The sequence below is a fragment of the Ruditapes philippinarum genome, unplaced genomic scaffold (genome assembly GCF_026571515.1).
Source record: "Ruditapes philippinarum isolate M1 unplaced genomic scaffold, ASM2657151v2 ctg10555_1_1_1_1, whole genome shotgun sequence".
In the NCBI taxonomy this organism is placed as follows: Eukaryota; Metazoa; Mollusca; class Bivalvia; order Venerida; family Veneridae; genus Ruditapes; species Ruditapes philippinarum.
Window position 1 is genome coordinate 1 of NW_026852643.1, and position 62501 is coordinate 62501.

The window sequence follows — 62501 nt, forward strand, 5'->3', positions numbered from 1 at the left end:
AAACATACATACGACTATTCTTTCTAAGAATTCTAAGAAGTTTACATGGCTGCAGTACATGTCACGGTCAATTTTCAACTTCAGTAAATAATAAAACTATCGCCGTACTACCATTTACAAAACATTTGAACAAATTCAAACGTGGCTCTTAGCTCTGACGTATTTCTTTTATCTTGTGTATATTTATAATTTATATATGTTTATGATTTTATGATGTATTTATGTTTATGATTGTATGATTTATAATTGTTTATGATTTTATGATTTATATGTTTATGATATTATTTTTCAAAACTGCTTAAATAATAAGGTTTTATTGATACATGTGATATCTGTATGTGCCTTGCATTGAGATTTTTTTTTTTGATTTTTAGAAGTTTACATCTCCACTCATAAAGTGTCTGCCGATGATAATGTTTAAAATCGCGTTATAAATCCGTGGGTATATGAAAGCATTTTGTATACAACGGATATTGAAAATATCTGATACAGTTTTAATAAAAAAGAATATTTTATTCACATGTATTACAAATAGTGAGCTACTCGTAATTTTACCCCTTCCCCTTTCCTTAAAGAGAAAAACACAAACAACAACAACAACAAAAAATAAATAAATAAATAAATAAATAAATAAATGAATGAATGAATAAATGAATGAATGAATGAATGAATTAATGAATAAATGAATTTATTACATGCTTTTCGGTGGTTTATAGAAATATATCAGTGAATTAAAACTGGTAATTTCACTGTTTCAAACAGTGAAATTACCACTTTGATAATTTCACTGTTTTGAATTTAAGCCCCTTACGTTGTTTCAGTGAAATACCAGCGTACACAGAACTGGGTACCAACTTAATGACGTGACGTCGTAAATGACGTCACGTTGTATTATTTTTTGGCGCGCTTTTCATTCAGTATTAGGTTTAATGTCTTTTTAAAACGTTTCTTTGCATGTAATAAAAAGAAAATTTGTTTAGTTTAGTGTAAGATCGAAATATATTTCACCTTGTGAACACCAAAAGTTCATATTTCACTCGTGGCTGCGCCACTCGTGAAATATACCTTTTGGTGCTCACTCGGTGAAATATATTCCGATCTTACACTGAACTAAACAAATATCCTCTATGAATTAATGAATAAATAAATAAATAAATAAATAAATAAATAAATAAAAAGTATATAAATAAATTGATTAATTAAAATAAATAAATAAAAAATGAATAAATAAATAAAATGTCATCTTCAAAGCATGAGTAAAACTATAGAGATTCTGTACAAGAGAAAAAATATACAATAAACAACATCAAACAACTTCCTATATTATCTAAGTAAAAATGTGCACAAGTTTCAATATAATGAACATGGTAATGGAACGTATTGTGTCAACTAATATTCACACGAATAATATTTGTGGCATAAATAGGTTTAAAACATATTCAAGGATATGCAGATTTTTGGAAGATTGAAAAAAGGGTATTGAATTTGTGAAAACAAAGGCCAGAGTTATGGCGCATGGCATGTGAACTGACCTTCCGAGTATCCAAAGCTGTAACAAATTTAAATGTTGAATCACCGTTTTTTAAGTTTTATCAAGACTATTTCAAGTATATCTTTGGCCAAAGCAAACAGTTTTTTTCAACATAGAAATAAATAAAATAGTGTGCATTATCTGCATACATGTATAGCACCCGGTCTATGTTTAAGGTTACATTGACAATATTGAAGTTCTGTTCGAAGCACTGCAGAATCTTATTACGCACGAGCAAACAGACGGACGAATAGAACAATAGCGGACTTAAAAGGGGAAGAAACGGTCAAAAATGTGTAACTGATTTATCGTATCTGCTTGTTACTCCGAATCACGCAAGTTGTGTCAAAATGTTCTGCAGATAAACGCAGTAGAGATATCGGGCCGTAATAAGTAGCGCATATGCATAAACCACTATACAAATTAGTCGTGTGCGGACTCATACCATCAGAATCTATCAATATTTCTTTTAATGAAGAGCATAATACAATTTATCACAATATCCGCGACGCAGGAGTGTAATAAAGACATTTAATAAAAACGATATTACACAAGTGTAATAACACTTTGACGTGACGTCATTTGCGTTATATATAAACATAGCGTTAAAGCGCGCTAATGTTAGCGTTATACTATGGGCCCGTCATTGAAAAATTACACATTTTAACAGTTTACTGTTCTTATTTTATATATGTGATAAAAAGAATATTATATTCGTGTAGATGCAATACTATACAGTTATTTCATATGCGATTTGGGAACAGTCAAAATGTTGGCCCGAGGTGGAGGGGGTAGTGCTTTGAACTGTTGCTCAAGGCCGTAGGCCGAGGGCAACAGTTCAAAACACTATCCCCGACACCGAGGGACAACTGTTTGACTGTTCCCAAATCACGTATGCAATAACTGTTTTATTATCTGATCAATTACTGTTTTAACAGTACTTGCAACAAAAAAAATAGTTTTGCATATACGAGGGCTGTCCGGAAAGTTCGTAGACAAGGCTATAAAATTATTATAAACAGTTATATCAAAATGATGATTGAATATTTTGTTAAAGTATTTATTTGCTACATATTTCTAAATTAAATGACATGATAAAATAAAAAGCTGTAAAGCACCGATTACTATGGCAACATGATCAACGAATCACGGAGCACTTTGATTTCATAACGATAGCTACTCGAAATAATAAGTTGCTAAAAGTTGTAATTTTTACGCAAACTCTCCTTTTAATTTTGTGACATCATAGGATACTATTACATGATATTTAGTGTAAATTATGACGTCATACGTAAATAAACGGCTTGTAAATGACGGGTATAGGCAATGAAGTTGCGTAAATTTTGTGTCGCAAAAATGACGTCAAATTCACGGACGGAGCAACGTAATGATATTTAACTTCATATTAACGCTAATATGGCGCCAACTGAGATTTTAATCTTAACTTTTAAAAACAATATCAACCATAAAATGTTAAAGGCGACTTGTGTTTAAATGTCAAACAAGATTAAGAAGCGGTGATGAGAGGATGTCGTATAAGAAACGCTCCAGACGACCAAAAGTAGCATGGCCGAGAAATCGTAGATTGCGTTACAATTTTTGAAAAAGGCAGACATTTCACACACGGTATGGGAACCAGTGACATCTTTGTTTTAAATAATAATTTTAAATATGAAATTCATGAAGTAGTAGCAAAGGAACATTACATGTATTAAGTATACGCCAGACAAGTGACATGGCTATTTAAATCGGAAGAAATTGAATAGTTTAATTTGACGCCGTTGACGCCGTCAAAGTGCTCCATGACGATGTATATATGTTGTATGTAAATACTGTTAAAATACAAACGTAAGTCACACACACCGTATTACCGGTGACAGTGATGGCAGATCACTACAGTGATGGCAGATATCTGAAAATTACCGATCGATACAGGTAGGTTATAAATTTGGTTGGTTTAATTATATTACACAAATACGGCCCATGTCATTGCTATCAAACTATTGTCCATTGAATGGAGATACTGTTAGGTAATTTTGGACTCTTTTTTTCCTGTTTTAAGACTATTTTGAGCAGGTTAAAAGTGACAGCCTCGGAAAAATCCGTGAAAATGTCTGTTTTCTGTTCAAAATATCTCAAGTTTGAAGTAAATGGCAGGATTTCCTGTTATCAACATAGACGTTCATCCATTGGGGTCACGCAAGCCAAATATTTACCCCGTGAGTCTTTTCTTGAAAGTTTTACAGACGCTCAATCTTGTCCGGTCGAAGAAAAAATGCTGCCGTTGTAGGCAGATACATATTATAAATGCTGCCGTCGATGGCAGAAATACCATGAAAGTGGCTAACATTCTGACAGAAAATTAAGTTCAATCTTTTATCAATTCTTCTTTTCTTTGCGTCCTTTTAGTCAGAATTGAGACGTTTAACTATTATTTCTAATATTTTCTCAAGATTGAAAAGTTATTAATGCGGTATGTGCACCGAAAAAAGCTTTTTAGCAACATGCAGTTACAATACAAGTAAGACAAAATTGCACTATAAATAGAGAAATGAACATGAAAAATTCATTTTTTCTATATTCATGTATGTGTGCTTGATCTGTTGTGTCTGTCAGTTACATGCATACAATACTATATGTATCTTAAGTTTAGCAGCGCACTCCCTTTTTAAGATATAACGCCAATTGTATATTACAGCAAGTTACTATGCATTTGCTAGCATATGACATTATTTCTCGAGGTAATAATGTCCATCGCTTTATGACAAATAAAGGCTGAAATTTACTTAATCGGCGCAGAGTATAAGTTATTAACTTGATGTAATAAAGGGGAGACTATTAACCTCGCAACTGGCATCAGTGTATCATAAAACAATGTATGTTAATGTAAAATGGAAAGATAATATTATTGACAGTTCAAATATTTTCCTATATTATCAAGTTATTGAAAAACACGACAACGTGGATTCATTTCTTTAAATTTTCATGTTTGTAATAGCGTTGTAGGTTGCTTTTGAATTACATTTACTTTGCTAAACTATTAACAACAGTTCTAACATTACGTACTCCCATTTAACTATATATTTTTCATTCATTTTAGTTGTAACCATGACAACTTATAAAGATGAGCCTACAACGGCAGCATTTTTTCTTCGACCGGACAAGATTGAGCGTCTGTAAAACTTTCAAGAAAAGACTCACAGGGTAAATATTTGGCTTGCGTGACCCCAATGGATAAACGTCTATGTTGATAACAGGAAATCCTGCCATTTACTTCAAACGTGAGATATTTTGAACAGAAAACTGACATTTTTACGGATTTTTCCGAGGCTGTCACTTTTAACCTGCTCAAAATAGTCTTAAAACAGGAAAAAAAGAGTCCAAAATTACCTAACAGTATCTCCATTCAATGGACAATAGTTTTATAGCAATGAAATGGACCGTATTTGTGTAATATAATTAAAACAACCAAATTTATAACCTACCTAGCTGTATCTATCGGTAATTTTCAGATATCTGCCATCACTGCCGCCGGTAATACGGTGTGTCACAGTTCAATAATTTTTGATAAATGTGTTCGCTAGATATGTATATTTATGGTGACAAAATTTGTACAGCGTATGTATTGTTATACCATAAAAAATGAAAATGTATATGAACTTTCCGGACATCCCTCGTATGTTGATAATTAAACTTAATACTTTAACTACTAGTATGTTACGTCACGTCTGGTTTATGATCATGATCGATGGACGCTTCAATTGGGAATCCTCTATGACATCAATGACGTCAGAGCACGCGAGGGAAACTGTCAAAACAGTTCGCGAACGTTGACGTTTTCAGAATGTCAGAAAACAGTTAAAAATACTAAATTACATTTATATAAGGTATCTGGTAATAATAAAATTTATTGAACGAGTTGAATAAAATAATATTATGCTCGCCAGTGGCTCGCATAATATGATTTTATTCAACTCGTTCAATAAATTTAGTATTAAACTACACTCATTCAATATCCTCTATATAGATATTATAAAGTAAACAGGAAACGATGTACATGCATATTTTCATAAAAATTTTGAAAATATGTCTTACAAAGTTAATTATGAGAAATGAACAAAGAATTCTTTTTCCAAGTTGAAAACGGCACATACGATTTATGCAAACACCAAAAAAAAAAAAAAAAAAAAAAAGTGAAAATAAGTAAAAACATCAAAAAGGTAAACATAAGTAAAAACAGCCATTTCTGGCGTTACACACGCAGTTGAAATATTATGATAAATACTGCAAAATCAGTCATACATTATATACAAATTTCTACTTCAATCTCGAATCGTTTTAAATTTCTTAAAACCACAGTACATTTTTCTCACATTTGATTTTGTTGAAATATTTTGGCTCATCTGGAGGCATGTAACTTTTAGGTTGGGTTGTCAAACGAATTGTTCGCTTTTCAACTCGACGTTACTACTCCTAACAACCCACGCACCCTAGTGCTCCTCTTCGTCGACATACCTAGTTTGTAGGGTCTCTTCTCACGGTTAAATCAAGGTATCGGCAGATTGTCCGGTTTTCTTTTCTTTTGCCGTCCAAAGATTTTTTTTTTCAAATTTATTGCCGATGCCATTTGCCTCTCAACGGCGTACACGTACCAAGGAGGAACATAGAATTTGGTTAAGTGTTTGCATGTGTGGGCCATATTAAAATTTATATTTCGTGTACAAACATGTTGCGAATTAAATAGATAAATGAATCAAGAAAGAACGACAATCTTGGTGAAAAAACATGTTCATATAGGGATAGGCTGAACTCATGATTTTTGGGTAACGTAACAGGATTTTTTAAAGCGTCATGAATTTTAAACATCCGGTAATTTTAGCGCGTCATCATGATAGATTAGTGGTAACCATATTAAACAGCAAGTTACATGCCGTGAAATACACTTCAAGGACATACACATTTTAAAATTCAGCAGTAGTAAAATAGATAAAAAAAAGTACAATACCCAACTAAATCTCAATTGTCAATGATATTTCGTTACTGTGAATCGTATCGTATTTCACGTGAATTTAAAACTTTTAGCGTTTATATCTAAGGTGACTCTTAACGAAAGAAAAATAAAATGCATACAACGCGTTTTGTGATTTTTATGTCATTGTTTTTGAGAATAACTGGAACTATTCTTAAAGATGGCGGTTATGAAGATGTTTATGTTTTGATTCATGAAAGTAATGACGAAAGTGATGAATTGTTACAAATAATTAAGGTAAGATTATTTTCCTATTTTAAAGGTAGACCCATATTCACCCATTAAACTTTAAGAAGAATCTTGTGATCTAAACAAGTTTAGTAAGACGAGTTAGCGAATGCGAATCAATAACTTGCAAGATAATCCAATTATTTTACCCTGAATGCAAAACTTTTAAAACAATACACTACAATACAATTTTATACAATACAGTTAAATACAATACGATACGATAGTTTACAATACGGTAGTTTACAATACGATACGATACGATACGATACAATACAACACAACACAATAAGACATCACAATACAATGCAATACAATACAATGCAATGCAACACAATACAAATTTATACAATACAGTACAATACAATGCAATTCATTTTCATACAATACAATACAAGCGATACAATGCAATAAAATACAATACAATTTGTTTGTTTTAAACATTGTACAACTTTTCCAGCATAATACATTGGCAGGTAACATAGTCAACAGTAACAATGCAAAAAAACAAAATGTTATCAAATTTGAGTTAAAAAGATGTTTCTTTATATACCTATATATTGGAATATTTTGGGTTCGTAACAAATACACGACTAATAAACGATCACAGAAACTGTGACTATCTAATATCATTTTGATTTGAGTTGCCAAAATTTGCATTATATTTCAGCTTATGATATGTTTGTTCAATACTCGAATTATGATCTTGTTTTAATAGGTGTACCTAATACTTAAGCATATTTATCTTTCTGTCGCATTCTGTCGGTAAATGCCCTATTTCACCGTTGCGCATAAATTTGTTGACCTTTTAATATTTAACGTAAAACTTTTGTATGTATTGCTTTAATAGTATACAACTACCCTATTGAGTATTTTTTTTTTGTTTTAACAAAATCACACCGTTTCCAAATTGTCTAATAAAAATAGCTTTTCAGATGTACAACATGTCACAGAGCTTTAAGGGATTAGAATAAACGTTTAACTGAAGTGATAGTGTCATGTTTAAATATCATATTCTTTTGATCATTATCTAATTTTATCTACATAATAAATAACATGCCAATGAGCCAGTCTATAGTCGATCGTTCTAAAACTTAACCATTGAGAAAGGTGACGACTGAGGCAGTATCACTTACTTCATTTGTTTCGCCTCTGTTGAAGTTCGGTTCCCCCTTAAATTGTCATATCTAATTTGATATTATGATCCATATGCTAGCATTAAGTCTTCGTTGACGTGTCGGAAAGGAACCAGGATAACTTTGGTCAATATCACTTGTTGAATTATTAAATTACAACTTACAAAGCCTAAACCACGACCACTATCAGAGAGGCGGTTCTCCCAAGTACAGCAAACCCCTGTAATGTGATCCCTGCAGAACAGTTTGTCCTCAAAATCATTCGAACATTATGCAATTCGTACCAATATCTAAATGGGTATTGTTGTATATTGTATACATATTATGTTAAATCTAAGTACTATCTTAAACTGTAATGCGCATGTTCATTATCATCCCGCCACTTATATATTTGGAACATTCAGTGGTCATTAAACGATAGAACTAGCAACACGTGTCTATGTTATAAATTACAAGTGTACGATCTGTGTACATACATGAATTAACAAATAGACCCATAATACAACAGGTATATTCTCGGCACATTGTCTTGAATTTATTTTAAGTATACCAATCATTTCAATTTTAATTGTTATCCAATTTATTTTGATTGGACCAGACGTTTCAGTCTTTGTCGTAACAGACAAACATTTAAGAATTTCAGACCTGGCATTGTTTTGTTAATCCATACATTAGGTTAAACTTTTTCACAAAAATATGCAACTTTATCATTAAACAACGAGCACATACCAAGAACATTGAGAAAAAAATTGATTGTCCTTGCTTCCTGTTCCACTGCAGTAACACAAGGAAGGTACCGATGGCGTCATGACAACGTACTTTGGGAGGTGGCTGACTGGCTTGAAGGTGAAAGGAAAAAGGAACGAAGGAGTAACCCCGAGCTTTGCCAGATCAACTTTGTGAAACCGGGTGAAACTGCCAAGACACAGTCGCCACACCCAACCATCAGTTCTAGATGGCGCAACAGGTTGGAACATGGAGGTGGATCTTGGCAAGAAGCTTGTTTTTCCCAAGTATTGTCCAGACCAACTTAAGACCAGATATTGTATGGTCTGAAAAAGGAAAGAAACTCATCATGATCGAATTAACAGTACCTTGGGAGACAAGATGTAAAGAGGCCTACGAGAGGAAGAAAGCAAAGGTATACAGAGCTTCTCAACCAATGTAGACAGAGAGGCTGGCATACATGGCTGTTTCCTATTGAAGTAGGTGTGCGAGGGTTCTGTTCGCAATCTGTGTGCCGACTGATGACAGCGATAGGAACTACTGGAAGGGATAGACGTAGGACAATCCAAAGACTGAGACAAGCTGCCGAGCGTGCGTCTAGCTGGCTGTGGCTGAGACGAAAGGAGAAGAGCTGGATATGTACCTCGCAGTAAAGAGTATAGTTGAGAATTCCTTCCGTCAAATTTCGTCCCATCCCGTCCCATTCCATCCTGTCCCGTCCAATCCCATCCCGTCCCGTCCCATCCCGTCCCGTCCCATCCAATCCAGTCCCATTACATTACATTACATTGATTATTCATTACATGACATTTCATTTCATTGCATTATTACAATACATAACATGACATGACATCATGACATATTACTTCGGTGAGAATTTTACTACAGTATATATTTGAAAGTTGTGGTGCAATTATGGCTTAATGTATAGTTCATGATATTTTCACCACTTACATTAATATCTGATTGACAAAATTATTTACTGAAAACTTAATACTCCCCCGTGAGACTAAAACCTGAAATTTAAATTTGTGTTATTATTTCAGCAGTTTACTCTTCAAAGGTTAGCATTTTGGCTTTATAAATGTTTTCTTTTTTTAGTAAATACATCAATTCTAAATAATACATTCATAAGCTAAAACAAGCCAGTTATTGCATTTTTCTTTTGTATTTCGTGATAATTTAACAGTCATTGCACACTTCTCCCTCTCACGGATGCGATTGTTTGTTTTTTTTAACTTAAAACGTTGCATATCTATGTAACTGTAAAACAATGTTGCGAAAACACTTGAAAATTTCCTTTTTACACAGACTTGATTTTAACGAAGGTTTGCAAACATGATTAACCTACCTGATAAAGTTATACCTTTTGCAACTGCAGTAAATTCAGCGTTTATCACCTTGAAATACATCTCTTCCAGTTGCACGGTTTTTACCCTATGCTTGCTGTGTAATTTAATTATTTTCAATACAAAATTTGTAGCATACCTGTTACATCAAATCCAACCAAAACTAAGGTACTTGTATGGAACGCCAAAGATGCCTATTGTTGTAACATTTCTTTCTTCTTTTCCCCTTCGAATTTATGGCGTTCCATACCCTTTTGGAGAACGGCTATTTCTGATAGGAAATGAACATTTCGACATCTCACTCGCCCCCTGAATATAGTCACATTCACTTTCAAACTTCTGGTATAAGGGGAGATAAAAGCAATCAGATACAAGAATTGAAAGAGGCCCCGTGACAATAAAACAGACGCACTAAAATCTGTAATTGACTTGTTAAATGGAAAAAAAGATACTTCTTTTTTTGTATTTTCCTGATTATATTTTTTTTATTACATGCTTTTTTGGTGGTTAATAGAAATATATCAGTGATATAAAACTGGTAATTTTACTGCTTGAAACAGTGAAATTACCACTAAGATAATTTCACTGTTTTGAATTTAGGTCCCTTACGTTGTGTCAGTGAAATACCAGCGTGCACAGTACTGGGTACCAGCTTAATGACGTGACGCCGTAAATGTCGCCACGTTGTATTATTATTTGGCGCGCTTTTCATTCCGTATTAGGTTAAACACCCTGGATGAACAAGTTTTGTCACGTGACCACAAATGCAAACGCCGATTTAACATTTCAGCAAATATTTGCAGATATCTTTTTTTCCACTGCGAGCACAAAAATAAGACATAGACCTTAGGACCAGGCGTAAATTAAGCTTTTATATTATGTGAGTAGTCATTACTATACTTTAGTAGTTTTTTAGAACACTTCGACACAAATGTTTTTTTCGCAAAGCAAACGCCGATAGGTTTTACTTTTTCCTATCATTTTTTTTCACTGGAAATACATGTTGAGGTAAAATAATAGAGGATATGTCTTTTGACATGCCATTCCCGTCCCTAACTCATTTATAATTCCATGAGCAAAGTTATATTTGACGTAATCCCATGTCATTCCCCGTATTGTCTAATTTGCAAACGTCGTTTGAACATGTAAAATATGCAAACGCCGGTTGAACATATTAGATATATATTTCTTGCATCTCAGACAGGATTTTCTTGCATCTCAGACAGGATTATCTACCGTTTACACCGGTGCTGGAAAACTCTGTCTTACATCCCCATGTAAGACAAGTCGCGTGCTTTAAATTACGTCATTGATGCGCGCCTTTTATGAATGAATCGCGTTCTTGAAATGACGTCATTTTTCCGTTATGAATGAAGTTGTATGTTCATACACTACTATAAGAAAAAAGTGCGTAATGAGAATATCAGTTTTCATAATTTCTGTTCCGAAAATAATTGACATGACACATGCAAGAAAAAGAATCAAACACCGGCTGTCAGTACAGACGGGAATATCTAGCTCTCTGGTAACTGTTTAGCGGAAACTCGACAGAGCCTCGTTACCGCTGTAAACAGTTACTCTCGAGCTAGATATTCCGGTCTGTACCGGCAACCGGTGTAAGATTCTTATAATCTACCGTTTACACCGGTGCTAGAAAACTCTGTCTTACACCCCCATGTAAGACAAGACGCGTGCTTTAAATGACGTCATTGACGCGCTCCTTTTATAAATGAATCGCGTTCTTAGGATGACGTCATTTTTCCGTTATGAATGAAGTTGTATGTTCATGCGCTACTATAAGAATAAAGTGCGTAATGATAATATCAGTTTTCATAATTTCTGTTCCGAAAATAATTGACATGTTAGCGGAAACTCGGCAGAGCCTCGTCACCGCTGTAAACAGTTACCCTCGAGCTAGATATTCCGGCTGTACCGACAGCCGGTGTAAGATTCTTATAATCTACCGTTTACACCGGTTCTGGAAATCTCTGTCTTACACCCCCATGTAAGACAAGTCGCGTGCTTTAAATGACGTCATTGACACGCGCCTTTAATGAATGAATCGCGTTCTTAGGATGACGTCATTTTTCCTTTATGAATGAAGTTGTATGTTCATACGCTACTATAAGAAAAAAGTGCGATATATATACATCAGTTTTCATAATTTCTGTTCCAAAAATATTTGACATGTAATATGCAAGAAAAAGAATCAAACACCGGCTGTTGGTACAGACGGGAATATCTAGCTCTCAGGTAACTATTAAGCGGAAACTCGACAGATATTCCGGTCTGTACCGGCAGCCGGTGTAAAATTCTTTTTTATTTTAAAACATTCTTCTTCTTAAATAACAAACTTTTATAAAACTTCTGTATATCCCATATATACATGTATACATAAAACCATATACCGGTAATCTTCTCAAAAATCAATTCCACGCAAAATCCGTCGGGAATAAACTTTGATTTCAAAATGTAGAAAAAAAATCCATCTTCTTAGGTTGAACAATACAGCGACGTTGAACTACACAGTGAGATCACTTGGATTTACTTGTTTCAAATAAAATTTAACGAAGGTGTTTTCTTTTGACCAATCTGCAGCGTTGAGAATTTGGACCTAAAGCGCTTGTAGAATGTGCTGTTTCGTTTTTATGTTTATCTTCATAAGCCTCTTGAATTGTTTTAAGAATATATGAAGCCAAAGTTTGTGAAGAAGCTTTAGAATGAGGTACATTAATTGTCAGAAATAAACTTGTTTAATCTAAATCCCTTAGTTCTTTTAAGATAGATAGCAAATGCTCTTCTTGGATGGTCTTAAAAGCTGTTACAAAATTTTTTGCTGATGAATGACCAGGTCTATCCTGTTTAGCCAAACCTTTTCTGCTAAAAGTTTCCCCATCTGCCTTCACAGAAATAGCTCCTCCTAATGTTAACGCTTGAAGGTGGCTGGCTCCCCTGAATGTCGTGATAGCTGTAAGAAAAACAACTTTATATGTTAAAATTCAATTGATGTTTTTCTCAAAGGTTCAAAAGGAAATGTTTGTAGTGAACTAAGAACTTTAGGCAAATCCCATACAGGCAACAACTTTGTTACAGGAGTTCTTAAATTGAATACTTTTAATTATCTGATAACAAACGGATGTTGACCAATAGGTATGCTATCTACTGGAGATAAAATAGAGCGGTAACCTACTGTAAACCTTTATTGTACAGATCTGATAAAAACTCAGCACAAGTATTTAAGGATGCTGTGAAGGAATCAATATTCTTTTGACGACACCATATCATAAATTGTCTTAATTTACTGGAGTAATCTTTCTGAGTACCAGTTCTCCAGCTGGTTGTAAGAAGTTTTGAAAAAACCTTTTTCTCTAAACTGTCTGTCGAAAGCAACCATGCAGTCAATTTCAGAACACCTGGATTTGGATGACATATCTGAGATTTTGGTTTTTGTAACACGTTTGTAACCAATAGAAGACATAACGGTTGAGCTTCCGACAGATTCAATAAATCTGGAAACCATGGGCGTAGTGGCCAGAATGATATTAGAATCAGTTTGCAATGAAATTGTTTAATATGATGAAGAACTCTGGAAATGAGACAAATATAGTTCAGCGTTCAAAAAGACATCAACGGGTGCTTGCATATATTTCAAATGACCAACCGACGTTTGCCCATTTTACATAATCAAACGACGTTTGCAAAATCGACAACAAGTGGAAAACATGGGTTTATCTCGAATATAACCTTGCTAATGAAATTATGAATAAGTTAGGTACGAAAATTACTTGTAAAAAAACATATATCTTCTATTTCTTTCCCTCAACATAGGTTTCCAGTGAACAAAAAAGATTAGAAAAGGTAAAACCTATCGGCGTTTGCCTACCAAAAAGAAAATTTGTGTCGAAGTGTTCTAAAAAATCACAGAAGCCTCGCAAGTACTACATACATAAAATAAAAGCTCAATTAACGCCGGGTCCTAAGGTCTAGGTCATAATTTTGTGGATGCAGTAGAAAAAAAGATATCTTCAAATAATTACCTGAAATCGGGTCCGTTATTGCTGAAATGTAAAATCGGCGTTTGCATTTGTGGTCACGTGACAAAACTTGTTCATCCAGGGTGTTAAATGTCTTTTTAAAACGATTCTTTTTGCATGTAATAAAAAGAAAATTTGTTTAGTTTAGTGTAAGATTGAAATATATTTCACCTGGTGAACACCAAAAGTTCATATTTCACTCGTGGCTGCGCCACTCGTAAAATATTCCTTTTGGTGCTCACTCGGTGAAATATATTCCGATCTTACACTGAACTAAACAAATATCCTCTATATAATATCATATATGTAATGCTATTTTTGAGGGTAAATAGTATTATAGACTCTTAATTCATTTTATATGTTCACTTGACATAAGCTTAAGTATTGTGAACACTATCATACTTATTATATTCGTTTTAACCATTGAGCAGGAATACGATAACTCCTTCATATAGATAGAATTGATAAAACGCGTTTAACTAGACAAGTTTATCTTTTTCATTCAAACTAAATGCACAATACAGTTTAAAAATACACTGTTTATTTAACGTACATTGCACCAAATTCATTTATGATTTGGCGATAAAGGACAATCTTTTCAGTCGATAAGGAAGAAAAGTGTGCGTTAGAGACAGGGGATTTTTCAGCTATTATTAGCCAATGTAATGTATTTTATGCCCTCGTTTACGTCAGCTGGTTTATTAGCCTTTTTAACACATACCTGTGCCGCTTTTGCGACTCCGTAAAAACGGTATTGCATTGCCGTGGATTTATTTTGAAGTGGCATCAGTTGCGTTAAAGGCGCACTAAATGTTAGCGTTACATTATAGGCGAGTCAATGAAACATGATTTTTTTATCACTTTTAAAAGGCTTTGTTTTGGGTATGTGATAAATAGAATATGATATTCGTGTATACTCATTACTGAATTTATTGAACTCGTTGAATAGAATAATATTATGCTCGCCAGAGGCTCGCATAATAAAACGTTACTCAACTCGTTCAATAAATTCAGTATTGAACTTACACCCATTCAATACCATCTATAACCATTACCTCTCTAAATATCTTAAATGGACTTGACCATCTCATGCAAATCGGACAAAACCATTTATTATTGTTGGGGACAATTAAAAAATTTGTACTGTCTGATTAGCAGACCATGATAAATACATTTGTACAATATGTATCTACTACATTTGTAGCGTCAACTACATTGCCATCAGTTTATAAATGCATCATAATACCAATTACTTTGCCATTAGTGTAACTTGCGTCAATATTATTGCGATAAATTCATGAATGCATTTAGCTTATACAATATTGTCAGAAATTCATTTCTTCAACTTGTGTCAATTACTATGCAACTAGCGTATATCACATTGCCATTAATTACTAAGTGCAACTAGCGTCTTTTCATTGCCAAGTTTTTTCTTGCAACTAGCGTCAGACTATTACATTGTCATGGATTTATTTGTGCAACTAATGTAGGCGAATTTATTCTGCAAGCGTCTACAACATTGCCAATGCATTTGTGCACAAACATGCACAGGAGTAGAACCACCGACATTCTATAAGCTAGCTGTATTTCGGGGAAACAATTGCATACACTTCATGCATTCTGTTTGCTCTCTTTACGGTCTAAACATAGCCGCTTATTGAAAGGATTTCAGCAGTTCACATCCATATAAAGTTAGTGGCAAAACAATTTGATAAATAGTCACAACCTGTTTTCTTTTATCTAATCATACATTTAAAAAATACACAGGGCATGTGTTTCATCTAAAGATATCAGATTTATAAGATTTTTTCTCATGATAACCCATACTCCTTTACGCATATTTATGTTAAAAGATTACATTATCATAACAATTCGAATCTTATAAATTTATAAAGAAAGAAGGGAATATTATTTCGTTTATTTTATTTAAACATTATGTTTTCCAGTTTAAAGCTGCATGCCTCCAGATGAGCCAAAACATTTCAAGAAACAACAATCTTGATAAAAAAAGTACTTTGATATTAAGAGATGTAAATATATATACAAGATAAAAGTGATCATTTCCAAATTATGTGCAATGAATGACCGATTTTGCAGTATTTATCATCATATTTCCACTGCGTTACTATCGCTGTAACGGAAGTGTTTGCATATTGTGACCTTCTTTTTTGTAAAATACATGTGTTGTAAGTGCCGTTTGTTAAGTGTAAATCGTTTTCACAATATTTTGCATTTTAATACATTTTCAAAAAAAAAATCATATTCATAACATTAACAGGAATGTGGAGGCATGCTGCTTTAAACCCTTTTTTTATCAAAAATTATATTTATATACTCATGTTCCCATACCGACATTTTTATAAATGTTTATCAAAATTTAATGACAACTCACGTGAAATTATAAACATGTAAGTTATATGGCTACAATTACGCCTGAGCTTATTTCTAAAATTCAGTTGTTTTGCTACATTTATAAGTAGCATTGGATGCGGAAATATTATATAGACAGGATGACCCTATGTTTATAGTAAATGATTTCCTTTAGAAAAAGAAATCTATTATTCATATACCATCAAATTGGGCGGTGTTATTTCCTCACATAGATAATTTTGTTTCCTTTTTTTCAAATTGGAAAGAAACTTTATCTTATACTAATTACAATCCTGCATCCGGAAAATTACACATCGCTCCTATTAAGCGCTTACATCTTGAGCTATTGATCTTTATAACACAACCCGCATTTTCCCTATTGAACATACAAGAACCGAAAGTTTGTATTATTTAAGAAAAAAATATATTCCAAACTGATTTTAACGCTCAATAAAATCTCTGATTTGGATAAATCATAACATCCTGCTTGTAATATAATTCTTCGCATCCGAAATCCAAACTCCCCCCCCATTCAACATAAATACAACACTTTACTAAAATAACTTATATTTTTTCATATATATTGTTATCTCATGATTTAATATTCTTATCGCACTTCAAATAACTTGTATTCTGCAGGTGAGATCCGAGGAGTATATAGGTATTAAATATGTACACCAAGTATTTGTATATATACGCATTCATTTTTAAAATAGATCAATCAGATGTTGATCAAAATTGTAGATGATAAAAAAGAAATGTCTCCGCAACTAAACGGCCTACATTAGGCGTCCCGTACTTCTATACGCATAATTAAAGGCACATTATACCTCAAATGCTTAACGTTTGAAGATATAAGCTATGGTTATAAAACTATTTGTCATGAAAGTAGCAAAATGTAAACAAAGTTGTATTTTGAGTTAAAAAACATACTAAGTCACTATAAGTGTACTAATTTCTAAAAAGGCAACATAAGCTATAGATGGTTCAGGTAATTTACCATTTACATTTCTGGGGAACTATGAGCCTTTAAAGCAGAAACGTTTTGCATTGATTCGTATTTTATATTTTCAGAACGTGCTTACAAACGCTTCACAACTGTTGTTTAAAGCCACTCACAATCAGATCTACTTTAGAAAGATAAAAATAATTATACCAAAGACATGGTCACGACAATCAACATACAAGCAGCTCCCCACACCTCCACTGAAAGACTCCTTTTTCTCAGTAGACAAAAATGGCGACAAAGCACCGCAGGCTAAAGGACACTTTTTATGTGGGAAGGCCGGCCAGTTTATACATTTATCCGATAAGTTTCTGATGGCGAAAGGAAGATCTGCCTGGGGTCTTCATGGTATGTTTGCAAGTTAACATAATAATGTACTCAAGCTCCGGTATAATTCAACACGTTTTTGTATTATATACAAAAATTATACAAAATAACAAACGAAGGTGACATTTCAGCTTCTAGAATTCTCAGTTTCATTTTCATAAATTCACAATTTAACTTCATGAATTCACTTTTCATGATTTCAACTTCGAGAATTCACGATTTCAACTTCGTGAATTCACAATTTCAAGTTTCTGAATTCACGATTTTAAATTCGTGAATTTAAGAATTCAAATTCACGAATTCACGATTTCAACTTAAAGAAATCACAATGTCAACTTCACGAATTTACGATTTCAACTTAACTAATTCATCTTCATGAATTCATATTTTTAACTTCACGATTTCAATTTCAAAACATGAATTCATCAAGTTGAATTAATTAAGTTGAAATCGTGATGTTGAAATCGTGAAAGGTATTGGCAGAAATATAATAACATAATATTTACTCTTTTCTCGTAAGAAGAAATAGTTTCTTGATAAGTTTCCAAGAGGCAAGTGTTTATCATCTGGTGATAGTTAAATCACGTGTCTGTATTTCCAGCAAAATAAATATTAAAAGATAAATCAAGTATAATATTGTTTTACCTCGGAAAACTACACCTGTGTTTAAAATATTTTGATAATTACAGGGCAAAATAACATTTTATGGGCCACTTTAAACCTTTCAAACCGACCACATTAAAAGATAAGAAACGAGACCTGTTTTAATTTTTCTTAGTGCAGGATAGTCAAGCGTAATCAAGATTTCAAGATTTATTCAAAACCAAGGCATATAATATGCATAAATATAAGGTTATGATATTTCAACAATGTAATGAACAGTTATTCAAAAGTGATTAACAAAACAAATAAACATAAAATTATATAATAAGTCAAACATACAATGCAAAAATAATTTTAGGATTATATACCCTTTTTTAAAAGAACATAACGGCTCATTTTAAAACCGCTTTTATACGGCCATACTATCTAATCTTTAAAACTAATAATATAAAGGACGTTTAAAGCCTTTAAAATGCAATATTTACCTTTTAGAAACATTTTCATTTGGTGTTTATTTACAGTTTAGTTTTGGTGTTTAGTTACATTTTAGTTTCGTTGGTTAGTTACATTACCGAAATGGTGCTCATTGGAAATATAACTGAGAATTTCGTGCTTCTTTTGCCTTATGTAAAAATAGAGAGATTTAGTATTTTTTTATGGAAGTCAAAATGCCACATTATGTTTTACCACTGTCATATTAAATATTTTCATATACAACTCTTCTTTCTAACATTAACAAAACATAAAATATTGGTTAGCTCTTTCTCCAAAACGAAAAATCAGAGGTCTTTTGGGAATTTAACCAATTTCCTACTCAACTGGTAAAAAGGTGATTTATCTCTGTCACCAATAAAAAACACGACATTAAAGGCTGAAAGTGCATCAGAAATATTTTTATTTTCCGAAAGCTTTTTTTGTTGTCCTGTAAAAGCTTCCAAAAAGTTAATGATTACATGAACCCTCTTTTGCTTCTGTTGCCTTTTGGCAATTAGTACACTTGAATTGATCTGGTATTTTGTATGAAAGTCGAAATACTACTTTGTTTACATTTTATGATACTTTTATAACAAATAATTTAATAGTCTGCGCTACAAAATTTCAACAGGTGATAAACTTCTAACAGGCCTAACACGCTCTAAAACCATCATTTTATCGCTCGAAAAGTGATGTTTGCCCTTTTTGTAAAAGAAAAAACATCGATTCTGATGCATTATGTACCATTAAGAAATTATGTTTTGATTGTATTCCAATAGGTAACGTGGTCGTTCATGAGTGGGGTCATCTCAGATGGGGATTGTTCAATGAATTACCAATGAAAGGAAAACAATTCTATCAGGCAAATGGCAAATGGAACCCAACAAGGTATGTAGTTTGTACATTGTATTACTATTTCATTGATATTGAAGTTAATTTCAAAACAACCTACGTTTTGTTTAGTTGAAATAAATTATTCGTTTGCTTTAATTTGAAGAACTGGAAAGAATAAATGAAAACATATCTATTTCTCTGTTAAACCTGTTACATATTGCTAAACATATACTACCACTTTCAATATATGAGCCGTGTCACGACAAAACCAAAATAGTGCGTTTGCTACCAGCATGGATCCAGACCAGCCTGCGCATCCGCGCAGTCTGATCAGGGTCCATTTTGTTCGCGTACCAATTCTATTACAAGTAGAGAAACTGATAGCGAATGGATCAGACTGCTCAGATGCGCAGGCTGGTCTGGGTCCATGCTGGTCGCATACCCATAATGTTGGTTTTGTCATGACGCGGCTGATATATATTTGATATCATTGTCATCTATGAATGTGTACGAGTATTTATTTGATGCGGAATAAATCTGTTGATGTTAGTTAGTTGTGATATTTGATACAGAAAATACAAGCTTTTTATCTGACACAAAATGTTTATCATATGCGCAATGATTATATTAAACAGCATACCGTCAGATTCATGCTAATTTTCATGAACATTTGAAAAAATGTATTTAAAAGTAAAATATTGTCATGTGAAAAAAGAAAGCGATTTACACATTGGCGTTGTCATTTTTAATCAACGAAAATTACCAAAAATAAGTCAAAATAGACAATTATAGGCTTACTAAGTCAGTCACTCATGCAGTAGAAATGTGATTAATATTGCAAAATTATTAGCATGCAGCTTTTCCTTTAATTTTAAATATTTTTACTTTTCATAAAAGTTTGCATATTTCTCAAGTTTTATTTTCATTAACTATTCTTGGCCCATCTGGAGACATTCAGCTTTTAAGGTCCATTGTGCCTCAGAAATGCTTTTATTTTTATTTCCAGGAAATCTTTTATTTTGGTGTCCTCTTAAAATTTTCGAAAAGTCACTCATTGCCCAATTGACTGATTTATATTTTACTTCTGTTACCTTTTGGTAATAAGTATACTTGAAGTGATTTAGTATTTTGTTTGGAAGTCAAAATACTATTTTGTTTACATTTTACTTCTTTAACATCAAATAATCTAATATTCTGCGCCACTTTTTTTGTTTGATAAGCATCTATCATGCTATTAAATAATTAATTAAATTAAATTAATTATTAAATTGCTATAAAACTACTGTTTGCTCTTGTTCTTTTTAGAAGAAAACAAACTATTCGTGCCTGATGCTTTTTCCCTAAACAAAAGTTTTTGCGTGTAATTGTTTTATAGGTGCACTACACATCAAAGAAGTTTGTGGTTAAAACCACGTAACACAATCCTAGTAAATGTACTTACTGAATTCTAGCAAAACCATGCACAAATGATGTTTTCAAAACCTAAATCCAAAACAAATAATCGCGCTAGTTTGATGATATTAATTATATAATAAGGTAAAAATTCAAATATTTAAAATGCATTAATCTTCATTTACATGTCTAGTTGCTGAATTAGATTAAAACACAGCACTAATTGTTTTTACGAACGATTTATTCAAGAATTAAGAATTAAAATGATCCATTCCACAGAACCAATCTTGGCTTCTACGCAAATGACTGTTTCGCTATTACCATAGATTGAAACCTTAAATTTCACTTTCAGAATCAAGGCAACTTTACACATCTGTTTTTGTATTTGTACCATATACATGTGCCAATCCGATACGAAATATTAAAGGTTTAAATGTTGTTATTTAAAAGCTATTACCTTGGCAAATTGATGCATGAAATTTAAAATATCATTTATACACAATTAAGATCACACGATGCTTAGATAAACAATGTTAAAATTTTCTTGATTCGGTTCTAATATAAATAACATAATATACAAACATATATTAAATAATGTAGACTTTTGATGAATGCAGTCGAAATATTTAATGGTATTAAGTAACAATTAACATAATATTAGGATAATTATTTTATCAAAAACCAGACTTGACTTCAAGTTGATATGTTATATTACTTCCATATAGTAAAAGATAAATCACTTTCCAATAATCTATCAGTTTATTGACTTGTATTATTTTTCTTGATAAAAACAAGTTAAAATGACACTGGAACCAGTGGAACAAGAAGAAAAAATCCGTTAATTGGTCATAATAGCGAATTAGTCGTGAAAACGTTGTGGTCGTAAGGCGGGGACTGATGTATTAGTTTCATTATAGACAGACGATCTTAAATTTCAAAACATTGGAAAAACTCAAAACATGTTCACGTTTTATATATTTTAGCTATCGGAGTTTTGTGACCAGAATATCGAAGAAGTGCAAAAGGAACACCGGCACCAAAGACATGCTCCAACTTTTCATAACAAACAATGCAATTATAAAAGTGCGTGGGAAGTTATGAAAACCCATAGCGATTTTCAAAGTATGAAAAACATAACATATTTCTTAATTTATCACATAAAATAAATCTATAAAATAAAAAAAGTTAAGAACAGCATTAATTTTGGGCGATTAAAGTTCCATTGTGCCTAAAAATGCATTTGCTTTTATTACTCAAAAGATTGTTAATTTGGTGTACTTTTATTTATGGTTTCAAAAAGATAATCATTCTCTTTGCTATTTCTAAATGACTAAAAAAATAAAAGTATTTGTTTCTGAGGCATAATTGGCCTTTAAAGGCTCATTGTTCCGTCCGTTCTAAAGAATAAAATGTTTACTAGTTTTTGTAGCCAAAATATGCATTTAATATCAGAAGATAAAAGAAAAAACAAATAATATCTTGAGGTAGCATTTTAGTAACATGACGTCTATCAAAGTTTGAAATTTTATCCTCACACACAATTTTGTGAATCTGTAGAACATTACTTTATGAACAATATATCAAACGTATATATTAGACCGACTTTTACCTTGTTCAGTTGTAGACGTTCTCTATACATGAATGTCACATGATTTCAACTGAAGCCTTAATCATTGCAGCCTGACCACTCAATCTACAATGTGTTGTAAAAACATAATTATTTATTTAAGCTCAATAGCGAAACAAGTTCTTGCAACATTAATCACTTTTCGGGTCGCTTCCTGAACCCACATACTGTGTCCTAATTTGATAGAAACATGGTATGACCCGATCTGGGTTCAAACCATAATTTGAGTGAGAGGCAGACCACTCTTAACACAAACAATATATATTTAACACATATTTAAATATAGTTCCGGTGTATATAATCTACTTTACCCTTAACTTTTTGCTAATAAAACGTGGTTTTGTTAAAATCAGTTGTAGCAATTAATGCCCAATGGGAATGCTTAATTTTGAAAGTTGGTGACAGTCTATTTCGGATAAACGTGAAGTCAATGCAGATGAAAAGAATGTTAACAAGACAGTTATCTACAGTCGCTCAAATATCGCACTTCTTGAGCCTTTTTAATCATTAAATCTTTTCTTATTTGCTTGAAATTATTACTGACCCAAAAACTTGCAGTTTTATAATGAGATAGTGTTATCTTAAAGCTACACTTCTTCAATATATTCCTGGTTTATAATTAACTTTATTTATTCCTATAGACGCTAAACAACTCCCTGTGTCAACAAATACAATCCCAGAATTCGAGATAATACAAGAAACTACGAGTTATCGTGTGTTTGTATTAGATACATCGGGAAGTATGCAGGTAATTTGTAGATTTTTTTTTGAATTTCTGACAAAAAAGCAGATTTATTTGCATTTAAATTAATCTTAGACTTTATGTATTTTCATGCTGAAAAAGGTAAAACATACTTATGTTAAAGGAAAGATGAACAGTTTAGTTTGTTTTACATTTTACATTGATGAATATCTACTTTTGAATGCATTTCATTTTTCTATTACTTATTGTATGTAGAAAATTTAATGGAGATTAGATGAACAATATGCGCAAAACTAATATTTATGTTAAAATATTTTTCGAACCTGTCTATTTTGTTACAAATACATTATATAAAATTACTATCTGATTGCCCAGTGGATAGAAATTTTGTACAGTGATTCACGTTTTATTGCTTTTCGTATTTATATATTACTATACATCTTCATTTTAAGCAATGTTTTTTTTAATGTTTAAGACTTGTTTACTGCACTCTCATTCTAAAAGTTTGCCTTTCTAATCCTTTCAAAACGCAAATCCTCTCCATGTATCAAAACCTTACACTTAAAGATAAGCTTCATGGTCTCTCATTACATTAAGGTTTGCCTTTTTATGAATTGTTGCTTCATAATCCTCTTAGTAAAAGTTTTATTCATAATCCTCTCATGACTTGAAACTTTGCTTCATAAACCTCTCATGACTTAAAAGTTTGCTTTATAAACATCTCGTTACTTGAAAGTTTGATTCATGATCCTCTCATGACTTAAAAAATTGATTCATAATCCTCTTCCTTAAAAGTTTGCTTCATAAACCTCTCATGACTTGAAAGTTTGATTCATAATCCTCTTATGACTTAAAAGTTTGCTTCATAAACCTCTCATGACTTGAAAGTTTGATTCATAATCCTCTCATGACTTAAAAAATTGATTCATAATCCTCTTATGACTTAAAAGTTTGCTTTATAAACCTCTCAACACTTGAAAGTTTGATTCATAATTCTCCCATGACTTAAAAAATCGATTCATAATCCTCTCATGAATTGAAAGTTTGATTCATAAACCTCTCAATACTTAAAAGTTTGCTTCATATACCTCTCATGACTTTATGCTTCATTATCGTCTCATGACTTAATGCTTCATAATCCTGTCATGACTTTAATGTTTGCTTTATAAGCTATTCATGACTTAAAAGTTTGCTTCATAATCCTCAATGACTTGAAAGTTTGCTTCATAAATCTTTCCTAACTTTATGCTTCATTATACTCAAGTGAATTGTTGCTTCATAATCCTCTTAGTAATTTAAAAGTTTGATTCATAATCCTCTCATGACTTTAATGTTTGCTTCATAAGCCTTTCATGACTAGAAAGTTTGATACATAATCCTCTCATGTCTTGAAAGATTGCTTCATAATCCTCTCTTGACTTAAAAGTTTGCTTCATAAAACTCTCCTGACTTAATGCTTCGAAATCCTCTCATGACTTAAAAGTTTGATTCATAATCCTCTTATGACTTAAAAATTTGCTTCATAAACCTCTCATGACTTAAAAGTTTGCTTTATAAACCTCTCAAGACATTAAGGTTTGCTTCATCAGCCTTTCATGACTCATAAGTTTTCTTCATAATCCTCCCATGACTTGAAAGTTTGCTTCATAAACCTCTCATGACATTATGGTTTGCTTCAGAAGCCTTTCATGACTTAAAATTTTGCTTCATAATCCTCTCATGACTTAAAAGTTTGCTTCATAAACCTCTCATGACTTGAAACTTTTGCCACAAAATGCTCTAATTAATTTAATTTGACTGCATGATCCTGTCTCAACTTCAAGGTTTGACTAACATTTTGCTCATCACTTTTAGATTTGCCCGGTAATCCTACATCCTCTTTCTATTCCCGAGAGCTTCTGTATTTTGAAAACTTGACGAGTAAATACTAGATAAGCTCATGCATAAAATAACAAATTAACAATAGAAATATTAATTTTTATGATCGGTTTGTTTAGAATAAAAAAACACCACTGATTATAAACTGCTATTTTGCATATTTCATATCTATTTCCATTCTGTTTTCTATTTTCAAGTTAATGTCAAGCTATTTTATATCTTTATATTTATCCAATATTTTATTATTAGGGTGAAAGACTCGAGACCCTTAGACATGCCATGGAAAATGTAATACAGCAGTTGATCTTAAAAGGAAGCTGGGTTGGAATTGTTTCATTTGGTACAACAGCTACAGTAAAGAAAGACCTGACTGAGATCAACACTCAGCAAGACCGCAAAAATTTAATAAGCGTTATCCCTGATTCAGTTTCAGGATGGACATGTATGGGATGTGGTATGATAGAAGCAAAAAAGGTATGTTTTCAAACATGTTAAGCCCCTTGTGGCCTAAGGGTTGCCTTGAAGGGTTGAGACAACAGAGTTGCAGCCACCATTTATCATTGCGTGATCGTAAGGGGCGACTAAATGGGTGCGAATCACCTGAGTAAATGCATCACTTGGCTAAAAGCAGGTGAGGGGATTTTGAACCCTGGTGTTACTGCAAAATTGTGACACCCGATGTTTGCCAAAATTATATTACCTGTTTCGGCGCCATTTGGTCTAAATTATGTTGTTGCGCCGTAAAACGAAACAAAAGAAACAAACAATTATTTTATAAATGCTTTACTATTTATAATTTCAATTTTACAGGGAAGTAAAGGGTATATTATTGTTTTGAGTGTATGCCATTATTATATATGGCTAATTATCTGGTGTTTGTAAGATGTTTGTATGATATATTGAGGATATTGAATGATTGTTGGCTCAATACAAAAATTATTTAACGAGTTCAAGAAATAAAGTAATGCAAGCCTTTGACGTTGAACTCCAAAATAATTGAGAAATGAAGCTCTATAAATATTATATTCTTTATATCACATACATAAAATATAAGAACTTTTTAAAGGATTATGCTTTTACATTGACGCGCTCATGGTTTATCTCAAACATTAAGCTCATCTTTACGCAATTTTTGTACAACGTAAATGACGTGACGTCAACTTATGTTCACGGCCGTGCAATACGACTTTAATGGAGTCGTCTTTGGGACATGAGCAAGCAATAAAAGAATTATATTGCTTAATCAATAAATAAATGAAGAATTGAGGCAAGATTTATATAGCATATAGACGTTTTTTAATTCGCCCATCGTGTTTTAAAGTTATTTATTAAAACATCAGACGAACGTAAATAAATTGAACATTGCGTTGAAAATAACAACTTTTTCTATTCTATAGTGAAACAATTGTCGCTAGAAAAATAAGAAATGATATGCCACACAATATGTCATAACGAGAGAACAATTATTATAATGTTGTTATCACTTGCGCAAAAGTAAAGCTGTTCATACTAATACGGGAATAATATGATACACTTCATTAATGTGTCACACTGTAGAACTGTTCACAAAATATGCAATAACGTGTGCATAAGGAAGAATAGCTATGTAGCTAGAGCGAATTGCAAGTTTCCCGGCTTCGTGTCCGAGCCACGCTTCACATTTTCCTACCCTGTGAGAATTCATCGCCCAACGGATCATGACAATATATAACTCCATTGCTCACATTTGAAAAAGGTAATGTTTTAAAAAAAAGTTGCAGACTACTATCTTGATGCGTGACAGTATACCAGTTTGAATAACGCTTATTTTGTTTCCGGTGTAACACATGTGTTCTAAACGGTATGGACCAGACGTGACTTCCTATTGAGTTGTGGTTAGCATGACATTCCATCAAAATGTTTAAAAGCGTTTATAGAATCTACATGTCTAAATGTTTTTACTTTTCAGTAACAAGAAACAAAAACGCACACAAGTATAAACTAGATTTTTTCTTTATATTTTCAAACTAGCTTTTAACAAAGAAGCTCGGAACTGTTTCTCAAGGTGAAATTATTCTGATATCTGACGGAAAAGATACATCAGATAAACCCGATGTTAAAGTCCATGTTGATGTTGCCAGACATGAAGTGATAAGTGCCAAAATAACTGTTCACACTATAGCTATATCTCAACAAGCGGATCATTTACTTGGTGATATCGCACGAGAAACTGGCGGCAAATATTACATGTATTTTGACAATGGAGGTATTAGTCTTTTTGGAGCATTTTCTGAAACTCTTTCCGGTGGTTTAACTTCTGCAAGAAATAAAAATGTCATGGTAAGAAATTGCAAAAAAGCATGTAATAACTCTAGTATGTAAAGACGATTTCGAATCCTTTCATTATACGTGCTTATTACTATCTGTTTCCTAATTGTACGTTCTTGTTACCTCATTCTACGTTCTTCTCCATACTTGTTAACTTATTTTACGTGCCTATTGCTGCTTGTACCTCATTTAGCTGATTGTTGCTACCTGTTACCTCATTGTACGTGCTTGTTGCTAATTGCTATCTCATTGCACAATGTACGTTCTTGTTGCTATTCGTTATCTCATTGTACGTGTTTCTTGCTACTTGGTATCTTATAATGCCTGCTTGTTTCTACATGTTACCGCATTGTTCGTACTTGCTACTTGGTATTATCAAACGCGATACCGACTCATTTATCAGCTTTTATTTGGATTTATGCTTGTCATTTTTGTAGTGTTTATTTATTTTGAAATTATATGAATATTTTAAAACAAAACAAGTAAACGCCTTGTATTGGTACAAATAAGCAATTCCAAATAATATGCTTCTACCTGGTTGTAATTTTAATAAAAGTGCAAACTTAATTCATCAACCTGAATAGATATAAAACGAATGCTCACCAATTGTAAAATCATGATATATTCAGACGGTTTATATTTTAATGAATTTTTCAAAAAGGACAAATCAAAATAATTAGTGTCCAGCATTTGTTATCCAATGAAAACGCTGTATTTCTTAAAAATTCTGTTTGTATATATTCATAGAAGAATAAAAGTCGATACTATATCAAATTCAATTCATAGTCGCCTTATATTTTTCATAGTACGAACTGCGTACATAAAAGAGTTGTGACGTAATAAAGTGAATGTTATGAAGCCAAATAAATCTTGACACTTGATGTTAGTATTCATCCGTAGCTGTTCTACAGAAATCAGAAACATTCTCCTGTCGCTATCGCTCCCGTCAAAGTTTCTGATATCTGTAGATCTGCACAAATGAACACTAGTTAACATATACTTAAAATGATAGTAAACTAATTATTTTAAGATTTGGACCTATTGAATTACATATTGATTTCATACTTCTTTAACCCTTATATTCTGTCATTAAATGAACGTCTTTTTCAGTTGATGGCACATAAAATGAATTCGGTGAATACAAACCAACATAATATATCGTTTGCTCTAGAAAAAGGATTGGGTGGTGACACAACGTTTTCCTTCATAACGCCCACGGACACAGACGTCAAATTTGAACTGACCGGCCCGAACGACTATAATCAGTTTATTGAAAGTCATGGAAGCATTACAACTTTATCAATTCCGGGTACTGCACAAGTAGGTGATGTTGTACTCATTTTTGTGTACGGCCGTTTAAGTAGATAACTGATAAAAGTAGATGACAAGAACCTTTGAGCACATAAATCTTCCAATATATAACAGAACAAAGTCGAAAGCTTTCATTTATCCAGTAGTTAAATGAAAAAATACCCGATAGTTCGGGTTAGACAGTGGTTTGGGAAATATCAATTTCACCGGTCACTTTCAAAACAGTTCTTAATGGATTTGAATTTAGTTTCTTATATTTTTGCCAGAATGTCCTTTTGGTATTCTATCACGCCGTTATTTGTCTTATCAACAGGCCGGAGAATATGAAATGATAGTCACGACCGGAACGATGCCCAGAACTGTAGAGTATTTCGCAAAATCAGATGCTACCAGTGACGACATAGTCAGAGTGACGTCATTGCTCTCAACCAATAATATTGATTTATCTACTGGCGATCTACCAATTATTTTCTCTGAAGTCTCAAAAGGGTATTTACCAATTCTTAATGCAACAGTTACAGCCCATGTTGAGACGGGTAATCATATCTGCGACGTGCCACTAATGGATGACGGGATAGGTTAGGAATATTCTTTCTATTTTGTCATTTATAACCTAGTTTTGAACCAAGCCGACTTCAGCATATGCATATTTTCTCCTCGAAGTACGTTCAAGAAAAGTAAAGGCTCTTGGAAAATGAGGACATATTTTAAACAACGTTAAAGACGACATAACTGCTCAGAGCTTTTCTTACTTCTCAAAAATATTGACACTTATAGAGCAATCACCAGTGTTCGTGATTTTCTATAGTATTTGCGAAAAATGTTCTAAAACGTTAACGCAAATACTTGTATGATATGAACGTCAGATAAAACAAAGAGCTGAAACATGCATAAACAACGAAATGCCAGACAAATCATTAATCACAGTTTCCGTGTTACTCCTTAGAAATTTATGTATCAATGATATCAGTTCCTGGACTAAATACAGAATGATTGGACTTGATGTTATCTCTTTGTATCATTCAAAATCGTCTAGAACTGCTGAAAATATAAAACAGACATCACGAACAATTTTAAGTTTAGGTAGTTTGATATAAAGAGTAGAGGAGAACAGGAAGTATCACGCTATGAAATCGCATAAATCACTATTGGCCATGTATATCATATTTATCATGAGTTCCCATACATTAAAAATTTCTCTAGTTTATTCATCTGACTTGTTATATTCTTTTGACAACATTTCAGACCCAGATTCATTTATTGACGATGGAATTTATTCTGGCTATATATTTCCCACTTGCTTACATTCTGGTCGAGTTAACGTGAAAGTTGATGTAAAAGGAGCGCAAGGACAGACCCAAGTTCTACAGAGTGTCACAGGAGCTCCGAATCCAGAAGAAGGTATTGTGCTTGTCTAACAGAATATGTAAAGTTGCACCCCCTTTAAAATCCACACAAAATTAATGTATGTTAGTGACAAATATAAAGTCACACACCGTCTGTACAATTGCTTCAGGACAAAAGATCAGGTTCTCACGGTAAAAATTACTTAAGGTTTTAGCCAACAATCCTAAAACATTATTATGAGGTTTATCATGACTAGAACATCAGACGACCCCTCTCGATTTTGAGATCAAAAATTGAAAGGTAAGATTAAGGTAACCATAGTTTATATAAAAGCTTAAAAGACCTTATATTTGTTGTAAAGTTTGATAATGACTAGTAGTTGACCTCAATTGATTATGAAGTAATTTGTCAAGGGTCTAGGTGACTGCGTCCTTGTCCACTAAAATCCTATTTTCTCCGGACACAAATATGAGACGGACGGACGGACGGACAGACAGAGACTATTTCCATATCCTTTAGAAGTGGATATCAACAATTCTACTTTGTACATGCTATTAACAAGCTACTAAAACAAGGTCGGGCCCCAAAAACTATTCTAGTTGTTTCAATACATGTAATATCTATTGAATTAAAACATCAAAGTAATTATTCACAGTTTTTCACACCTGGACTAAAAGATTACGTTATATTAAATATTGATGAATACTTGAGGTGCAGTTTATGTTATGATAAAAGCGTCTGTCTTATGTATAGGTACGATAACAAACATGATATAGTGAAAGAAAAGAACAAATTAAACAAACAAACAAATATACAAACTTTCAGGTGATATTGATGAGCGCACTGAAGTCTATGACAGCTCCTTTCAGCGTGTACAAATTCTTGAACAGTTGAATGTGACTAACTACAAAAATATTACGAAATCAGAAGATTTGATAGCACCAGGAAAAATTACTGACGTCAACATTCACCATATCCAATCAAAAGAATTTAGTAACTCAGAGAGAAGAAATTTCACAATATCTTGGACAGCAACTGGTGATGATAAAACCATTGGCAGAGGTTTGTCAAGATCAAATGTTTAAAATATCTTGCAATTTTCTCAATAAACTATAAAATGCAATTGTCCTGTTGAGAAACTGACACAACTGCCCCGATAATATGTTTTAGTTGCACAAATGACATTTCGTTTTTAAAATATGGAATGCATGATAATTACGTCCCAAAGCGTACTTGCCAAACACTAAAAGATTTAGTCATGGGTTTTTAATTTTTTTTTCCAGTTCAACTCTAACCTAAAATATGTGTACCACGAGGTCCAATCTATGCAATTGTGGTTCACTGTTATCCGGACATACGTATAAATCGAAGTTCAAATAATTTGACATTTCAGAATGTCTAAAATTCAAATCTTCATTCAGCAGATTTTAACAATTGTCTTAATATGCCTGATGTTGTGTCCAATAGCTTTTTTGGAATGAAAGTATAAATGTTAATCATATCATAAACATACATGATGAAATGTAATTAACTGTAAATGAACATTTGTTGATAGCGGATATTCTTTCCTTGCAGCTTCAAGCTATATTTTTAGGATTGCCGACGATTTTGACGTCTTACTTCATGACTTTGATAACGCTCCTATACTTGAAGTGGGAAATAATTCACTTATTCCGAAACCGTCAGGCGACATCGAAGTTCTCAAGATTATTGTTGACGCTGAGGAATCTTATACTGGAACGGCTTTCTTTGCCTTACAAGCTGTTGATGAAACCGGAAATAAAGGGAGCGTCTCAAACATTGTTTCCATAGTCGTTGCTAAGGGATATCGTGCTTTTGGTGAGGAAGGAACATTGGACATTAAAGATGATGTGACTTCACATGCCGTATGTTTTCGGGCGTTGACTGTTGTAATAATAATAATGTTTATTTCATGCAACTTAATCTGATTTATTGAATTGATTGGGACGTAAAGCAAAAGAATCATCATTGTGTTCATTATCATCATTATAATCATCAATCATATTATCTACATCATCATCACAAATTGCATTTTCTAAATCATCGTTACCAAATTTATTTTCTACATCAGCATTTTCAATTACATTTTTCTACATCAGAATTTTCTACACCATCATTATCATTAGCATTTGCTTCATCATTATCAATAACATTTTCTACATTTTCAAAAATATTTTCTACATCAGCATTTTCTACATCATCACTACCAATATTATTTTTTATCATCATTATCAATAGCATTTTGTTCTACATCATCGTGGCAAATTAACAACATTTCTTCGGTTTTGTTGTCCTGTTAAAGTTTCTAAACAGGTCCTCACTGGCCATTATTTACTTTTGTTGCTTTTTTGCAATTAGTGTAGTTATAGTGATTAAGTATTTTGTATGGAAGTTATAATACTTTACATTTTGCTACTTTACTGACATATATGTTCTCATTCAGTGCAAATTTCTTCAAGCATATATATATATATATATCAAATTTAAAACTGCTCTGCTTTCATGCGAGGATTTGTGGAAGTATTCTTTTTCTCAATTAAAGTTATCATTTCGGCAAAAGATCAATAGCTTTATGTACTTTAAGATTATTATACATTTTTATATGTTGTTTTTATTTAAAGTTTTGTATTCGTAAAAATGTTTGTGAATGTTGAAAGTATGTCTCTCGATAGAGTGTGTGTATTAGTTGAAATGGTGAAGTTATTTGTGCATGTAATTGCTGCAATTTAGAGAGAGAGGAACAGCATTGTTTTTTTTTAAATTTCACTTTGAAGACATGCATACAAATAAAAGGCCTACTATAATAGAAAATGCTTTTAATTTTATAATTCATTTTTTTTTAAATTTTGGTGTAATTTTATTGCTTCCAAAAAGTGACTCATTGACAATTACCTAAATCCTTTTCTTCTGTTGCTTTTTGCCAATTTAGTTTAGTGGTGATTTATTATTTCTTATGGAAGTCAAATTATTACTTTGTTTACATTTTGCTACTTTTATGACAAATTATTGCACTTTTTATCGCTACTTTTTTCAAGTAACAAGCATCTTGCAAACATTATCTAAACATTATAAAAATTTTGAATGATAGTCTGGGGAACTTTCTCAGCGTTTAAATGTATGCATATACATATATTAGTCCCGCACTCCAGAGCATGCCCATTTATTTGCTCATTTTTGCAGGGGTCGACTTATTGTGACGGCAGAGAAAACACCATATTCAGATGCTCTTTCATTGATTATTTTTTTTCTGGGGCTCAATATTGTGAAAATAGGGAACGTGTTTTTATGTTGACTAAAACACTCGGCAATATCTGAAGTTTCGTTACTCTTTCTTTTTTCCATATTTGCCCTTTCTTAAGAAATAAAAATTCATTCATTCCTGTGGATTAATGTGCCTTTTAACAATAAAATTCAAACTTAAGATACAATTACATTTCATTTTATGTTAAAAGTTAATATGGATATAATTTTCTTATTTGCTTTGCTCATACGAAAGGTAACCAGTTTTTACCTGATAAGAGTTATGAGATCTAGCCTAAAATAGAATAATAAAAAGCAAAATACCTTTGCATTGTTTTATTATTTATGAAAACAAAGAGTGATTAAACGAACACCACTCCTATTAGAAGTAAGTTCAAAGTTCTGCTTTGTCTTTAACTTATTCCGGTAACATTTCTTGTAAAACCTTTAGCGTAGGAAAAAAAAACGTTTATATCTTTTCAATGTACTGCCATAATAAAACGTAATGGTATACTATGCTCAAATTTGATATTAGAAAATATTGATTTTTGCTACACAGTATATTGATAAATATGAAATATGCATGTTTTTGACTTCACACAAAGTAAATATTGTTTAAAATTCTGCATACTATAGGTGGACACAATATGAATATAAAGTGTCATTAAAAATGGCAGATATTATAAAGAAAATACCAACTTTACTTGACCTGTAATAGGAAACACATCTTCCCTTAAATTTTTTTATTTATTTTTTTCATTCAAATTGACATATTCAGTAAAGAATTCATAGATTGCAATACATTTCTATGATCATAATATTTTCTCATGAATGAAGTAAGTATATCTTTTTGTCTGATACTAAATGAAATACATAATCTGAAATTTTTCTTCGTCAATCAAATGTCTGTTTTGTTATCTGCACTGTCGGATATCTGTTACAAAATATGAATCATACAGTCGTGTATTGTGTATAGATTATGAAACCAGTTCTCAATAATTCATTCACTCCGAAATTCGGAATACTTTGGGTTTTTTTTTCTAGTAAATCCGTAGGTAGAAACAAACCGTTACAGTTACAGTTTCGATCATAAGCGCGACAGGTTGTGACGAGTAGCACCGTGAATCTATAGAGGAAAATTTTGTTTGTACAAACAGATTAAAATGAAAAAACACAGATTTTGCCGAGTTGCGGATAACATATATTAGTTATATTGTAACAACACAATATTGAAAACATTTTATACTGTAAACAGGTATCGGCTTTTATTCATATTGTATGTAAAACATGGAAATCATACAGTGATGAAAATACTTTCGCAGCCAGTATGCTACGCACTATATTCCATAGTAGGCGGAGAAAGTTGAAGGAATCTAATTTTCAAGATGTCACACCTTCGGTAAGTGTTCTTGCAAATTTTTTTTTAAAAAGTATGCCCAATGTTTTACACAAAAATTCAATATGAAGCCTAAAACGATCATGCATTAAAGATATCCCTTCCATTGATAAGTTAAAAAACACTTAAAACATGTACAATGATAAAATCTCTTAGCATAAAATGATGTTATAACATGAAAATGTTACTTTATTCATTCATAGCCATTAACATCTCACTTGAGGAAAACTTTCCAGAATCATAATAATCTTTTTACAGTGTTGTACAAAGATCTCTAAGATTGTCTTTAATGGAATAATGTCGATAATGTACAGCTATAATTATTTAACTGCAATTAATACATCTCTTTCAATATTATTTGACCACAAATACCTACGTTTTAACTTAATATTATTATAAGGCTTTGAAAACCCCATGAAGGTGTGCGATTGTATACCACTATTAACAAATGATAGGAATATCAAAGTCACCACGTGCGTTTTTCCTGTGAATGAAGTCTTAGATAGTATAGTGATATTTGCATAACAAATAACGGTGGTATTTATTCAGTATTGAGAGCAAGAAAGGTGTATTGTATATCACAATCAGAGAAAATTGATGAATACCTCGTTCGAAAGGAATCAAACTGAAATACCGTGAACGTAACTATATTATTCTAATTTTTATATTGAACAGTAAATAAGTAATGTATTCTTTACTGCTGTTGACTGCTGGTAGAGAAACAAGAAGAAAAAGAATATTGAATTTCTGGTACTTGATGCTGCTAAGACAAGGCAAAGCAAAATAGTTGAAAATAAAAAGACATTGACGCATCTGATGTTGAGAAAAAACCTATTAAACTAAATTATAACGTTGATAATCCTGTCAGTGAAAATGTCCTTAGAAACTTTAGACAAGAGGTTGATAAGTAATAATCCGGACCACAGTCTGACGAATGAAGGGGCAACTTTATATGCGTATCCGTTGCGTCTCCGTTGGGAAACAGAAAAAGATATGACAAAATTCGATAGATAATTTGATATACAGCTATAGAATTACGGTAGACTAAGTTCTTATACTGAAGATGATTGTGTTGTTAATTAGGATTATGCGGATATTGTATATGATGATTTTGAATTTTGTTAAATGTAAATGATGATTAATATATTGACGGAAAATGAATTGTGTAATCATTTGAACCATTTTTTTTTCAAAATTGTTAATTTTTCCCCTCATTCAAGTGTCAAACTCCATTCTTCGTACATATTCTTCTTAAGCGATGTCATTCTTAACACTCTGAAAGAAAACAACGCGAATGAACAATTATAATTATTTATAAAACTCTAAGTATCAATATAAATAAAAGCTTGGGAAAGAAGAACCTATCGTACATAATGCTGGCTGCCATCCATACTACATCTATACCAGAACAATGCTAAACTTTTAGTCTTTTATATGATAAACGGTAACAGATATAATTGAACAGGAGTACAAAAATTCCTTTAAAATAAATATAAAATGTGACGTAATTATTCTTCTCAAATGGTTACCTTTGATCTCAGACGTTTCCTCAATAGCACAATCATAACGCATATTATCAGACCACATATTGTTCCGCCAACAGTGCCCCCAATTATGCCCGCGATACTGTCATTTTCTGCAATTGTAGCTATTTCATCACTTTTAATATTCAATGTTCCTGGCTCTGCTTTCAGACGATATCCTTTTGCAACTACTATAGAGACGATATTTGACACTGCCCCTCGGTTTCCAGCATCGTCAACTGCTTGTATAGCGAAAAATGTAGTCTCGGTGTAGGACTTTTCAGCGTCTACAACAAACTTTATTGCTTCCGTTTGACCAGCCTCTTGAGGTATAAGACTTGTGTTTGTCATGTTCAAAATGGCAGCTGAATCAAAATTGTTTAAAAGCGCATCGAAGTCATCAGAAACCCGCATTATATAAGATGATGCTGAAAGAAGAAATGTATATTTTTAAAACATTATTTTGAAATTATTTGGCATTTCAGAAAAAGATTACCTGAATAATTTTTCCATATAAGTGGATTTAAAGATCCTGTAGGTTTTGTGGTTGATATTGTTATTGTGTGTATACTACACTTGCAAAAAATAATATATGTATATAATCATGCAAATAAAACAATTTTCAAACATCAAAGAATATGAAAAATATGTACTGCAAATATTTGTGCACATTATATTAAATCAATAAATTATATGCATTCATTTCCTATTGGAAAATTTTGACTTAGTTTTTATAGAAAATAAATTTCAAATTACATCCCTTTATTTACATGAAATGTTAAATTCGATAATATCTTTATAAATAATGCTTATTGGAACTTAATTGGAAGCATCATATCTATGAAATAAAACCATGAAAAAATGTGTAACAGGATCTTTAAATGGATATACCGCGTACTTGTACAAGCTGCATGATATGTGAGTTATAACATTTTGTTCATGTGTATAATTTTCATAAAAATCAACTAGCAACCCGACTCATTTAAGACAACATACCGCGTCCCTGATTTCTATCATCACCGGTTGCAGTCCAACTTATTGTGAAATTTCTATTCTCTCCGTACACGGATGTTTCTTTTACAATGTGAAATATACCAACATCAGTAATTCGTCCAGGGGCGACAACATCAGTAAAATCTTCGTCATTGATATCTTTAGTAACGTACAATTCTTCCATTACTTGAACCCGTTGAAATGATTCATCAAAAGGTTCGGGCTCATCTTCATCTTCTTAAAACATTAACACAATTTCTAAATTATTTCGAAAGCCGTTTACTTTTTATATTTATTTTTCATTCATTCATAAGACAGAACCTTTCTTTTTTATAACTTTGTAAAAATGTGGATATTTGATATGATATTCAAAGATATTCTTTTCAAAAATCATTCAAAAGCGACTTATTTAATTGAGTGCATACCAAATAATGCTATAAGAGAAAAAACATATCAACTTTCTTTTAGGCAACTTTGTAGACATACTTTACTCAAACAACATTGTAACAAGAATTTGTTTCCAAAGAAATTTGAAAAAATAAAGTTACATTTACAATACAAACAATCTATACCTTCAATCACTGATGGGGCACCAATAACCTTTCTAGAAATTCGAGTCATGCCCTTTTGTCCAGATGCATAAACCTTAATGTTGACGCGTCCAGAGTCTAAACAACGAGGAAACACGTATCCGGAGTAAACACCATCATCGACAAATGCATCAGGATCTAAATATTAAATGATCAAACAACTGTGTTTAAAGTTTATAATTTATTCAGTTCTTAGCAATGTCTTGAGCTATTAATTATAAATGTACAAAGGTTGGTCGAAAAATTGTTGTAATCGTTTTCTTAAGAAATACCTACTTTATGACTTGTCAACTCCATGATATGAAATTGCGACTTTTTAGTACAAAAAGGCTATTCAAGCAAAAAAAAACAAAACAAAACAAAACACAAAATTAAAACAAAAATATGATTTTATGTTGGTCTATATGGTCATGGCACACACGTTTTAAGATATTGTGCTATTGTCATTTGGCTTACCATGTCCATTATCGAGAAGTGACAATGTACATCGCTTATTATCAGCTTCAATATGTGCTTTTACCGATGCATTGATTACTTGTGAGTATCCCTTCGTAACAGTAGCAAACGCTACCGGGACGTCGCCAGAAGAAACGTCAATCTTTGACGCAGAAAGTTGCGTTGAGATTTTGATGATATCAGGTTTTGTAGGCGTTGAACTTACATAATATTCAATAGTTTGATCGGGGTTTGACATTGATATTGTCAATAGATATAACCCCGCCTAGTTCAAAATAAAAATATTATTGTAAGTGTTAAACACATTGAAGTAAATTTGAAAGAAATTTTAATGATGATAGTTTTTTTTCATTCAACTATATTTGAATAAAATAGTATCTCAATATTGTCTTAAAATGTTTTATCTTCATATTAACAACCATGCATTCTGTTTAACAAAAGTGTAAATCAGTAAAGAAATGTCAATATATCTAAACCATTAAAAATTATAGAATCAGTGATAATAATCCTACAATAAACGTATAATATTAAAATCATAAAATATTTACAACTGTTGAAGAATTAATCAATACGAAGAAAATGATATATTGCTTCCAATCGAACTTCCATATGTCTTTCTATAAATCATATCCCAATATCAAATTAATATTCCATTGTTATTTAGATTATAGTGGAATATCTTATTGTATATGGAATTAAGTAAACAAATGATACATATAGGTATGATCAAATGAGGTAGCGAGTCAAACCTTACCTTTGATCGCTTAAAATATTTCTGTAATTCATGACCAGTTATCATTTTCTTATCATGTAAAAAACAAATTCACTAATTGATATCATTTAAATGTGAAATCTGTAAGCCAAAGAAGGAAAACATATATTTACTCACCTCGGCTATACCATTAATAAGCATCGTTACTTGCGTTCCGTTCATGGACAGTGCTTGAGTGAATCCATTTGGTCCAGAAACTTCAAGGTGTAGTTCTTGGTATAATCTCGATATAACTGTAATTGTCGTATTAGCTCCAATACTTTCTTCTATTGCAAAGTCAAATTTGAGAGTTGTTGAATTTGTTGAATCGATCTTTTCAGACACAAGCTTAAACAAAAAAAAAATATGAGTAATTACGTACAATTTAAAAGGTTACTTTTTATATCTTGCTTATTTTCCCATCTGCTATGATTTACTCGTAACCAATTGTTATCTTATTCTTAATATGTAACTATATGAAACAGTGTATATTTATCTGCCCTTTACACCGTTTTAAACACATCTATGTCACATTTCAGCAGTAAATGAACCAAACCACTACTGAGATCAGTATCGGACTAAATAAAGGTAATTGTATTCTTAGATTAATGTTACCTAACTAAAAAAGAATAAAATAAATCCTTTAGTGATGAATGACTATGATAAACAGGTGATACCTTCTTTAAGGCATTTTTATTAAAATAATCTTACAGACTAAGCTTTGAAGTTACGTCTCTATGACAAAAGTATTTTCTTGACTGAAATTAAATGCATATTTAACCGAAATTATAACGAACGTGATAAACTAACTGTTTCTAATTGGCTGGCTGACATGGTATGATCGTCTTTTATTGATTCACTGAACGTAGCAGCAAAGCTGATGGAACCTTTGTCAAGGTATGTGTAATGTTTGCCACCAGTATCTTGTGCAATTTCAGCAAGGATGCTATCCGCCTCTTGTGAAACAGCTATCGTGTTTACAATTACTTTCTCACTAACAGCTTTTTGAATTGATGCCCGAATATTCCCTCTGTTGTTAAGACCATCGGATATCAGCACAATTCCAGTATTTTCAGCACTTTCTAGATTTATTTTTAGAATCTGTAAGCAAATATCATGCATATAATTGTATAATGATGAAAATATAGTAGAAAAAAATAAAACTTAATTTTTATATATAAGCACATTTCATGTTTTATATGACTAGATGTGTTTTCTTTACCTTAATTGCTTCTTCAATACCACACCCTATGCATGTTGAACCTGATGCGACGGAAGGAAGACCAGATTTAAGGGCATCTTTATCAGCCTGGGAGTTGATCTGTTTAACATATGTTGTAGTTGAAGCCGAGCTGCTGAAGGTAACAATACCAAGCCAACTGCCTTGTGGTATGACATCTTGAATGACATACCTACATGTCTGTTGTAATATGGTGAGCTTTAACTGCAAAATGATCACGAACATAACGTTTAAGATTGTTATACAATAATTGTAGTATAAACCGAGGGTGACATAAGCTGACATGCATTAATAGTAACATTTAACTTTTTTACATAAAACACACTTGAGAAATTAATAAATAGATTTCAAAATGGATTAAAATTTAGCAAAGTTTTAATGGCAACTGATTGAAGGCTTCATGTCAAATCTTATAAAACTTTGCCAATGTACTTTCGGCGTTTGCATGAAGTGAAGTTCCAAAATAAATATTATTGGATCCAATCCGATCAATTTTGCTTAGTTTTCATTTCCAGAGTCCAACAAATCTGTACTAAATACATATCATACTCCATCCTGCCTTGTTTAAATGTTTGATCATATTAATTTGTTCTTGAAGTAACAAATTTTTGTCAAAAGATGTGAAACAAAGAGAACATGTTAGATTGTTGAAAACATTACTGATACTATTTGACATGTACTTGGATGCAAAACCTATTTCAGAATCGGCAAGTACCCTGTACAATATATGTTTGACAACTATATACTAGTCCAATAGAATTCAGTTCTATTGGACGAGTATATAGTAAACATGTTATAAAGTCATAAAGATGCTTCTATAAAAAAAATAAAGAAATAAATATAGAAGCATCTTTATAACTTTATAACATGTTTCCTTATTAAAATAACCGCCCCCCCCCCCCCAAAAAAAAAATAAATAAAAAAATTGCACATCAATAATATTAAACATATTAAATTATATGATAAGATTATCGGCAATTAAGAGAAAGATCAACTTACAAATGTATTTAAGTATGGTATGTGTTAGTTTTTAAATATTTAAATATCGTTGTTTATATATACATGTAACACGTTTCTTATTCTTATAATATGGAAAATGAATAAAAAATTTACCCCTTTCATACTTCCAGAAACATCTAGGACAAACACTCTATGTATTTCGTTCGAACTTTGAATAATCTCAAAATTTGGAACGGTATTAGTGTCAGGTGGTAACAAAGTGTTATCTGAAATAAATATACATTATCAGGTTTGCATATGAATACCTATTGAAAGTCATATCAATACATTTTGTGCAAGAAGTGTTGCATATACTTGTGTGATGTGGAGTGAATAAGGAATAATTAGCAGGATTTTATGATAGATGAGCGCACGCGTAAGAAACGGGACGTCTTTATTACGAATTTTACAAACAAAATATATTTATTAACTTTTCTTTTCCATAGTCCATAAAAACAGTTCCACATGGGCGGGTAGAAGAGTTTCGATTGTAGTAAATGAAAGTATAATTATCACCAAGTATTGGCAATATTATCTGGATTTTTATACTTATAAACAACACATCGTTTGTTCAGAGGAATTTGCTAAAGAACAACATTCAAAACATTGACTGGGATATCATGAAAACTCCAAACTGTGATCAAGAGGATGCTTCGTGAAAGGAACTGATTATATTTAATGTAGACGGGACAGTGTGGTATATATTGACACAATTAATTCTGCCCGCAAAAAGAAAGTGACATCTCGCCCACAGCAACATACATAATAAAAGCAAATGAAATTATCCAAGATAAGACAACATTTTGGCATCTTTCCCACAGCAAATTCAACCCTGATCGTACCAGGCATCAGTTAACACAACATTATTGATTTTGGGCAACACACATCTGCAAAAATCAAATATTGCAAGCTTGTGAAATTAAATTAAAGAAAGAGACAATGAGAGTGTTGAAAACATTATATGAGAAGTACCACTAAGCTATATGTTAAAAAGGGCAATACTAAATAAAAACATAAAATTTATTGTTAAAAATTCAAACTCCACGTAGTCTAAATAACGGTACACCAGTCTGTTCCAACAAAACATAAGCTAATCAACAACTCGTTTTTCGCGTTACTAAATGTACCCATCTTTTCTTTTAAAATGCGGAAGAAAGTATGAAGAAAGTTTTCAAAAGAATCAAAGAAACACATAATTCTATTTTCTCTGAAACAAATATAGATGCCTATATCTTATGAAGCATATTAAGAAGAATTTCTATAACAAAACGTTTAAGAAAATCATCGCATAACAAACTTTTACAAGTGATAACTGAATTTAGATGTATGTTATAATAAAATATGTTTGTGTCGATATATGTTATTTAAAGAAGACTATCTTCTAGGCTGATTGCAGTGTGGACAGATAACAACAATGTGATAATAAGATCAAAATGATCAATAATTTTTATAATGAACAAGGCATATATAAAAGCGAACTAGAGGGGCATTGCCTTGTAACAGTCAGCAGCATAAGAACTACTAGGGGTTAAAATTGGATAATTGTGCACAAGACCTCACCCTAAGCCCCAACAATTTCCTATTCAACAAACCAGTAATAACAAAGTGATCACCAAACAGTTGTTATGGTAACAAAAGGTTCAATAAGTAATACACAGAAAGGATCCTGTAGAGATATATAAACCAAAATGAGCATAACAAAAGTCAATGTCCTAAAGGAAGAAAGAAAAGTAATAAAAAGAGCATTGAAAGGTAACGAATACCTGCATTACAGTTAACGCACTGCGCATGTATGGGTTAACGATTTAACTCTGACACATTTCAATAGAAAGGTCTTCAAATTAGGTACAACTATTAATATCAACTATAAGATCCCGACAAAACAAGGCAAAAGAAGTTCACTTAGTACTTAATTATAAATTATTTATGTCTAACACGTTAGGTCATATCAAAATAAAACGAACCTTTGAAATCAATGTGTTTTCTCATAACCTCCCAGACGCTCTTGTATTTGCAAACAATGTTGTGTCTATTTGGTGCTTGTCTGTTATGCCTTTGCTCAGAATTCACAGTTAAATCATCTTTATCACAAAAACTTTTAATCTATGATAAAAAATCAATGTCATGACAAAATAAGAGTTTATTTCTGTAAATGTTTATGATAATCATGATACAATATTAACTCATAAGGAATTGACTTTATTGTACATTCGTGTTGAGGGCTTATTTAGCTTTAGATTACACACATTGCCAATTTTGAAAATATTAGAATAGTAGCACATCTCTATATCTGTCTATAGGACACTGAAGAAAAAAAACTAGAAGTGGAAGGTCTTTTTTTGATATTTACGAGGCCTTAATTTTCAAAAACTTTAAAAACTTGAAACGGACTTCAATTCTTAATAAAATCACAGTGTAGGCAAAGACAGATAAGTGTTCACAAGATGTTGAGGACGAATGGGGCTATTTTACCTTTACAAATCTAGAATGCTCGTGAACTTACTGAATTAAAAAAGGAATATCCCATCAAGCTTGCACTATTATCCTTTTGTTCAATCGGACAAAACTTACATCGATCACTTATTTTTTTACCCGTGTTAGAAATGTCACATTCAATGTCATTTGAAGAGCATCCTTTTCCGATTCCGATCTTTCCCTTTATTTGTGTGGTGCACCTAATATCAAATAAAACGATATATTAGTTTTTGTTTTAGCTTAAATTTCAACAAACATGTGTGCGTAAGGTTAAACGTTTGTTTACTTCAATACAATGTAACACAGCTATTCGTCCTGAAACAGAAATGTTTATGGTCAAAAGGTCAATGTCACTTGGACCTGCTATAACAAGATATGGAACTGGTCATTTAATCTACATTAACCTTGGACCTCCAAACTTTGTATGATGATGTACTGATCACACATATTGCCAGGTCAAAACTGGCATGCCATTTAATCTTTATGCACCTTATATTGTACATTATTACTAAAATTGATAACTAAATGTGACATTTTAGAATAATACCTTATATTTTATATCTCTTTACAGGAGTAATGACAAGGTAAAGTAAGAGCATCGAAACACGAGGCTATCTGATTTGTACAAAGGGGCGTAGCCCCCGAGTATAAATCAGATTGCCGAGTGTTTTGATGTTCTTTCTCTTTTGTATTATAGTCATGTCACATTATGAAACCCCAAGGAAAATTAACCAAATGAACGATCATCTGAATATGATATTTTTGTCGCTTTCCCTTTCTCTTCCGTCGCAATAAGCAACCACAACAAAAATGAGCCAATCAATGGACATGCTCAGGAGTGCGGGTAACTAATACAAGTCCTGCACTCCAGTTAACGCACGCACTGTGCATGTATATGTATACGATTTAACTCTGACACATTTTCAACAGAAAAGTCCCCAAACTATAGTACAATTTACAGATATCAAGTTTCAAGATAGCTTGACACCAACAAAAAAGAAATCGAAAGCAAAACTGGGACAGTTTATGAATACCTGATGTAACTATAATATAAATTAAAACGTAGAATGTATATCCGATTATGTAATAATATTAAAAAAAATGTTTAACGTATCCTAAAACATGGGAAGATTTAAAGAAAATTTAAGTTTAATACTGCACCTTACAGGGATCCATTTACCACTTCCTTGATAAAATTTTGTTGAAATTGGATATTCATCAAAAACTCCCCATCTTAGATGAGCCCACTCATGGACAATCACGTGATCTTTACAACATATAAAAACAGTACTATCGTTACGTGTTTTGTATCAAGATTAGTATGAAATCTTAAATAATAACTGCATATCTTTAGTTTCAAAATTAATATCAACTCTGTACTTTGCAAAAAAATCCAATACTGACATTAAATAAAAACCATGAGATCTTTAAGAGAACAAAAAGTATAATGTTTATGAAAATATAACCAATATTTCATTGAAATGTAATGTAATATTTAGGTCAGAACATCGTCTAGGATGCTTAGCTGAGCTTCTTAGGCCGATTTGGCAGTCATGACTCTAGATTTGACACACTTCACAGACAGCTATGAGATACAACGGAATCCTGGAACCAGTCCCTAGCTCTTTTTGAAAAGACCTCTTGGTTCTTTTACACGCCCGAGTGTATAGCACTGATGCGCGGATTACCTGGATTTCTTACAAGTACTCGTATACCTCTAGTTAGGTGAGAAACACTGAAAAATCCCACGAGTGTTGCGTTCATTGAACGCCGCCTTTCTTTGTTGATCTTGTTTATCATATTTTACCCAGGATCGAACCCGGGACCTCGGGATTGACAGCCATGGGTCTAACCAACTGAGCTATTGCGCCACGTACGAAATAACACTTCTCAAAAAGTACTAGTAATAAACACATGCAAAAAGTTTTTATACCGGTTGCTGCATAAACATTTCAATTAATTGGTACTTTGAATCTGTTATCTAAATATTTTCGCAGAACAATTGATGTTGTAGTCTTGCTTTGGAAATGGGTGTTTTGTGCCCTTTGCTGGTAATATTAAAAACAATTCGATTCAATCAAGCCATGTCTGCAGCTTTTGTTTTTGGCAATTTAGTGCAATTCTAATTGTGATATGAAGTTTATCGTTTGACGATAAGTACAGGATTGTAAAAATACTTGTTCTGATTTCGTTTTTTTCAGCAACCTTTCTCGCTAGCTGACACAAATATTTACTGTTATATAGAGATGTAAACTCTAGCTTTTATACAAAGATGTTAACTGTTAACTGATGAACAAATATGACAAGAGCTGACAGTAGGACAGGGTGCTGAACTTAGTGCTTGATAGTCAAACAAGAGCCTGGATTATATAGAATTGTCTTAAAAGGGCCAAATCTCTGTTCAAACCAGTGTTATATATATGGGCCTTTGGCAGTGACCTTCAATGCTCGTTAGTAAGTGTGTGAAGTTTGTTTAAGTACTTTTGGAGAGACCAACTTGCACGCAAAAACTTAACCAAAATGCGACAGCGTTGGCTAAAATAATTTATACAGGGACTTCTTTTGTAATTCAAACATAAAAGCGATTCTTCAAATATGTACACACTGTTGTATAATAATTACGTAAATTGTTATTATACAAAGATACAAACTGATCTACCTAGATGTGAACCGTTATCTAACTTTTAGGTTGCTAACTGTTAAACAACTGTGTTTTTTCAAATATTCAAATATGTGAACACTTTTTAACAAAGGTGTTAAATTTTATACTCAGATGTTAACAGTTCTTTGAAAAGATTTAAACTGCTCTTCAAACTGCATTTGTAAAAAAGAAAGATGTGAACTGGTTTAAAAAACAGTAAACTGTTTTCCAAAAATGTGAACTTTTAAACAAAGATGAAAAGACATTAACAATAACGATATCACTTTTACAAAACTGTTACCTGTACCTAGATGAAAATATTAAAAATAAATAAAAATGAAAATCATTATTCGACGATATAAAGTTTTTAACAATGATGCATTCATTTAGTATTCGCCAGGGCCAACAAAAAACTGCAAAAAAAAGAAAAGAAAAAGAAAAAAAAAGAAACTGTCATGAAAAAAAAACATCAAGTAATACAAACAAAAAATAAATATATCAGCAGATATGTCCATTCAATGTATTCTATATTAGTTTATTTAATCTACAATTTATTTTGTCTATACATTTATTTTCACCAGCGATACCAGGAAAAAACGACTCGAAGGAAACAAGGTGGAAAGGTTAACTTACCATGTGACCCCCATCTAGTGTATCCCCCTTTTAGAATGAAGTCTGTAGAACTTAAGAACATGTAACTTCCCTCTGCTCCACAAACGCCTGTAGAACGTACATGTGGGGTTGTCATACCAGCGATAATTTTATCAAGTATAATATATTGCCTAGACAGGGATGGAGCTGGGATATTCAAGTACTCTGGCTTCTTCGACCATGATTTTGGAACTACTATCCTGATATTTTTTAAGTATAACCTGTTTTCTGTTGCTGTAAGCATTAAGCTTGATGCCTCGGTAAATACCTCCTGTCGAAAGTGTTAATTTCAAATTTAGTTTGTCGAATGAGTTAAAGCAACCCTTAGTAAAAGATACAAATCTTTCAATTTCAAAATCAAATAACCAGCTCATTGTCCATAAACAGACCTCGCTCGAATATATTTGTTCTTATGTTCTTAGATAATTGTAAGTTTGAATGATACAGATTTTATTCTGCCTACATATTCATATGTAACTTTTGCTAATGCATTTAACATATATAATAATTCCTAATGTAATTTATAGTTAAACGTATTGTTTCGATAATAAAATGTATAAAATGGGTGCATTAATATGACAGCATGTATCTTGGTATAATTATTTTGTTAAAGGAACCACTATATAACAGTTTTATAGAAAAGATGTAAAGCTATTTTGACTGAAATATTTTTTCATAAGATTATTATTGTAAACATATACTGCTACAATAATCTTATACTTCAACCCGGAACAAGATATTAGCCTGCTTTTTTGTATTAAAAGTACTTTATAACCGTTTAGCAATGATTTTACGCATGCATTTTTGTACAATTATATTTATATTTCTTTTAATCAAATAATTTTGAAGTTATTCTTTTCGTCAGATTAAGCTGACTACATTTGTATTTTCCAGACGTTTAGCAACTGACATTTTCACGTAATTACAGTATTGACGACCATACACAAATGTTTGTTTACGACCGTTACAATAGGGCAAATGATGTCATATTTTCTAGTGACGTTAGGAATACGTACACATACTTTTCCCTGAATATTACCGTTTGTACATGTATGTTGTGTTTAAAGAATACCGTAATGCATCAAAGTAATAAACTAACCCTAATTCTTTTCGTGCGCCGGTATAACGTTACCAAGGTTCGATTCGTTTTCACGACATGCCGGTTACGCGTTCTTATTTGAGACAGATTTCCCCTTTAAGTGATATATAATTCATGTTTTTCTATCAATAACTCTCACGACAATAACTGCAGTGCACGAATTTTTTGGACAACCCTCGTATACTATTTCGACATTTTTTTACAAAAAACTATCTCAGTGTCTTGTCCGTGATCTTAAGGGGAATTCTTAAACAATCGTCTTTTCCGTGCCCTTTTGTGACAATTTTGGCCGCAAAGCTATACATGTATCTTTTGTATTTGTGTTAAAAGCTATTTTATATGATTTTTTAAACTTTTATCTTAAACTAACTAGGAATTGTCTATGATTTTCTACTACATTTCTATGCAGGGCAATGCACTTTTTGTCCTACGCAGATTGCTCATAAGGGGAAGAAAGGAAAAACAACGTTTAAAAATGCGCAAGAACGTTCCTGGTGGAATGCAAAATAGTGATTGATGTCATACTTAAGCACATTACTTCATATAAAAGTCTTTTCACGTCTCTTCACCTCCTTTTGAGGCCTCAAATATGGAAAATCCCCAATTTAGGTCCCAAACACTTTTTTTCGTTTGAGACACATTAAGGGGGATGTGGCCCCTTCTGCTTGGAGTTAGCAGACCTCCTCTTTTCCAAGAAAATTTGGACTTGTGAGAGGCTTAAAATAGCCTCAGGTCGATTTTAAGGTAATGAAAAACTTACTTTGAAAAGCGGAGAAGTTGCAGCAGTTTTGATGGATTAATGAACGCAATATTGTGATTCTTTTGGCAATTTTGAGATGTCCCCTCGTTTCCATGGTAACAGGAAGATAAAGATTGAGTATGCCGTTACAAGTCAACAGTTGTGCCGCGTTTGAACAGTATTGAAGCCTTTTTTTATAGTTTTATAGCAATTTGAACATGTAACACATGTAACACCAGGCTTTTCAATGAAAACGGCCATATTTCACAAAATGCTCATGACGTAATGGATTAAGATATGTATTTGATGAAACAATATATATTTGGTTAAAACTTGCAAAACGGAAACTTTGCTGACAGCACATATGGTCTAAGAAGCAGGAAGCGAACTTAAAGCAGAATGAGAGAGTTTAAATGTAACACAAATTGATTGGGGATGAGATACAGGACGAGTGTAATCGAAGCCAACATATATACTGGAGGTCAATAATGGTATATCAATGGTATTTAAATCTCTCGCTTAAAAGGATCGACACAAATAAGATGGTATTCTGTTGCGACCTGGTTCATATTTCTTATTCTACACTGTCTAGCTTTTCTACGGACATCACATTATCCACCGAATTGATCATACACGACATTCCTAATTTTAAATCCATTGAAATTTTATTCAGTACATAATTTCATAAATACAATGTACTAATTTTTGCCAGCTAGAAATTTAAAAAGTGTCATATAACGTTGAAATATTTTTCTTCCTGATACTTTGTTTGCAAGTCATAGTCATACGTTCGTTTTGAAGTTTTTATTTCTAAATTGTTTTGTTCCTAAATATAGAAAATATATTTTTCCATTGACAAAAGAATTAAATCATCGTCACGTGCGCACAAAAACGCATACACATGATACATGTGAAATTTTAGATGCATCTGCAGACGTTTCCGCAGATGTATTTACTTCTGCAGTATACGCTCAAAATGACACGTCTTTGCATTCAAATTTACAGTCGGATGCTTCCAGATGAGCTAAAATATTTCAAGAAAATGAAAGTTGAAAAAAGTGTGGTAAGATTTTAAAAAAGTAAAAAATAATCTAGATAAAGTAAAAGTTCACATCTATTCGATTAATAAGAGTTAAATACACGGCAGAGTAGGGCCGAAAGGCGGAAGGTGATAATTGACCCACAAAATGAAAAATTCCCCCGAGGGCTTCAGCCCCAGAACATTATTCATTACAGGGCCGATTTTCACTTTCTGGCCGGTCTTTGGCGTGTATTAATGTCTTTATACACTTGATAGATTTAATAGTAGCATTTATTTTTAAATTACGTTGATATTTTTTGTTTAAATTCCTCTCACTTGAGATTATTTTTTTTCTGCACACACAGTTACTCCCTTTGTGTATTCAACGAACTGTACACTAGAATCAAGGAGCAAGTTTTATTTTCTTTTTCTCGAGATAAATTTGTCGAAGTTTTCATTACAATTCAACAAAACTTTTTGTCCAAATACGTTTAAAAACCTCGAAGAATTCGTGCTTAAGCCTACTTTCACTTTTACAGCTTGTTGTGTTGATGACGTAAAATGTGATGTCATTGTTTCAGTTTCTGCACGTACTCGTGTTTAGCGGCCGATTATGATTATATGAATGTTCTGCCCCGGTCACAGTTGATATCATAGGAAATCTTGTTAATATATATATATATATAGTAACAAGAGTATTAATGGCTCATGTTGCAGTGTTTATCACGATAATGTTTATTTCTACTGCCTGGCTAACGCACTAAGAGTTAATTTCGCAAAATAGATAAATACAGAATCCCTAAAGAAAGCCCAACGGCAAAATTGAAAATGTTGCAGGCTCGGTTTGATTGAGCCTGTTCATGGACAGTACTGGAATGTGCAAGTTACCGTCCACGCCCCCTAGCACCGGCTTAAGCAGAATTCAACATTTAAACATGAAATAGTAAAATTTTGAATTTAGAAACATCCGCAGATGTGTTCATACGGCGGTTATCATGGAACCTTCAATGTGACACTTCAGTGCCATTCCATGAAAAGCGGCGTATGGTCCCCAAGTAATAAAAAGCGTGTGCCCTAAACGAGAAAACAATGGGCGGAACTAAATAAAATGGAATTTTGAAAGGGAATCAGAGGTTATGAAGCCTGCGTATCACAGATAAGACGTCAAAAGACAAATTTAAAAAGCAGGCAACAATTCCTAAGGGTGATTCAATATTATTCAAGTAGGAATATTGGAACCACCCAACTAGAAAATGCCGAAAAGTTGAAACTAAAAATACCACAAGCACAACAATAATGTCTTGCTGAACGATCTTCAAGGATCGAAAATATAACATCATTGATTAAATGTACGGGGAGACTTTTTACAGCCGCCACACGACAATCTTTGCCTCTTTTTGGTAGTTTACGTGCATTGTAAATGCCGTTTGCAATGCAAAAATTACTTTTATTGTTCTCTTCACATTTAAAATACTTTACTTTTCATAAACTATTCGTTACAAAAGCAACTATATAAGATAAGTTTGTCTGATTATATAGGGTACAAAAGATCTTTTTTCAACAACAAATATATTTTTTACAATGAATTCATGTAATTGAAATAACATCGAATTATAACTTCGATTGCATTTTACTATTACGTACATCTCAATCCAGGAATCATTTGATCGAGCACTACTCGACCATGTTTCTTCAGATGACACCAGTACTGTTTGGTTACAGGAAACGGACTCGACATTGATTGATATAATTTAAAAAGAACTTGTTTCGCAACCGCGCTTAACTAAATATATTTAAAGTAATTGTCATTTAGAATTGTTTAAGATTTCATGTTTCTTAATTATTTTGTTCCGGAATATTGTTTCTGATTTATTTTGATAGACAGGTTAAACTTCAACCGTACCTTTATTCTTCTGATCAGATTATCATTCTCCTCAACACCCTCCCGTATGAAGATGTAAACGTCCTCATAACCGCCATTGTTCACCTTTATAGAAATACACACTTTCACGACGAAAATTAGAATCAAACATTTTATGTTAGAGCCCATTCTGCTGACTGAATAATATGCGCTTTAACAATCTTTCCCTTTCGGTTTCTTTTTGTTAACTGATATGACGGAGAAGGATGTTAGAATATAAATATCATTGTTACATCAATACTATGCGCTTCTTTGGGTAAAATACTTATATTACAGAAATTTATTGAAATCTAGTAGATTCTTCCTGAATATGTCTAATTCGAATAAGTAAATGTATAAACTATGTTTAAGAAGCGACATTACCCTAATACTTTTCAAATTTATTAAAAAATGCAAGTTTTTTTTAATGACACTATGTTGTCATACTGTGATTGTCTGTAAGACTTTTTTTAGTTTAAAACGTAACGTAATTTTCCTGTGTATTACATTTCAAAATTCATTTCAGTGCCATGATAAGAAAAAAAAGTTGTAGCGTTTTACTGTCCAATGACGCAAATCACATGTTTTGGTGTAAGCTTGGTTATTTTAACACGATACTGCTTTAAGGCGAAAATATAAAAAAGTACCAGGTACTGCTACCTACCAAATATCAAAGCTCTGGTTCTCAAATATGTGCAAACGAATCTTTAACAGTTAGCTTTTGGTTTACATGACAACCAGGACTTTGTTTTTCTTTATTCAATATAGAATGGAATCATCTGATGCAATTTGGTAGGACTTTAAGGGCACAATATGCCTCAAAAAGAAATGGATTTTTCCTTCTTTTGAAAGGGCAAACATGTTTTTTAGAACGTTCAAAAATGGAAATAGTTTAAAGCCATTTCAAATGCTTATCACCTGCAGATTGTAACCTTGAATGTAAAATTATTGATCATTAAAGTAGCAAAATGTAAACATACTAGTATTGTGACGTCCATACAAAATAGTAAATCACTTTAATTGCATTGATTGCAAAAAGTAATGCAGGCACATGATGGTTCAGGTTATTTGCCAACCAGTAAGATTTTTGGAAAATATAACATGATGTCAAAACTAAAATGCCTTTGAGAAATAAAAATAATTCTGTTTTTGAGATATAACGGGCGTCTAAGAAAAAAATAGTTTGAGTTTAAACATATTTTATTCCTTTCAATTTTTACAATATGTACAATGCAAATATATAGAAAGAAACATTTGTAAATATATTTTGAAAGAAAAAAGATTGGACCACAAGTTCAAATAACATCCGTAAGAAAAGAACATTCATGCAATGGCTTATGTAGATAAAACCTTAAAACATATCAGAATATCAATTAGACGTACGTAATCTGTTTATTACCATGTGGCTTGTTGTGAAATATTAAAATAGGTTATCATTGTTTCATAACTATATAGGATATGAGGTAGCATATATTCTGACACAGAAATGTTAAGATAAGGGGCAAACCATCGTTCCGTATTTCACTTATATGATTCGATTTCAAGTCATAGAGAAGGTGTTTTGAACATGGAAACATATGTGTTTGCATTTCTTATTGTTTGCACAGCAGTAACACGTAAGATATTTTACACTCATCAATGTACCGATCATTACGTTAGATATCCGTGAAATTTCACTTTACATTTTTCAACACAACTATCTTGAATTATGGGAGTAAAAGCAAGCGATTGACTAGGGGCAATTTTTCACTACGCTTATAGTGCCAAATGAAACCCATTTGGATTTAGATACAGTGAAACAATATAAATATAGATAAAATTTTAAAATAATGCATACTACAATCAAATGTTATTTTCAGTTTCAGAAGCCTGTGATAATGGTTGGGTTCCATTTGGCAGTTCGTGCTATAAATACTTCACTGACAGAAAAACCTGGTCTCAGGCAAAGGTTCGTGTTTACCATAACAAACATATGAGCCGCGTCACGACAAAACCAACATAGTGAGTTTGCGACCAGCATGAATCCAGACCAGCCTGCGCATCCGCGCAATCTGATCAGGATCCATGCTATTCGCTTACCAACTCTATTACAAGTATTGAAACTGATAGCAAACAGCATGGATCCTGATCAGACTGCTCGAATGCGCAGGCTGGTCTGGATCCATGCTGGTCGCAAACGCACTATGTTAGTTTGTCGTGACGTGGCTCAAATGCGTAAATAATCTCAAACTGTCAAAATGATATTTATATTTGTTATTATCTGACTATAAGATGACCATCAGCATTGATTAATAAAACCCTTTTTAATGACTTTACAATATTTGTGTCATCTCGCGAAACAACATTATTTTAAACTGAGGATTAGATGACATAAACAAGTAATTTTTACAGGACGAACATCTAAAATTTCAACAATTTCTATGTGTGTGTATGTGTGTGTGCGTGCGTGCGTGCTTGTGTTTTTTAAATGAAAATTTACAATATTTATCACACTCTTAATGCTTTTCAATATCATTTTTACAATGCTGCATGTCGGGTGCGGTTGCATTATCATGACGGTGGTTACATCATTTATACACACACTGTTACAAATCAGAGTATTTTTTTCCATATAGATTTAGACAAAAACAACAACAAACGGCAATATACATATTTGACAGGATATGTGGCCGTGACATAGAGCAATGTGTAATTTATCACAGCACAATTACGATTTTCACAACTTCGAACACATCTGTTGATGTTTCTAAATTCAAAATTTTACCATTTTAGTGTTTAAATGTTGAATTCTGCTTAAGCCGGTGCTAGGGGGCTTGGACGGTAACTTGCGCTTTCAGTACCGTCCATAAACAGGCTCAATCAAACCGAGCCTGCAAAGTTTTACAATTTTGATGTGTTGGGTTTTCTTTAGGGATTCTGTTTTTCTCTATTTCGAGGATGTTTATACGTCTGGATAGCTTTATTTAATAACTTTCCAACGGTATAAACACGGAGTTTTTATATTTCCTAAAACTTTAAAAGTTCTGAGCGTCAATAGATGTCCCCTCAACAATCAGTAAGTGCCTCAGAAGTCAGCGTACCGTAACGCATTTTGTAAATGGATTAAAGATTTAAATTATGTATTTGAAACCGCGCAGCATAATGTGAAGGGAAGTAAATTTCCTTTGACTATTTGGGTCGGATGCTTTTGAAATTTAAATATGTGCCACTGGCCGTGTAGGCTTATAACTGCTTATACTTGGCCATGTTACTTGTTAAAAGTTTGATAACAATTATGTATGCCAACTCTTATGACCTTAGATTCTATTTAATAAGCAAGAGATAGTCATTTTTTTTACAAATTGGAAGGTTATATACATATAAATTAGATTAAGTTGATATTTTAAAATACTATCTATCATTTCAATCTGACTTTATGCTTTTGAAGACGAAGGGACAAAATATCATTTCAAATTTCAAACAAGAATATCAGTCTCTTGAAAAATGTTGATTTATTTATATAATTTATGTATTAATAAACAAAGAAATATTCCAGACTTATTGTGAATCCCAAAAGAGTCACTTGACAATTGTGATGAGTACCGAAGAGAACAACTTCTTGAAAGCAGAACTAAGAAAGCATCATCTAGGTAAAGACATATTATTACTAAGATATGGTAAACAAGATCAACATGGAAACAAAGGGGTACGGCTCATTAAATGTTCACAAAATATGTATTTGATGGTAGAAAACATCTATCCTAAGTCAGAAATGAATTCTAAGTACATTCCCATTACACTATATACTAATATATAGACAAGGGTAACAACTCCCATAAGAAGGTGTCTATGCCCAATCAGGGTTTTTGCCTCGCAGTTTTTTACACGATACAGCATAAATAAAAATGAATTATGCAATTTGTAGTCGAATGATTTATCTATCGAACCAATGTAAAACTTTTCTTATATCTCTTATACTTAAGTAGTACTGGCCGTCAAAGTAACAAAAAACTGTTCATTTTCGCGAGGTCGACATCGATCGTGGCTACGCAGGAAACACAAAGTTACACGACTGTTGCAATCGTTGGAGATAATATCACAAGCATTTATCATGCTGGGCAATTGAAAATACATAAAAGTAATCAAAATATACCAATAACCTATAATGACAATGTGATATAAACTCACCTGCGGCTTCAAAATATTTTCCCGTTGAAATTTCTATAAAACACCGCCATCTTGACGAATGTAAACAACCGTCATTTGATTGGTCGATTTATTTCCCGAAAATAAACCCGTAAATTTCCGAAAAAAAAACGACCAATCAGATGACGGTTGTTTATATTCGTCAAGATGGAAATTTCAACGGGAAAATATTTTGAAGCCGCAGGTGAGTTTATATCACATTGTCATTATAGGTTATTGGTATATTTTGATTACTTTTATGTATTTTCAATTGCCCAGCATGATAAATGCTTGTGATATTATCTCCAACGATTGCAACAGTCGTGTAACTTTGTGTTTCCTGCGTAGCCACGATCGATGTCGACCTCGCGAAAATGAACAGTTTTTTGTTACTTTGACGGCCAGTACTCGTTAAGTATAAGAGATATAAGAAAAGTTTTAAATTGGTTCGATAGATAAATCATTCGACTACAAATTGCATAATTCATTTTTATTTATGCTGTATCGTGTAAAAAACTGCGAGGCAAAAACCCTGATTGGGCATAGACACCTTCTTATGGGAGTTGTTACCCTTGTCTATATATTAGTATATAGTGTAATGGGAATGTACTTAGAATTCATTTCTGACTTAGGATAGATGTTTTCTACCATCAAATACATATTTTGTGAACATTCAATGAGCCGTACCCCTTTGCATGGAAAGGCTGCGTTCAATGAACGCTAAATCAAACCGAGCCTGCAACATTTTCAATTTTGCGGTGTTGGGCTTTTTTTAAGGGATTCTGTATTTTCTATTTTGTTGATCTTTATTCCCTTTTTTTTTCTTACGCTGATCTTGAGTCATATATGCAATTAATTTTCAATGGCAAGTTATCGATTTTTTGATTTCATTTTGCTATAACTGGCGATAACTTTATTTAATTAGCCCATTACATGAAGGCGTAGAGATATTAAGTTCAATTTGAAACATCAACGCAATAAATGCAATATCACACTGAAACTGTATGTTTTAAGTTTGATATAGCTCTGATAGGTTGCTCTGAAATAATTAAGATCATATTCTCTAGAAGCCTAATTTGATTGTTTTACTTAGATATTTCCATTTTTTTACCAAAATAATGGTTAGCAGATGGTTATACTCTTTTAACATGGCAAATTAATGTAGTTATTATTAATACACAGGTGGAACATCATAAAATAACGGTCGAGTCCAAACTTTGCTCCAGACCACTTATTTCTCAAATAGTTAAGGTGGCGGGTGTAGGTATGAGTCACCTTTAGTGAAAGCTCTCGTTAGACAATATCTATGGTCTGGTAGTATTTCAGATATCTGTCAGGAAAAAGATATGGCTCAGGAAAAGTCACTGTTTACTTGCTTATATTGAGTTATTACCCTTTTTAATATACTTAAGGACAATGAAAACGCACGCCCGCATTATATGCATTTTATTACATGAAAACAAAACACTAACGACTCCATTAGATATATATCATAACTTTAATACAAAACGCAAGCTTATCAACTGAAAATAATTCAAAATGTTACAAATCAAATGAACACCAGTAAATCGAAGAACCTTAGGTGAAAATCCCCAAATCACACTTTTTCATCACAGTAATGCAAACTTAACAAAGGCAAAAACCAAATTGAAAATCCAAAACAAAGTCACTCATAAATGTCTTTTTGTATTGTCACCGTCTGGATTTTTAGAAACGACAAAATCCTCCATCAGCGTCTTTTACAGATGTACATCGTCGCCTCATAGACCTTACGGTGCCGATTGTCGCCTGTGGAATCTGACGCCATTCAGCCTGTAGTGTAGTGAGAAAACGCTGAAGCCGAGAAATTGTAGACCGATGAACACCTAAACGGTTGGCGCTTTGACAATACAAGATTTGATTTAAAATAGACCAGAATGAATCTGTCCTAAATCTACCCAGCGGTTAATTCTTTGTAGAACCATTGCATACAATTTGCTAGCAATTCTTCAGTAGTGTTTGAAATTAAGCACCTTTAATAGAGGAAAAGTGTGTATATGCAATTTCAACGTGAGCTTTTATGATTTCTAAAACTGACCATTGGCATAGTTTAATATTCATTTTCATAAAAAAAATGATTGTGTCTAACATTTCTAGAAAGGTGTGATAAAAAGTTTATAATTAACAGTTTAAAAGAAATAAATAATGTCATTTCATTAAGTAACCATGAATTGATTAAATCGGTTTTACCACAATAAGCCAATTAGCCAAAAGTGTTACTTTTGATTTTTCGGGTACTGTCTTTATCATGCAATAACTTCATTAAAATGCAATAATTTTTCACAACTTTGGTATCTAAATGACCGGAATGCATTCGGCTTTATGGAACTGTGAAAAAAATATTTAAAATAAATACATTTTCCTTGTTAAAATGCAGTTATCTCGACCGTGCGTTTTCATTGTCCTTAAGTATATGTACTCTTTTTGGTTTATTCATTTTTATTTGCTATAAATATGACTCAAAAAGTATTTTAAGTATCAGCATGAACCTTTATAGAGGGTGATTATTATTAAGGGACAGTGATTTGTTTATGTAATTTTGTCTGTTCCCTCCGTCAGTCTAGACAATTTGTCCTACTGTGATTCAAACATAACTAACTCTTAAATTGTATTCAACGGTGTATACGAATTAAACTTTAAGTCTGTTTCCGTTCCTTTACCCTGTAGCGTTTTGATTTTTTTTAGATAAACTTGATCAAGTATGGATGGACGGTGATGATTTGAAAGTAGAAGGCAGTTTTGTCTGGGCGAATACTGGCGAAGAGTATGTCATTCATATTTTAAAGGCATATTTTAACAATAAACATTTTTAAAATATACCTTTTTAAGTTAGGTAGAAATATTCCTATTGTGGACAAAACATGTTGAAATTTTTATAAAATTGGAAAGCAGTTGTTATTTACTCATATTAAATTTCATTGTTTCGTATTGTTATAATAAATGGTCACAACCCTAGCACCGTTTTCAGCGGAATTCAACATTTAATCACAAAATTGTGAAAGATTTAATTCGGAAACATCTGTAGAAGTGATCATATGATGGTTATCATGTATCTTCAATGTGACACATGAAAAGCGGCGTATGGTCCGCAAGTAAGCTTTTAATGAAAGCGGCGTATGGGTTGCAAGTGCGTTTCAACATGCGCTTACCCTAAACGAGAAAACAATGGACGGAACTAAATAATATGGAGTTTTGAAAGGGAGATCAGCCGATATAATTTAAGCCTGTTTTTCACAAGATAATAACGTCAAAATTTAAAAAGGGGTATATACCCTTGTTTTTCTTCGCGGACTTAAACCATCTAAAACAAGATTAAAAATAAAAGCCAAACAAGAAACGATTTTATAAGATAAATAGGCAAATATAAACGTAAGAAAACTGAATAGGATCCATAGAAAAAAAAAAGCAAACCACATTAAACAATAAAGCAAGACCACAGAGAGGATCAGAGAAGTTTGCCATGGGGGTTACACGTGCAACATGCCCACGCCCCCCCCGGTTTTTGCAGCTTCCTCCTTTGTATTAAGTGTTGGGTTAAGCAATAATGACTGACTTTTTAATATTAAAGCTTTTTGCTTCATGATCATTTCGTTAACAATTATTCTGTTTAACACGTTAAAGCATTCATTATGATATTATTAGATATATTTTACAAAGCAGCGCACACATTTGTGATGAAAATTACATGATCAACTGACGTATAGAGTTCAGATATTTTGGTATAAAACATTGTCGTGAAGCCACGATATAATTGAATATACACCTTGTTCTATGATAACCAATTTTTGAACTCTTGGTTGACTTGTTTAATCTTCTTTAAATTAAAACTATAATGTCTAAAGGATATGGGAAACTATGAACATGCATATTAATAAAGCCATTTAGTCCTATTGTTATATTGATTTTCAAAGTATATCAAAATTAAATTTTGCTCTATCTTCGAATGCAAAACCTTCATTATATATTTTTGGTGAGTGTATTCTCTTGCAGACCTCTGACATGAATTACCATATTAGTCATTTTAAACTTTGTCACATATTGTTTTCATACAATTTATGCAAGTTATACAAACAAAATGGTATACGATAATTTATATGTTTACAACTTCAGATTTGAAATAACGGATTGGGGACCCAATGAACCAAACCAAAATGGCGGTAACGAACATTGTTTGACATTTTTTGCACACTACAACTTCCAATGGAACGATGAACACTGTGACAGTACATTTGGATTTCTCTGCGAAAAAGAGTAAGTCGTCATGTGGATTTTCAAAGGCTTTGGTGGCTGGGTTGCTCTAGTCTGTGACTTAATATCTAAATTTGCTGATCGTTAATGAATTTCAGAACAAATTCCTTGTCCACTGGGTACAAATATGTTAAGTAATTTAGGGATGGACAATTCATTTTACCATTCCACTTCTTATAATACTAACCGTCTACTGGATTATACCTAAATAAGTAGCTATCTATCCGTGCTCTTCATCGGGCCTGTTGCCTCTGTAACAGGGCAACTGTTGTATTTACGCACTGAATCCAAAACAATGAAGGAATTAATAGCCTTTTTGATTGCATTGTTAATATGTGCGACCGAAATGCAACCGTTTAAAAATCGTAAGAAAAATATCAAGTTTTGGAATTATCATCCTAATCATTTTGCGCAATAAATTACCTCGTTATTATATTAACTATTGTAAGTTAAGCTGACACATATTTGTAATAAGCATTAATTATTTTTCCCTGTCTTTCAGATCCAGTCAAATCATTGGATAACCTGTATAATACATCATCAACTACAAGAAAATATGTATTTTCTTTCTCTGAAATAAAGACATGACGCTTAAAGATGTATACTTTTTATGAAACATTGCTTTAACATGTTGATGTACCTGTCAAATATTAAAACGCTTTTTGAAGTCCTCTTTGAAACAAGAAGGGGAACAAACATTGAACTAACGTTAAAAAATAATTATCATAAGCTGTAACATTTAGACATTTTCTGCTATATGTCACAAAGAAACAACAACATAATCAATCAAAATCTTATTTTTTGGTCAAAATGTAGATCACAGGTCGGCCATTTTGGAAAAAAGTATGCCATTTAAAGCGCGATAAATGGTGTTACACTCTACTTTTTTCATGTTTCGGTGAAAATCATTAAATGTTATATTGCTCTGTTTTAAATATTACAACTATCTTTACTTTGTATGTCACAATTAAGTTTTACTGCAAACTAGAACATTTAGAAAAAAAAGATGATTGTTTCAGACATTTGTATACATTTTAATTGTCTATTGTCGCATTTTCTTGAAATAAGTGATGACGCGAAATTAGACTAAGTGATGATGAGTAAAGCATATTTCATAGCACATATAAACAAAACAAGGATACCAATACTAATCATGCTGACATACTGACAACTGTTTTTGTTATTGAGATGTTTATTAAGTAAGATCATGCAAAAGTTGTACTGCTAAAAAATTAAAGAATATAATGTTATTGAGAAAGGCCCTCTCGAAGAACAATGCCTAAGATGTAGTCTAAATTGATTGAATTGATAAGTAGTCTGTTTCGGAAATTCATTAATGACAGAAATAAAAGAAGAAAGTCACAAAAACTGAGACAACTGTAACCCAGTTGTTATGGTCGACTTAAAACCACTTGCCTGTCACTGCTGTTGTTTCGAGCCACACCAGCGCACTCGCCATGAGAGAAAGTTTTCCAGCTATCTTACGGAACGTAGTTGGTTGTACTCAGGTACCCGGTTGTGCCTAAAATAATGTAAAGAGGAGTACCTGAGGTCTTTCTTCACCGGTTAAGCTTGAAAGTCGCCATATGACATATACTGTGTTTGTGCCACGTTAAACCCAATAAATATGCGCAGGCTGGTCTGAATCCATGCTGGTCGCAAACCCTTTATGTTGGTTTTGTCGTGACGCGGCTCATATAAAGATCCGATCAATAGCACCATTTCCCCAATTAAATATTAAATACCTATCAGATACGATATTTTACAAACGTGAGCAACTTCATACGGACTAATCTACTTTTTCCTATATTAATATTCTAATTCATTGAAAGATTTCTTTTTTTTGCTGTTGGTTTTCCTTGCTTTCTATTAATCAACTTTTTATAGAATTGATATATAATGTAAATAGCTCATACTAATTGTATACACTATTTACCATTTCTTAATTAGAATGTTAATCAAAAAGTTAAAGGCCATTTATGCATTATTTATCTTTTTAATTCTCAAAAACTCTTTATTTTTGGTATCTTGTAACAGTTACTAAAATATACTCATTTGCCACATACACATGTACATGAATCTTTTGTTTCTTCTCTCTATGGG

The 62501-nt window shown here is 32.3% G+C and overlaps 4 protein-coding genes across 4 annotated transcripts; 2 read left to right on the forward strand and 2 right to left on the reverse strand.

The window, feature by feature from the left end:
• Positions 1-6489: 6489 nt before the first annotated feature.
• LOC132719655 (calcium-activated chloride channel regulator 4-like) lies at positions 6490-32390 on the forward strand. Its single transcript, XM_060703465.1, has 12 exons — positions 6490-6797; positions 17478-17757; positions 19593-19777; positions 22023-22161; positions 23308-23414; positions 25497-25721; positions 27258-27566; positions 28665-28874; positions 29179-29443; positions 30111-30266; positions 31038-31274; positions 31788-32390. The coding sequence occupies exons 1-12, from the start codon at positions 6654-6656 to the stop codon at positions 32159-32161; spliced, it is 2631 nt and encodes an 876-aa protein (XP_060559448.1). The 5' UTR covers positions 6490-6653; the 3' UTR covers positions 32162-32390.
• Positions 32391-34723: 2333 nt separating this feature from the next.
• On the reverse strand, positions 34724-39549 carry LOC132719646 (calcium-activated chloride channel regulator 1-like). The gene is made up of 6 exons (XM_060703454.1): positions 39321-39549; positions 38432-38696; positions 37958-38113; positions 37389-37622; positions 36399-36820; positions 34724-36144 (listed from the first exon to the last, which is right to left on the reverse strand). Exons 1-6 carry the CDS (start codon positions 39363-39365, stop codon positions 36121-36123), a joined length of 1146 nt encoding a protein of 381 aa, XP_060559437.1. The 5' UTR covers positions 39366-39549; the 3' UTR covers positions 34724-36120.
• Positions 39550-39968: 419 nt separating this feature from the next.
• On the reverse strand, positions 39969-52170 carry LOC132719638 (calcium-activated chloride channel regulator 1-like). Its single transcript, XM_060703441.1, has 8 exons — positions 51951-52170; positions 47171-47459; positions 45058-45163; positions 43925-44096; positions 43386-43524; positions 41536-41648; positions 40405-40626; positions 39969-40283 (listed from the first exon to the last, which is right to left on the reverse strand). Exons 1-8 carry the CDS (start codon positions 52095-52097, stop codon positions 39969-39971), a joined length of 1503 nt encoding a protein of 500 aa, XP_060559424.1. The 5' UTR covers positions 52098-52170.
• Positions 52171-53428: 1258 nt separating this feature from the next.
• LOC132719626 (lectin-like) lies at positions 53429-60994 on the forward strand. The gene is made up of 6 exons (XM_060703432.1): positions 53429-53563; positions 53807-53895; positions 55483-55576; positions 58836-58914; positions 60261-60401; positions 60901-60994. The coding sequence occupies exons 1-6, from the start codon at positions 53515-53517 to the stop codon at positions 60920-60922; spliced, it is 474 nt and encodes a 157-aa protein (XP_060559415.1). The 5' UTR covers positions 53429-53514; the 3' UTR covers positions 60923-60994.
• The last annotated feature ends 1507 nt before the right edge of the window (positions 60995-62501 follow it).

What these genes read in the sequence shown, in the direction of transcription:
- LOC132719655 (XM_060703465.1), top strand. Translation starts at nt 6,654, where the DNA reads ATGCATACAACGCGTTTTGTGATTTTTATGTCATTGTTTTTGAGAATA. An exon ending in AACCCATAGCGATTTTCAAA is followed by an intron (nt 22,162 to 23,307) that starts GTATGAAAAACA and finishes TTATTCCTATAG; the next exon opens with ACGCTAAACAACTCCCTGTG. An exon ending in AGCTCCGAATCCAGAAGAAG is followed by an intron (nt 30,267 to 31,037) that starts GTATTGTGCTTG and finishes ACAAACTTTCAG; the next exon opens with GTGATATTGATGAGCGCACT.
- LOC132719646 (XM_060703454.1), bottom strand. Translation starts at nt 39,365, where the DNA reads ATGAACGGAACGCAAGTAACGATGCTTATTAATGGTATAGCCGAG. An exon ending in TTATTAATGGTATAGCCGAG is followed by an intron (nt 38,697 to 39,320) that starts GTGAGTAAATAT and finishes ATTTTGAACTAG; the next exon opens with GCGGGGTTATATCTATTGAC. An exon ending in ACTTCTCGATAATGGACATG is followed by an intron (nt 38,114 to 38,431) that starts GTAAGCCAAATG and finishes TTTAATATTTAG; the next exon opens with ATCCTGATGCATTTGTCGAT.
- LOC132719638 (XM_060703441.1), bottom strand. Translation starts at nt 52,097, where the DNA reads ATGGGCTCTAACATAAAATGTTTGATTCTAATTTTCGTCGTGAAAGTG. An exon ending in CACTAGATGGGGGTCACATG is followed by an intron (nt 45,164 to 47,170) that starts GTAAGTTAACCT and finishes TATGTTGTAAAG; the next exon opens with ATCACGTGATTGTCCATGAG. An exon ending in AAAACACATTGATTTCAAAG is followed by an intron (nt 41,649 to 43,385) that starts GTTCGTTTTATT and finishes TATTTATTTCAG; the next exon opens with ATAACACTTTGTTACCACCT.
- LOC132719626 (XM_060703432.1), top strand. Translation starts at nt 53,515, where the DNA reads ATGGAAACATATGTGTTTGCATTTCTTATTGTTTGCACAGCAGTAACA. An exon ending in AAACCTGGTCTCAGGCAAAG is followed by an intron (nt 53,896 to 55,482) that starts GTTCGTGTTTAC and finishes GAAATATTCCAG; the next exon opens with ACTTATTGTGAATCCCAAAA. An exon ending in TGGGCGAATACTGGCGAAGA is followed by an intron (nt 58,915 to 60,260) that starts GTATGTCATTCA and finishes TTACAACTTCAG; the next exon opens with ATTTGAAATAACGGATTGGG.